Here is a 72,089-nt window from a genome sequence, read left to right on the forward strand (position 1 = left end):
GTTAGTACACTGGACAGATGACCACACCAAGGCATTAAAGCAGGTCATCCATAAACTGGCAACCGGCTACGCGGATCGGCGGGATGCCGCACAACCCATTGGGATCTGGGTATGCAACCATCCATCATACCCGTTCGCGCTACTACTCCAGGACTTCTGCTGGAATAAGGAAAATGGGGAATATTCTCACGTCACCGAAAAACATCAACATGAGCAGAGCTCCCCAACTTCGGACTCTATAGCCATCTTGGAGTGGCTATTCACACCACACACTCCACAGAAGGGTGTTTGGCAGCAGACCGAAATAATAGCACTTCTGATACGGAAGGGACGGCAGCGTTGTTTAGAAGTAGACGGTCAGGAGCCGGGATGGATTAGCATCCCCATAAAAACAGCTGATTTCGACTGGCTGCTACAACGCTCCGTGTCTCTACAACTGGCACTATTCGGTTATTCTGGGGAAGTCCGCCACGGAGGCCCAAGACATAAACGTCTGCAAGCAATCAGCCAGTTCCAGTGGATCGAACGTCCATCGGTTTCAGAGCGCCCAGTGTCCGGCATTACGGTATTCACCGATGCCGGAAAAAGATCAAAAACGGCCGCCTGTGTATGGCAAGACAAAGGTCGGTGGAAACATCATCTGATTCCGGGCACTGTGGAAGACAATCTACAAACGCTGGAACTACTGGCCATTATTTGGGCTCTCACACAGTGGCAACGGGCTCCCCTCAACTTAGTCTCCGACTCACAGTATGCAGTCGGAGTGGCAAACCGTATTGAAGATGCTATTATTAAACCAGTGCGGAATAAGCGTCTGCTAGAACTCTTTTACATGTTACAACGTGCACTAAAAGTCCGAACAGAGCCCTGCTGTATCCTTCATATTCGAAGTCATAAAACATCCCTGGGACTGGGTGAGGGAAATGCAAAGGCTGACTCCCTGGTCAGCCTAGGGATTCAGAGCCCGGTGAGCCAGTTTGCAAAGGCTCGGGACAGCCACTCCCTATTTCATCAAAACGCCAGGGCATTAAAGCGCATGTTCTCTATACCATGGGAGGATGCTAAAGGAATTGTTAGAGCATGCCCCCAATGCGCGCAATTTGGTCCGGCCCTGGGTATGGGAGTAAACCCGCGTGGATTGCAAGCTGGCGAGACGTGGCAAATGGATGTCACCCATGTCCCAGAATTAAAGTATGTCCACGTAACGGTGGATACTTTCTCTGGAATGATTTGGGCAACAGCTCAAACAGGGGAGAAAGCTCTACATGTGGTCTGTCATTTAACAAACTGTTTTGCTGTCATGGGGGTCCCCCAAGTAGTAAAAACCGACAACGCACCTGCCTATACAGGCGGGAAAGTCCAACAATTCTTTGCTACTTGGGGGGTAAAGCACATCACGGGAATCCCCCATTCGTCTTCAGGTCAAGCGATAATAGAAAGAGCTCATCGCACCCTGAAGACATACCTACAGAAACAGAAGGACAGCAAGGAGACGGACCCACAGATGCGGCTGGGCAAGGTACTTTTCACACTAAATTTTCTTAGCCCAAGCCGCGACTCAGAGCAACCCCCCGTGCTGTTGCACTACTCCTCACAGAAGATCAATCGCATGCCGGACGTGCAGATCTATTATAAAGATCCTTCCACAGGCCAGTGGCTAGGGCCAAAACCGCTGCTGTTCACCGGGAGGGGTTATAGTTGCGTATCCATGGACCACGGACCCCTCTGGGTGCCCAGTAAGTGGATGCGCCCTGCCACAAATAGACCTCCAAGGAACGGCCAACATACCTGATTTATGACTTTTGATTATGCACCCCCCCCCCCCCCCCTTTTTTAACAAAACAAACAAACAAACAAAAAACCAAACAAAAAAAAAATTTTCCCCTTAAAATTGTCATTGTAAAACGTGTAAATTGAGGACAGAAAAAAAAAAAAAATAAAAAAAAAAGGGGGGGGGAAATGTAGTGGAACAGAGCGACCAGGTGCCTCTGATCATCAAGAAGTGGGTGTGAGCTGCTGTCAACTCCACCTGTGCCCAGCCAGGGCAGGGCCCCTATGGAGCATGTGCAAGACCATGGGGCCAATAAATAGTGAGGCTCACACCCACTGAGGCGGCTCATTCTAGAGCTAGCTGAGAGAGTGGCTGGTTGCTTCCATAGCAGCAGACCATCTTTGCTCGTTCCACACTGTGGGCAATAGACTCAGATCACATCCTATGAGTCTATATCACTGTATCAACGCGTCGATCCCGGACAAGAGACTCCTTTCCGGCTACATAGCTGATCTTTTAATAATCTTGCAGCTGGGCCTCAAGGCCCTTAGCTCACTCTGGCTAAAGCTAATTAGTCAGGATTGCTCACATGTCTGTTTTCTTCCAAAAACTCCCAACACTTCCTCTTAAAGCTATCAACAAATCTAAAGTCTAGAAACAGTAGGCATTTCCCAGCTTTACCAAATGTGCACTGAATAGATGATGAAATTAAATGTTCAGCAACAATAGGCCATGTGTGACTATTGAAAACCTGAAGGAATATGTGGGTATTTTCAGATTTCCTATTCTTCTAATGGACTTTCAATGTTTATTCACCCAAGTGACTGAGCGTTACTTGTGGGATTTTTTTTTTCTAGACTTTCCAATTGCAAAGATGAATTTGCAAATGTGGACCACTAGTGTTGGCCTGTATCAATCACAGAGAAAAAAGAAGTGTTAAGTATAAACTACCTCTATTTGCCAGTGAAGTTTGAAGCCTGTGACCACATAAGTAGTTAGAAATAATTTCATCAACACACTCAGTCTGCTTCTGTGTGAACAGATGCTGAATTCATCAAAAACATAGTCCATACAAATACAAGTGCAGGTTTTGAATGAAAATAGCACCTCAGGCAGTTAGTGATTAGGTATTTGATTATTCCTGGTTCATCCTTAACACTTGTCTTGTTTGCATAACTAAGGTAAACTGCTTAACCTTTTATTTTTGATATAGTTGCTCAAGGGATCTCACTTGTGCATCAGCACTTCCTAATTACATTACCTCTGCCATCTTCAGAATACAGTGAAGCAGTAATTTGATGATCATAAATCTGAAGATCTATCATCCAGGTAATGTAACAATACAGACTAATCAGGTTCAATTCTCACCCAGTGACTGCACATTCTCTGATTGCAGGGACTCACAGTTACTGGAAAGAGATCATACTTAATAAACTCTGCTAAATCACCAGTGCTTTAAATCACCACTAGCTTTGTGCAACTTGCACTCAGTGCACTTCTAGTGAAATGGGGAAGTACTACCCAATGCTGTTTGAAGATCCAACAAAATCTGGAACATTCCAAACTGGAAGGCAACATATTTGAATCTAGGAAAACAAACTGCACTCAAAAGGAAGACTAATGGACATTTTGGTGCATAAAATAAAGAAGAAAGTTCTTGCATGCTTCTACACAGAAAAGAAAAATTCTTGCAGTGTAATGATGGACGTTTTTCTACTCTGGTCTTTATTTTCAGCTATCCTCTTTAATTCGCATTCCCTTGGATAGGTGACCTTGGCACTGGTGGCTGAAGGCTGATCAGTGTCTTTTTGGGCTGCACAGTGTGGTCAGATGACTTGAATGGAATCTGCTGTGACTCCTAAATGTTTGCATATCCCAAAAATAGTTTGTAGCACCCTCCTGCTATACTAATGAAACGTCACAGAAAAACTAAATGGATTGACAATAGCATTCACTGGCATACGTATATTTGATTTTTTATTATGGATATTGCCATGGTTAAACCATTTTTAGTGGAGCACCTAACAATAAAAATTAGCAATACAAAAACCAAAATGGGTAAGTACACATGTTTAGAGACAGAGGCTTGGTTACATGAGAACCAGGTCAAGGTGTTTAGTGTGATGTGTAAACTTGTGGCTTAAAGCTTCACAAAAGGAGCTCGGAACAGCAAGTCTGACAATTTTCTAAGCAAGAGTTCTAAAGCAAGAGAAACGAGTTGACAAATCAGCACTGAAGATTTTTTTTTTTTTCATTTCTACCCAGGCAGAAAAGCTTAAAAATCTGTTTAGGTGTTTGGCAGGTGCCGTTGAGCACAAAGACGTTACCTGGATACTGTAATTGGGTACCCGGATACCTGGAAACTTGGGTTTCCAAAAGGCTTGGGGCAAGATCTTTGGTTCCAAACAGCTGCCAAGGGGAAGTGAACGAAACAGGCTGGAAGCCAAGGAAAAGCCGTCAGGATTGAACTACATTTGGTCTGGCTGAGACGGAGCTGTGCCTGTTGGTACCCAAAAGCTGTCGGGGACACAATCCACACCGTGAGCCGCCGGCTCAGCGAGCGGGGCGGAGAGGACAGGGAGGAGGCGCGGCGCTAAGCCCTCTTCCCGGGAAGAGGCAGAACACCGCCTGCTGATGAGAAGTCAGGAAACAAACCTTTTGCTTCCCTTTGCTTTTGTTTCACTAAACGCCTTTATCCTGACCCCAGAGTTTCCTTCCGCCTGATTTTCTGCCCCACCCCGCCTGTGGAGGGGAGCGATACAGCGGCCTCCTGGGTGCTTGGGCCCACCCCCCACGAAAGACAGCTCACAGCCCGGCTGCACCCACGGGGGACATTCGCACACACTCCCCTCACCGACCCCCGCACCGCTCACCACGCCGGAAGCGGCGGTGACGCGTTCCCAGGCCGCCTATCAGGGCGCTGCCGGAAGCACGCCCCGCGCCGGAGTGGTGCGGGGTGTGGAGTGCGGGGGCGATGCCGGGTAGGAAATCAGCCAAGGAGAAGAAGCGGCGGCGATCGCGCTCCTGCTGCCCGGAGGGAGCCCCGGGGCCGGGCGGCAGCGAGAGAAAGCGGCGGAGTACCGAGTCCAGCCACGGTGCCGCGGAGGTAGCGCGGGAAGGAGGGGAGGGTGGGCGCTCCGACGCTCCGGCCGCTGCTTTCCCCCCTCCTCTTCCCTCTCTGCCCCGGGCCCGCCCCTCCCCGACTTCCTCGCGGGGGCAGGTGGCCGCCACTGGTTCTAGGCTGTGGCACCGGCAGAAGGAGGGCTGTTTGCGTTCCGTCAGGGTCTGTCCGTTTGCTGCCGCGGAGAGGAGCGGACTGTGCCGGGCATCGCGGGGGGTGGTGGGAGGGACGGCGGGCAGTGCCGCGGTGCGGATCCCTGGAGGTCGGTCTGCGCCTCACGAGGTGCGAGGGATGTAGAGCCGAAGCTCCGAGGGGACCCCAAGTCATAGGTCTCGTTCTTGCGGGTGGGTGAGTCTGTGCTAGGAGGTGTTGCTGCTCGGATACAGAAATTGGCGTGACACGGCTGTCAAAGTGTATTGATAGCTGTAGGATTTGGGTTTTTTGGGTTTTTTTTTGTTTGTTTGTTTTTGGTTTTTTTTTTGTTTTTTTGTTTGTTTGTTTGTTTGTTTGTTTGGAGTTTTTTGTTTTGTTTTGGGTTTTTATTGTTTTTTTTGTTTTTTAACTGTAGAGGTCTTCTGCTGGTGTACAGAAGATATATTTTCTGATACAAAGCTACAAAGCTCCCTTTTATTCTCAGAAGCCTGTGCCACATAGTATGCCAATTCCCTTCTTTCCAGAGTAGCTGTAAATTATGAGATTAGTGATTTAATTGCACACCAGACCAGGAGAGAAAGTTTTCTTCTGACTGAAAGTATGCTTTTATGTTTAAGCAGGTGATAGGTATTTGTAGATAATATTTTCCGCTTAATAATAAAATACCTCTTGAAGCTTTTTAAATTTACCGACATAATAGTTGTCTCAGTAACCACAAATTCAACTTCTACAGTGCAGACCAGAATACTGTTTTGAAGCTCAGGAGTCCATCTAAAGAGGTGCCCTGCAGCTCTGAAAGGAAAACTATTGCAAACACAAATTAAGCAGCATCCTGCTTCTCTGGTTCCCTACAAAGTGTGAAACTTATACCTTCCCTCCTTGATTTTAGGAAGCAAAATGCAATGTACCAACCGGAGAGAAAGTGGAAGAAGATGAACAACCCAGTGATATAGAAGAAGGAGGATTAGATCTCAGTGTGTCACTCAAACCTGTCAGTTTCTACATTGCGGACAAAGAAGAAATGCTGCAGCAGTGTTTTTGTGTTATAGGAGAGAAAAAACTACAGAAGATGCTGCCTGATATTTTAAAGGTACTGAATTACACTTTCTGCTCATATACTCTCTACATACTTGAGTATCAAAGCTCATTAATCTTTTGAGTCTAGTGGATTTCTGCTTAAAAGATGCCTCCATATTTCTTCAATAAAGATTAAATCAAGTCTCTGAAATAGACTGTTTTAAGATTTTACATATTTATTGCAGCTTACACCTTTTTTCTCTGCTCAGCCATTGCTGAACTGCAGACTGCTTATTTCTGTATGGTCCATTTGTACTTGTTAGTTGAATGTAAGAGGAGTTTCATGATTGCATGGAGTAAATTCAATAGTGTTGGTCACTAATAAATATGCGTATATGTTAATAAAAGTTGATTTCTTTTTGTGTCAGTTGAATTTATTTGTTTGGAGTTAACTGAATGCCTGAGACAGGGCAGTAAAACCCCTTCTTGATAGCCACAGAAGCTGTAACTTCCATGGACTTTAGTGGTAGTATTGCCAGAATTTTCCTGGTTTAGAACTTATGAGCTGCAGGACCTGGAAAAATAAATTAGGCTAGCAGCCTGTACAGAAGGGACTGCAGGAGAAATGCCATTTGTGTGTTTTTTGTTAATAATTTGCAAACTGTCTTTCATTTTTATATTTATGAGTGATATTGGTAAGTGAGGCAGGACTTCTTGCTTTAAACAGGTAGAGAATTGTGTACAGTCTCTTCTTTCTGGCAGAAGTTTCTCTGGGAGAAGAAAACGGTTCTGGAGCAACTGGAGGCAGAGGCATTATTGAGTTTGAACGGAAATTGCATGGAGGTGTAGAACTAGACCTATATTAGGATTGTGAATGTTACAATACACTCAGCACTTCCTATTTTTAGTACATGTATGTGATGTCATAGTTCATCTGAAAATGTGAGATTAGCACTTTATTCCACCAAGAGGACACCAAGCAGTATGACAGATGTGAATGTAATGGGAATACCTATAAATCTGTCACAACATGTGGTGTACATCAAGCATGAGAAATGAATCAGTTCACATATTTCTTATATTTTGTTTATTTTGGTATAGAACTATTGGTGGGTTTTCAGTAGTGGTGTTTGCTTCAGTTTGTAATCTCGTATTCAACAGTTGGCTCTGGCCTTTGCAGAGTTAATTCAGTAATCCAACTGCTCCTAAAAGATGGAGAATTAGGCATAATCAGGGCTACAGTTGTTTGCTGTTGCACATGGCCCAGTATTTTACTGTTCAGTATTGCAGCTGCAGTGATAACTCCAAGCCATAGGATAAGTAACTGGTAGAATATATTGCTTAATTTTCCAGAAAAAAACACTATTTCTCGTAGTTGTTAAAACTAAAACATCTACCTTGTGTTCTTCAGTAGTTCATCAATACAGATCAGAATAGAGAAGGGAATTTCAATCTGTTTTCAGTAGAGCTGGAGTACTACTTAGCATTCATAATTACTCTGTTCTCATAAATTCTTAGTGGCTTGCGGTCTGTCTTATCTGTCTCCTTAGAACTGTTCCATGGATGAAATCAAAGAGCTTTGCTTGGAGCAGTTGGAGCTGTTATCTGAAAAAAAACTGTTGAAGATACTTGAAGGTATGAGTGGAACTTTTAGGCACCACTGTACAGCAAAGACTATTCTGCTTTTAAACTGGATTTTCAGTTTTTCTGGCTACTAATACACACATGACACATTTATACACTAATAACTACTTATTATATATGTCAGAATATGTATTAGTATATGTATAGTATGTAAATATACACATACTATTAGCATGTGTATATATGTGTATATATGTAAAACATGTATTAGTACATATATTTACATACACGTATACACTAATATATAATGATTTTGTGTGTGTGTGTATTTATTGCTGTTTTTGAACTTTTGAGTAAAATTGTCCATTGATTTAGAAGCTTTTCGGGACACATTCTGAAAAAAATGTAGCTACTTTAATACCTAAACTAAGAACAAAGTTTTTGCCTTGATCGAAAAACAAAGGTAGGAGTGTAGAAGTATTGCTTGAAACCATTATTTTAAATAACCTAACACTGAGTTACTTGCTGGTTCACTGCAGATGAAATCAGACACAGTGCAACACCAGTTCCATTATATTAGCAATTGTAGTAGGGCATTTGGTATAGCTAAAGGGTTTTCTCTGCTCTGCTGTAACACACAGTGATGTATTGAATTAAGGCTATGATTTTGCAGCTTTCCATGATCTTTTTGAACTCCAGTTGACATTTGAAGATTGCAAAATTTATCTGTCAACATTTCTGTTTTCTTAGTTAAGTGGAACTCCTTGAATCTTGAATGCTACACAGTTCCTTCTGTTAATTCTGTCTCCTGTGCTTTATTTTTGGTGCCTGTTAAGATTTTTTTTGTTTGTTTTGTAATACAGTGTGACTGAAAAATGCAAACCATGTGGCTAGTAGAACACTCACAAATAAGGTTTTTGGTTTTGACCAAGTCTGATTTTAGAACATCTGTTTTACATTTGAAAAACTGCTGACTTCAATAGAGTTAACCCATAAGAGTAATCATAACTGCATAGCATTGATTATATTACCTGCCTAAACTTTGTTGTGTGAAACTGTGTATATCTAGGCAAGGTTGGAGCCGAGTCTGATACGGACGAGGAGGCAGATGGAGGAGAAAAGACTGGAGGTGAATCAGTCAGTCAGTGAGTAAAAGATAAAACACTTAAAATCTTAATTTAAGAATACTCAACAATAGAGCGATTTTTCATGAGAAATGATTAAATGCAATGTTGAAAGACCCAGCTGCATTATTCTCAATTATGTGATCACTTATCTGAATGATGGTGAGCTTGCTAGCTGTTAGCTAGCAAGATCTAAACTTAGAAATGTGTCTTTGTCACTTTATAATACTAGTGTGTCTTGAGCACACAACTGTGTTTCATGTTGGTGTTACCACCCATCAGTTGAGTTGTAATTGAACATGTGTACACTTCTCTCCAGCAGCAGAAGTGCAGTAATAAGGTTTAGCTTAACCCACTTTGAGCTAAAACAGGTTGAGTAACACCCTCCCACTTCAGTCAGTGAGTTGTGTATTTTTGCACAACCTTCTGCTGGTGTTCTCAGGTGAGGCCAATCAGGTGATAAGGGGGCGGCACCCAGCACTGCCGAGAGGGATATAAAGAGCTGTGAGGAGCGGAGTGTGGCAACCTGGAGCAGGCAAACAGGAACGTGGCTGGGCAGTTAGTGTGGCAGTTGGCGCAGGCAGGGCAAGCACAAGGGGCACAGCCACCTCCCAGCTCTCTTGAAGGAGCAGTGGTGTCCAAAAAAGTAAAAAGTGTTGCTGTTAAGACAAAGGTTCCACACAGACGGAACCCCTTAAGAGGGACAGTAAGAGGGACGTAGCTGTTCAGGCCTCTGGCTGTGTAGAGTGTCTGAGCCTCATGTTAGCACCAGAGGAGAGTCTGAATGGGGTCTGTGTGCAATGCGAGCAGGTGAGTGACTTGCTATGCATGGTGGCAGAGCTGAAGGAGGAGGCAGAGAGACTAAGAAGTATTAGGGACAGTGAAATGGAAATTGACTGATGGAGTCACACCCTTCCTAACCCAAAAGAAGTCCAGAAGGAGACAGTGAAGCCCTGCCACTCCTGCCATCAGGCAGTTGGAGCAAATCAGGTGGAGGGAATGGAAACAGGTTCCTCATTGGAGAGACAAAAGAATCCCCTCGCAACCCCCACCATCTCCCCAGGTGCCCTTTGAGAACAGAGATGAGGCCCTGGACTCAGAGAATCAGGCAGAGGACAGACAAGAGGAAGATCTGTATGGAAGGTCTCACCTATTCACCCCCCGTCTACCAGACAGGTTACAACTACAGCTACAAAGAAAAGAAAAGAAGAAGGGTAGTTGTAGTTGGTGACTCCCTTCTGAGGGGAACTGAGGGCCCGATATGTCGACCGGACTCATCCCACAGGGAGGTCTGCTGCCTTCCTGGGTCTCGGGTGAAGGATATTAGTAGGAGACATCCCCAGCTAATTTGTCCCTCTGATTATTATCCACTCTTGGTAGTCCAGGCTGGCAGTGATGACATTAATGGAAGAAGTACTAAGACAATTAAAAAGGACTTCAAGGCACTGGGTCATTTAGTTGGTGGGTCAGGACCACAGGTGGTGTTCGCCTCAGTTCCTGTAGTAGCAGAGATGAACGAGGAGAGGAGTAGGAAAACCTATTACATCAATAGGTGGCTAAGGGGTTTGTGGCACCAGTGGAACTTTGTTTTTTTTGACCATGGCCAAATTTCATCAAACCTAGTCTCTTCAAAGCAGATGGGCTTCATCTATCTAGCAAGGGCTAAAGGACTCTAGCCTATAAGTTGTCGGGGCTGATAAGGAGGGCTTTAAACTAGGTTTGAACGGGGTGGGGTTGAAACTGGGCTCTCCAGAAAGGAGCCCAAGGGTGGACGGCCCAAGTTAAGAGCCAAATCAGCAGCCCAGCTGAAGTGCACGTACACCAATGCACACAGCATGGGCAACAAACAGGAGGAGCTGGACACCGTCATGCAGCAGGAAAGCTCTGATGTAGTCACTATCATGGAAACGTGGTGGGAGACTCCCATGACTGGAGTGCTGCCATGGGTGGCTACAGGCTCTTCAGAAGGGACAGGCAGGGTAGGAGAGGTGGAGGGGTAGCTCTATATGTTAGGTATCTCTTGGCTCAAGAGGAAGGCCAAGAAGGCTGATATCCTGGTGGGAGTCTGTTACAGACCACCCAGTCAGGAGGATGAGGGTGATGAATTATTCTACAAGCAGTTGGCAGATGTTTCAAAATCGTCAGCCCTTGTTCTCGTGGGTGACTTTAACCTGCTGAATGTCTGCTGGGAACTCCACACAGCAGAGAGGAGTCAGTCTAGAAAACTGATAGAGGTACAGAGGATAATTTCCTGCTCCAGCTGGTAAATGAGCGCACCAGGGATGGAGCCCCGCTAGACCTCCTGTTCACAAACAGAGAGGGGCTGGTGGGAGATGTAGTGGTTGGTGGGCATCTGGGACACAGCAGTCATGAAATAATAGAGTTTTCAATACTCAGGGATGCAAGGAGGGCCGTCAATAAAACCTCTGCGTTGGACTTCTGGAGGGCAGATTTTGGCCTTTTTAGAAGCTGATTCAGAGTGTACCCTGGGAAACAGCCCTTGAAAACAAAGGGGTCCAGGAGGAATGGATGTACTTCAAGGAGCAAGTTTTGAAAGCACAGGAGCAGGCTGTCCCAGTGCGCCAAAAGGCGAGCCGGTGGGGAAGACGACTGGTCTGCCTGAACAGGGAGATTTTGAAAGAAATTAGGGTAAAGAAGAGAGCCTACCGGTTACGGAAAAAAGGGCTAACTACTCAGGAGGAATTTAGGAATATAGTTAGGTTGTGTAGAAAGAAAATTAGAGACACAAAGGCACAACTTGAACTGAATCTCGCCACCTCTGTGAAGGATAACAAAAAGTCCTTCTACAGATACATCAATGGCAAAAGGAGGGGCAGGGAAAATCTTGATTCTCTACTGGGCATGGGTGGGAATATAGTTATCAAAGATGAAGAAAAGGCTGAGGTATTTAACACCTTCTTTGCCTCAGTTTTCAACAGTAAGACAGGTTATCCTGAGGACAGCTGGCTTCTGGAGCTTGTAGAAAGAGACAAGAATCTGAACAGCCCCCCTGTAATCCAGAGGGAAACAGGCAGTGACCTACTGAGCTGCTTGGATCCCCACAAGTCTATGGGACCAGATAGGATCCACGTAAGGGTAATGAGGGAGCTGGCAGAAGAGCTCGCCAAGCCTCTCTCTATCATCTACCAACAGTCCTGGCTCACTGGGGACATCCCAGAAGATTGGGAGTTGGGGAATATCACGCCAATCCACAAAAAGGGCCGCAAGGAGAACCCGGAAAACTACAGGCCTGTCAGCCTGACCTCAGTGCCTGGCAGGGTTATGGAACAGATCATCCTCAGTGCAATCACACAGCACCTGCAGGATTGGCAAGGGATCAGACCCAACCAGCATGGGGTTAGGAAGGGCAGGGCCTGTCTGACCAACCTGATCTTCTTTTATGATCAGGGGACCTGCCTGGGGGGATGAGGGGAAGGCTGTGGATGTGGTCTACCTGGACTTCAGCAAAGCCTTTGACACCGTCTCCCACAACATCCTCCTGAAAAAGCTGTCAGCCCACAGCTTGGGCAGGGGCACTCTGTGCTGGGTTAGGAACTGGCTGGAGGACTGGGCCCAGAGTGAGTGGTGAATGGTGCTGCATCCTGTTGGCGGCCGGTCACTAGTGGTGTCCCCCAGGGATCAGTGTTGGGCCCAGTTCTGTTTCATATCTTTATTGAAGATTTAGATGAGGGGATTGAGTCCATGATCAGCAAATTTGCAGTTGACACTAAGCTGGGGGGAAGTGTCGATCAGCTGGAAGGCAGGAGGGCTCTGCAGAGGGACCTGGACAGACTGGAGAGTTGGGCTGATTCCAATGGGATGAGGTTTAACACGGCCAAGTGCCGGGTCCTGCACTTTGGCCACAACAACCCCATGGGGAGCTCCAGGCTGGGGACAGAGTGGCTGGAGAGCAGCCAGGCAGAAAGGGACCTGGGTGTCTGAATTGACAGGAAGCTGAACATGAGCCAGCAGTGTGCCCAGGTGGCCAAGAAAGCCAATGGCATCCTGGGCTGGATCAGGAACAGTGTGGCCAGCAGGTCCAGGGAAGGGATTCTTCCCCTGTACTCAGCCCTGGGGAGGCCACACCTTGAGACTTGTGTCCAGTTCTGGTCCCCTCGGTTCAGGAAGGAGATTGAGGTCCTGGAGCAGGTCCAGAGAAGAGCAAGGAGGCTGTGAAGGGATCCAGCGCAAGTCCTGTGAGGAAGGGCTGGGAGAGCTGTGGGTGCTCGGTCTGGAGAAGAAGAGGCTCAGGGGAGACCTCATCACTCTCAGCAACTCCCTGAAAGGAGGTTGGAGCCAGGGGGTGGTTGTGCTCTTTTCCCAGGCAACTCTCAGCAAGACAAGAGGGCATGGACTTAAGTTGTGCCAGGGGAGGTGTAGGTTAGATATTAGAATTTCTTTACGGAGAGGATGATCAAGCATTGGAATGGGCAGCCCCGGGAAGTAGTGGATTCTCCATCCCTGGAGATATTTAAAAAGAGACTGGATGTGGCACTCAGTGCCATGGTCTAGTAACCGCATCAGTAGTGGATCAAGGGTTGGACTTGAGGATCTCAGAGGTCCCTTCCAACCCAGCCGATTCTGTGATTCTATGATTCTATGATTCAGTTCATCTGAGTCATGCCCTTCCTCTTCTGCTCTTCCTTCTGGTCCTTCATTCCTGCCCCAGTTGAAGCAGCAATGACACTCAATTGTTACCAAGTTTTCTGTTAGGGTTATAGTTGAATGTCAGTAGAGTTTCAAGAACAGAGGCTTCTGGTTTATTGGGTGGGTATCAGTCAGTTTTGTAAAGGGAAACATGTCTTACCTTTTAAAAATAGTTGCTTGTTTTTTAAAGACAAGTTTTGTGTAAGTCACTTCTCTGTTAAATAGATGAACTTTCTGACAGTATAGAAGCAGAGAAAGGGAAAAGAAGATTACTAGGTATAACCTACAGTGTATCAAATGTTATGAGCTGAACTTGCTCACAGAATATGAAATAAAAACTGACCTGATTACAGCTGATCCACAGACTCAGTGCACAAAATTAATGAACATGCTGAGACAACACAAGATAATACACCACTGCTGGGTTAGATAAAACAACACTTAGTTGCTAGACCCACTAAATAGGATCAAGTGGATGGGAAAGGTAGTGATGGTAAGCATTTCACATTTAGGTCATTATTTTTGATTTATCAGAGACCTGAGTTCAGATTCTGTCTTTGACTCAGAACAATTTGTGAAGTTATTGAATGACCTTATTTTCTTTGCTCACGTCTCATGACACAAATATACTAGAAAATGGAGTGATACTAAAGTGAAGCTTTTATTGTGGTACAGTTTTTATAGCCTTTGACATTTTTTCTAGAGTTCCATGTGAGCTGATTTGCATCTATATTCCCCCCTTCGCTGTTTGTTGCCCGCATAACCTGTGAATGGTGTCAATGCACCCATTTATGTTGTCTAATTTTCTTAATTTGGGCATTGTTTTCTGCTTGCTGTTTAAGAAAGCAAAATAAAAAAAATCAAAAAACTACACTAAACGTCAGATCTCATTATGTAAAGGAGTCTGAGTAATTGATGTTTTGCCATTGAACTTCTAAGTAGAATGAGAAGACAAACTTGTTGGCTCAGGAAGCCATGAAAAATCCCCCAGGATTTTGAGGAGAAATTATATGATTTAACCATTCTTTAACCATTGCTGCAGTTAGCAAAACCCCACCAAGCTGGCTTACGTTATGTTGCTGATGAGAAAGATGTGAGCAGTAACGGACAGCAAAATCAAGAATAGATGTTAAAGAAGCATGAGAAACTGAGAGATATTGATTAAGGTTACAGAGCAGATTCCTTCCTTTGGTGAAGAGAATGGCTGAGGTGCCCCAGTTTTTTGTAGCTCAGTCCCCCCCCTAATATTTTAGTATTTCAGACCCTTCCAAACTGGGCAGGTAAGGCATTTCAGTGGAGGAATTGGAGGGTTTCCTTTTAATGCAGTGAGTGAAAGAAAAGTATGCTACACACATGGATGTTTTCTGAGAACCTTAACATATAAATTCAGTGGTGTGCCAGTTTCAATAAAAACCACTAAGGAAAAGCTGTTTAAATGACAGAGGAGTAAAGGCTAGGAAGAAACAAATGAAATCTGGAAAATTAGGATCTACTATCATGAAGCTTAGTGTTCAGTGAATAGAGCTGTATTATGCTTTTACTACGGTAAAATGTCGCAAGCCCTTTTTACTAAATCATTCTACTCTTTAGGCATTTAATTTACCTTTTTTGTAACCTGTGTGTAAATAACTATAAATGCAAGTATGCAAAACTGCAGAAAACTCAGCCAGAACAGCAACACAGCAGTCTGTAGGCAGAGAGGCTAAAGATGCAGCAGTGACAGAATAGTGAAAACTGCACTGCAAAGTGAAACTTCGGTTGTTGTAATCATTAATGTTTTTAATTATCATCTGAGTTTAAATGGGTGGATTTGTTTGCCCTGGGAAGAAAAAAGGCTTTTCAGGTTTAAAAAGGCAGCTTATTTGCTTAAATTCTCACTATTGGTTCTTCCTAGTTTGTCTTCATTACTTGTGATTTTCTTATAAATGACTACTTCTTTCTGCATTCTATTAATGGTACAATATTAAAGCTTTTTTGTTTTAAATTCTGCTTGTATTGTTTTCTTGGACACGTAAATGTGGGAAGGTAAAAAATAAATAGCAAGTCTTACTCTAACTAAAAACTTATTTATTGATTGGAAGCATCAGTTTATTACTTTCAACCTTGTTCTTTAAAAATAAAATAATTCTACAAGCTTGTACCTTACCAGTATCCATATATCAGTAGGAATCCAGAAAGCTTAGATCAATACAGCCGAAGGAAGTTACGAGTGTATGGAAACATTCAGGCCTTTTTATAATGGTATAGTTCATGCTATGTCTTTTTTTACCTCAAAATAGATGAATACTTACCTGTCTCTAAAGACCTGCTTCCCACCTGCAACTCTAAAACTAGCAGGGATTTAGAGACATTTCTCCAAATATGGGGGAGATGGCAAGATACAGATCTTTAGATGAAGCTTTTGGATAGTGTCATATCTATAAATTGAATCTTCCTTCTTCTGGTGCACATATGCTCATTCTCTCACCAGAAGAGGAAGTACTGGGGTTTTTCCTAAATTTCATCTCTGTCAAAGATTCATATACTTCTGTTAGTATGCAGGTCTGTTACTTTGTCACCAGATTCCTCTGGGTTAAACACTGAAGTCCTGGAATAAGCATGCAGAAGAGCAGAAGCAGCAGGGCCTATGTTATCCAGTAACAGGAAACTGCTGTTACCATGTTATGCTTCATTTACTTGTAAGCTCTGTGTAGAATTTTGACTATGCAGTTCTCAGATTTCTGTTCTTGTTTCTATGTTAACATTTCTTATGTTAGCAAGAAGCACAATTGAAACAAAAAATTAAAGGGAGCTTGTGAGGACTTCAGACTGACGGACATATTTTTTCAGACTTAGAACTGCAAAGGCAAATTTAAATTTAGGAAGGTACATATATCATCTTTGTGTCAAGAGTAGCAGAGCACCTGATCTCAAGCCTCACTCTGGAGATTTAAGTTAATGTTTCTTAAAAACAATTAAAAGCCTTGTAAGCATCAGCCTGACTGCATCCCCACGTTGTCAGATTGTCTTTTTAGTCCAGTACAGTACATTTTTTCTGTCACAAAACTTGTCCTGTCCTTCCTGACAGTTGGAATTACCACTTCCAATTACTACTGACACTTTGAATCCCAGCGACCAGCGTTGCTTTATTACTGTATTACTGCTTAGCTGTCTACTCCTCTGACCAGTGTAGCTTTTCCTAACCTGCACTGCTGTTTTACTGCATAATCTGCTGAAACTGGGCTACAACATCAACCTCAAACACATATTTTCTTTGACAGCTATGCAGATGCCTGCAGGTAGTATTGTATGTGCAAAACAGAATCCAGTGTGAGTCCAGGTAAGCATTACACTAATCTCAAACATGCCAACATGAAAAGCTAGCATAGGGAAAATTTAAATTTACAGCATTTCCCACCTACAGGCTAATAGCTGCTTTCTGCTGGAAAATAACATACTGGGCAAGTGTTGTACTATTAAAAAATAAATGCTGACTTTTATCTCTTGGAAGATCAACTTTATACTGAGGGAGTTAAAGACTGATAAAAAGAGGGAGCTCCTCATTACTGTGGTCACTTACTAGCATGGCAAGAAAGAAGAGGGCATTAAGTTTCTGCACTGCGTCTTAATTATAGATAATTAGGAAAAATTATTTCTTACTAACAAACAGATTCAGTAAGGTTAAGAAGTTGTGAGCAAAACTGAATTATGATCTGAAATGCTTCTGCTTGGCCACAAGATGGTGCAGAATGCTCACCTACTCAGTGAACTAATGAAAACTCACCATCAATACTGTCCAAGCCTGAAAAAGAAGAATGTGCTGCAAACGTACTTTTTGTTTATGAAAATTATTTTGCTTGTAGAAGGTAGTCTTTAAAGGAACATGGTTTTGCAATTATCAATGATAATATCAAAGCAACAGGAAGAAATCTTACAGCAAGTTCAGATGTGGGATTTCTTTCAATTGATAATTATTTAACAAAGCTGTTAAAACGTGTGTAGGTGATTTAATAGCCAGTGATTGAACCATAGTGGTCTCTGCAAGTTTTCTCTCCAAGAGGTGATTATAATTCTCAATGAAATTTGGCATCAGAGATCGAGGTGATACTAGAGATGTGTATTTCCTTGCCTGTATGCCATTCATGCAAGGTCAGACTTTCCCGTGACACATGGCTGTTCAGTGGAGAGATTACTGCTCAGTCCAAAATGATGAAGCATGTGTGAGGAAGGAAAGGATAGAGGCAGCCTAAGCAGCTCTTGCTTTTAGTGATAAGCAGGGTATGTCACAACCTTATTTTGCCCAAGAGTCTGGTGCCACTTAGACCTCCTTGCACACAAAGGCCTCTCTAATATCTGGTGCAGATCTTAAATGATCCCTGGTAGCTGACACGCTGTTGGTCTTTTGGGTATCTGGTGGAGCTATGGGTTCCTCAGTTTGTCTGCTTGCAGTCTAGACTCTTTCAGGAATTTGACCTGTGGTCTCTGAGTTTATTTAGTGCCTCACTCCCAGCCCTCTCATTCTACTTGCTGGCTAGACTAGCCTGAGGTTTTTTTGTGATTTATAAGCATCTGCAGACACCCTGATGCATGACCTCCTCCCTGAGGAGGTGCGTACTTTTCCATTCTTGCTAGTTTCTGCCAGCAGTCCTGCAGGCCCCTGGGACCTTGGGGTCCTCTTTGCAGGTGGTGGCACTTGCACACACACACATGGATGCATATATATGTAGAGATTAGTGTCCCCTCATTTGGAAAAATAGCTTGTAATAGAATTTAATGAGAAGTTTGGATAGACTGTGGTGATCAGGTCCAGGGCTTGATCAAACAAGTATTCTGACCAGGAATTTATTTATGCTCTGCGGGTCTTTTATATAATTTTTTTTACTTTCTATCCTGATCAGTCTCTTTTCTCACCTTTGGTTCTTCCTCTGAACATCCCATACTGCCTTACACGCTCCTGTGCTCCCCTTAAAAACATCACTAGTGTGTTTCATGCAGTCCTGCAATGCTATTTTCCAGCATCTTGTTCAAACCTCATCGCTCCCTCAGACAGAACACCCTTCAGTTTGTAAGGCAATTTCTCTAGCTGACTGCTCTTACTAGGTTTCATTCTCAGAATATGGGCTGGTTGCTTTGCTTTCACAACCCTAAGAGCAATTTGGGCAGAGTGATCCAGCTGAACTGATGAAGTTACCAGGATTCTGTTTTCATTTCTTGCTGTTTTCATCTGCTCCTCACTTGGTTCTCATGGTGGCTTCACCATTAAGCATAATGGACAGGACAGGACAATGCAGAACTGTTTGTGATAAGCCTTGGCAAGGGACAGGAGAGGAAAACCTGAAATTTCTGGGAGGGTGTGCTGTGACAGCATTATGGACAGATGTATATGGTGGTCTGTGCTGGAATCTGGCCCAACCTTACTCAGGAATGAGGGTGGGTGGGGAAATATTGCTGCCAAGGAATCTGTCACAGTCTCAAAGTAGAGGAGCAGTTGAGGTGGGTCTCACTTAACTGTGAACTCCATGCTTTTGTGTGTATGCGTGCAAAACCCACGACAATGTCATGGTGTTCTTTTCCGCCATGAAAGCAGAAAGATTGAGATTCTGGTTTACATGTCTAAACCATCATATGGTGCAGACATGATTTCATTTGTTGAATTCTGGGCTTACTTTGCATCTGCCAGGAGAGGGCAGCGATTTGTCTTGCAACACCTGTGCCTTTGAAGTACAACACTCATGACTGAAGTTGAAAATAAATGAACAAACTCTGTGAAGAAGCAAAGTTTAAATAATTTTCTGATGGGTTTAGCATCTTGAACAACTAGTTGGTATCTCTTTAAGTCCTGCCTAGGAACGCAATATCCAACAGGCATTAAGAGGCTGGGACAATACTTGAGTTTTCCAGGAAAGAATGCAGACTGATATTCAGTCATTCCACTGAAAACAGCAATCAGACATACCACTGAATTCTGCGAAAAATGCATCAAATGCATCGCTGTAAATAGTCTGTTCCTACTTTATAATAAAGACATTTGACAGTACACTTCTCTTTACTTACCTAAGGTGAAGGTAATTATTGTCTTTTTCAAGTGCTGTGTTCCTTTCAAAAGGGATCATTCTCCTTAATGTTTTATTGTGTCCTACCATACATACACATTTTTGTCACAATGGGCAGAAAAAGTGGGAGAGACAGAAGAGTCTATTGATTTATAGCCTCTGCCACTACAGAAAAGGGAATAGCAATCAAAGTAATTTTTTCTCAGAAATATGGCTAGAAGTATTGCAGTGATCTTCTGCCTGACATAGCCATTGGACACCAGAAAAAAAAACAGTTTTGACATCTTGGGGAAAATAGATCTGTATTCAATTTTAGGAAAAGCCTTCAGGCCATTGCTAAAAAGCAAGTTGTTAAACTCATTATATGTACATCTGTGATATCAGAACACTGCCATCCCTTTAATAGTGCCTTTATCTCCCACAGGAACGGTAGTTGCATTGATTGCAAATCAGTATTTATGAAACCAATGCTGCATTGACATTCAGAGTAGGAAATTGGCGATTCTGCTGTCAAAATTCACACTAAACATGGCAGTTGAACTCTCCCTGTGATTCTGGGTCCCTTCACCTCCCTTCTTCACAGTATTTTCACATTTTGTATAAGTAGTAAATGTGGAATGTCTAGAGGATATGAACATTTCACAGAAGCATATCTTCACTATTCCTTGTGTAAAGCAAATGAAACCTTATGGGTCAGGGGCAGAAATCATAAAAAAAAAATCAAATAAAGAAATGTGGATATTGATTACAATTTAATAGTTGAGATACATTTGTTTTAAAAATTGACACTTTGCAAATCTTTTAAAATTGTGATGTAGGAGAGATGGATGGTGATGGTAACTTCAATACCATCACCAATAGTAACTTCATGAAAATAGTGAAATAGCTTCTTAATTTCAAAAGACAACGCTACATGGCATTTGAATATAACTGAAACTATAATTTTTTCCCCAAATCATTTAAGTGTATAGCAATGTATTCTGAGCTTTAGAGAGAAGAATGTCATATTAAGGAGAGGCTACCAGTGAGGATTGTTGCTCTGAAAGACCAGTGAAAGGATCTACTTTATGCTTGTTTATTGATAGGCAAAGTGAAAAAAAGCTCATTCTGGAGTGCTAAGACTAGCACTCTTGCATTTCTTTTTCACACTGTAGCTGGCCTACTGGCCTACCACCACCTTATTTCTTTAGTAAAGTAAGTTTTTCTTAGAAAAGTTCTCTGAAGCTGTAAAATATGTGGCTTACAATGCTGTCTTACTTGTTTCTAGGCAGGACAACAGTATAGACTCTACTTCTTCTCTGAGAGACGAAAACAAGCTGGAAAGTCAGGAGGCAAAACAAGGTATGTAGTGAAGAAAGGGGAAGCTTACTGGAAATACACACTGAGTCTTTGAATCTCTGAGGACGAATGCTTTTTCTTGTAGATTTTCTCTGTTTAAATGAAAAAAAATGTAGTGGGTGAGACATTCAGGTACAACAGCGACTGGCAGAATGGAAAATGCCAAAGCAGGTAAGCTAGCAGCTGAATACCTACTGTCTCAGGAAACAGTTTTCTTTACCTGCAGCAGTATTTGTTTTATTCTAATCATTAAATCAGCACCAACTGCAAGTATTATTTTTGTATGAAATACTGTAGTTGTAGGTGTTTCTGTCTCAGTCTGTTTATTTTCATTTGAACTAGCTGTAGGCAGTAACATCAGAAATAGCTTTTCCAATCAAAGAATATTTCAAATTTTTATAAGCTGTATTTCACTTCTGCAAAGATCTAATATTACTTGCATCCTGCAACTCACATTTCATAATTCAGAATCTTGTGTAAAAGATGTCTCTTGGAGTAACTTCATGAAACTTTTTTTTCTAATGAGTTAATTACTGGAGGGAATTAAATAGAGAAGAGTTATAATAAAATCTTCAGAACTTTTAGGAGCAGGTTCTTATGACTTTTTGAGGATTCATTTATGTGTTGTTTGCTGTACTACATGGAGTGATCTTAGAATGGGCTGATTCCTTGAAGATCTCTTCTACTTTTGTATTATCAAAGGGAACTGATAACTCTTAGGTGATTGCCTTATTGTTGTTTTTATGACACAGTAAAATAGAATATCTTGATGGCTTTGGACTACAACAGTGGCTCCACTCAAGATGTTAGGTTTTGAGGATCTCAATATAAATTTGAAAATATAACTAATCATTCTGCTGTGCTGCAGCCTCTGATGCTATGGAAAGAAAAAAGAGAATTAGCGAATAAGCAAAGTTGGATAAAATAAAATTAAAAACCAGAATTAGATGTGCTAAAACATATTTTGCAACTGTAGCTGAAGTTATGAAAAACATAATGAGAAATGCCAACAATGATCTTTATTACTGTGTGTGTAAAATTACAACTGCAGTAGAAGGAAATAAAGCCCATCAGTTAACTAAGTATCTGTAGGACAATGAGATTATATGACCACTGTATTATACAGTTTTGGAAGTTCCATATTCTGAGTGGAACCAGATTAGGCTTTTTCCAGCTTCTTGCTCACTACTAGTTCTGGGACAAACATGAATGACTCTCAGTGTGCACAGTGTCCTCCAGCAGAGAATATCCCATTGGTCAGGCAGGCTCACCTGTCCTGGCTGTGTTTCCCTCTAAGCCTTTTGCACATCACTGGCCTGTTTGGGGTCAGAGTGAGAAGCAAACAAAGAAAGCCCTGAGGCTGTGCAAGCACTGTTCATCACAGTGTTATCAATACTGTTTCAGAAGGAATCCCCAACTAAGCACCGTGCACACTGCTGTGAAGAAAATGAATTCCATCCCAGCCACACCTGGTTTCTCTTTGGCTGTCAAGTAGGATGACTATGATCAGAAGTTAACTTTCAGGCTTAGAGCTACAGTCCATTGGTGCTGCTGTTTTTTCATCCATTAAAATGCTGCTTGGTTGAGCAGCATGTTATTTAAATACCCATCAGTGCTGCAGCAAGACAGAATTTCTGTTTCTTAATCCTGTTGATTCCCATTTCTCTTGATCTTTCACATGATTTATATCTTGCAAGGTAGAGTTGAAAGAAGAGTGTTCAAAATTGGTTTAATAGTAAGCGAAACAGGTAAAACTGTACCTGAAAGAGAAATATTAATCTCCAAATTACTGTCACAGTAGAAACAGGGTAAAACTGCTTAGGACTGAAGAAAGACTGGTATGCTCATCTCTTAGGAGTACTCTTAGGAGTACTTTTTATACATGCTGTTGTGAGGAGGATTTCTCGCAGCTTCATAATAATTTGTGTTCTTTTCAGGCTTCCATTTTTTATTGCTTGAAAATTGTGTTTCATGTTACAGAAAATTAAGATCAAAAAGTACTCTATAAACTTCATCTATATCATCTTCATCTATATGTCTTATTCTACATTTTCCATATCTGAATTTACTTTATTGACAACTTTGAATAGAAAATGGAGGTGCCACATATGTTAGCTATATGTTTTACCATATGTGCTGCTTTTACCATTATGATGCCAGTTTTTGCAATCCAGTAAGCCAGTGAGATACTGGGTTGATAACTGTAAGAACCTAAATCAGGAGCACATTCTCAGTTAGGGTAACATGCAGTATTCATAAGTTGGGATATACCTACTGTGACAAATCATAGCCTGTGATCAGGGGTAAGTACCTTAATAACTTTATTTTAAAGTGTATATAGTACAAACATCTTTAATACTGAATTAAAAAAAATCATTGGAGTTATGTTTTAAAATGTTTATTGTTTAGAAAACCAATTTGACATTTTATTTTTCCTGCCTTCCCACCTTCCTGCCCTCCCACCAATCTTCCCATCCGCCTTCCCACCTGCCTCCCTATTAATGTTTTTATAAAACCTTATTTCTTTTCCCTTACAAAGTAACACTTACTTTTTTAGGGTTGGTGGTTAAACTGATTTTTAACAAGAAATAAAACTGTTTTCCTAAGCCGTACTCTATTGCTCACATTTGTACAGAACTTCTACCTATGTGAGGGCTCTGCACAAAAGTTGAAGAAGAGAGTACAAATCATGATGTTGATCACCTCAGTCTTGTGTTTTTCAAGAACAGTTTCACATTCCTTTTGCTGCATATAAAAATAATTCCTTTATAATAAGACACTGAAACAGTAGTAGTGTGAAATGAAGACTAAAAATATTGCTTCAGAGGTACTTTACTCTTTTGTAAAAGGGGAGAGAATTGTCTGTATTGTATCTGAAACCCATATCAAAGGAATATTCTTACTGAGAAAATAGTTTAAAAAATATTTCCTGAAGTTTTTCAACAGTAAGACATCAAATACAAGCATCTTGAGCAAAAAACCCAGTGACAGGAAGATAATTAGTTAAAGGCATTAAAATCAAAGGTCCCTGCTGTGGTAGGTTGCATAATCAATGTTTTGGGTTTTTTTTTAAATTTGAAAATCAGCAGGATTCTGATTGCCTGATAATGAAAAAGAGTATTTCATAGAGGAAGTACTTGAGTTTGCAGTATATTGGTGGTTTAGTTGTTGATGAGCAATTCTTGCGCATCAGTACTTCTACCCTCAGCTTTGAGGTTCAGGAACCAAAGGTAAGGGTGGGTGAAACTAGCAATTCCAAAACAAAAATCTAAGTTTGGTTAAAGGCAGCCTTTCAAAGCCAGATGCCAACATACTAATTATAAGAATCAGAGAGCTGAAGAATGGCTTAGGTTAGAAGGGCTGTTTTGAGGTCATTGAATCCAGTGCCCCTGCACAAGCAGCTCAGCTGGGGCAGGTTGCTCAGGACCATGTGTTCAGGACCAGTTTTGAATGTGTGCAAGATTGGGGTCTCTCTGGGAAATCTGCTTCTGTGTTTGGCCACTCTCACAGTAAAAAAGTTTTCATGTGTGTTCTAATGGAATTTTATATGTTACAATTTTCATCCATTGCCACTAATCCTGTCTCTGTGCAGTACTGAGAGGAATTTGTCTCTCCTGAATTCATGCTCTTATATATATGTTGGGGAAACAGTTCAGAAATATACAGGTTGTGAGCAATCCTGACTTACTTCAATTTAGGCCACATTGGGTTAATGGTTATTGAGGCCTAGTTAGAGGCTTTCTAAGAATGAGCTACTGGGAAAGAGATAACTTAATTGGCAACAGAAGAGGAAAATAATTATGTGAGAAGAATCTTTCCGTGAGAATGGTATGTGTAATTGGAATACAAAGCCACCTGCATGATAAGATGGTGTAAACAAGGCTTCTCTATATAAAGTGAGTGCAAGTTGCTAATAAAGGATTTCATACAATCATATTGATGTGCACATGGAATCCTTAAGCCTCCGCAGACTGTTTTCCCACATATATATTTAAAGGAGGATTAAAGAAAATTTAAAAAAAAACAGGTTTGTAATACTGTCTAAAAATCTATTAAAGAAAGTAAATTTTTGATATATAGTGGATCATTATAGACTAAAGTAGCTTGCCTAGGAATGTACACTTTCTTTGAATATTCATGGTAAGAAATTATGTGTATTTCAAAACCACAAATCTTTGTCTCTATGCCATCATTACTATTTAACAGGGAACACAGCCATATCTTGGTATAGTGGCACTACCAAGAGCAATTATAAAGCCTTTAGCATCAGTAAATGTGCTGTCATCTGTCTATAAATTACTCATTTTAAGCAGTAGCCATCTTACTGTAAGTTTCCATAGATAGAAAGGTTGGGAAAGGGCTAATAATTTCTGAGGCCACAGTGCCAAAAGCAGTTATTTGCAGGTAGCCAAATTGTGAGAACAGTCACTCACATTCTGTTAGTTTTGCTTTTATTTTATTGCACCGCTTCTTCTAATTATTTTTTTTTAATGAACTCCAGCTTTTAGCCAGCATTAAAAGACAATGGTACACTTTCTCCATGTTTTTACTGAGCCAGCTACATTTAAGTACTTCTGATGGATTCTGAATAACTGTACTATAAGGGGAGTTTCTGTTAATTTTAGTACTGTGGTTGACTGTAATATCCTTCTCCTGGTAGTGCTGCTTTACTATACTAGATATTCTAAATTGGCATAAAAATTGCATTAACACTTGTCTAAATTGGATCAGCCTTGAAAGTTGGAGGGGTAAAATAAGAGGAATTAGTAGTCTTGAATTCATAGATCTTTTTGCCACTCTCTTAATCTGCAGATAAACACTTTAAGTAGAAGCAATTTCATAAATTGAAAGAAAAATGGTTCTGTGACTATGATTTTTACATTTGTGTTCCAGGCAAGGGAGAAGATAGTGATGTCCTCAGCATAAATGCAGATGCATATGATAGTGACATAGAAGGCCCATGCAATGAAGAAGACTGCCCAGACATGCAAGAAATTACTGTCAAAAGTGAAGCTGGTCAGATAGATGACCTTGAGAAAGACATTGAGAAAAGTGTGAATGAGATTCTGGGATTGGCAGAATCCAGTCCAAAGGAGACCAAAGCAGAAACCTTAGCTGTTCCTCCATCAGAAGATGTTCAGCCATCAGCACAGCAGCTGGAGCTTCTCGAGCTTGAGATGAGGGCCAGAGCTATTAAGGCTCTGATGAAAGCTGGTGATATGAAAAATCAGCTCTGAGATTGTTTTGGTTTAGTTTTCAAGTATTTGTTCTGAAGGATGTGATATCTGTTCTCTTCAGTGCTAAGTGTATTTGGATTGGGTATGACATTCCTTGTTCAAATTCTGTCATGTATCCTAACCTGTGGCCTGGGCTGTTGATAGTTCATTTTATTGCCTTTAGTATGCTGCTTCCATGACATGCACAAAAATGGTTTGATGCTTCACTGAGATCAGGTTTCTTGGTGCTGGGTTATCTCCTCAACCTGGTGCCTTCCAGAAGTTAAAAAGAGTTAAAAAGAGTTGAAAAGAACTCGAGTTCTTTTTAAACCAACAGTTGGAAATTATAAATTTTTTTACTAGCAACTGTTTAAACTATTTGAAAACTCAACTTACGTGTAAACCATTAAAACATCATATTAGAGAGGTCTTTTGTGATGTGACAGCCCTCAGCTGTTTGTGATGGGATTTGAGATTGCTTATTTCTCTTTGGGGCCCAACTCATCTTAGCATAGCTATTCTAGTTAAAATGAAAGGTGGTTTAACTAAAAGAATACCTAATTTTTAGAAAGCTGAATTCCTAAGTGCAGGAATTCTTTTCCTTTCAAATGAACAGTTGAACCATGTTATTTGCAGAGTTACAAAAGTGCCTGAAAGTGGCAAATACCAGAGTTTGTATATGGTTCGTCATGCAGTTTTATCACTCTTTGCTCCACTGTTTAGCTTCTGTATAATAATTGAAAGAAAACAGTTTTTTCTTGATTGTGAAGCATTTTTGTTGAATACTTGGCATAGTGTTTGCAGCAAAGTAGTAAATCAAATTATGTAGAAGACCCTGTGTTTTTAACATTGAACTGATGTATTCATTTCATGTCCCATGTAAATAGGAAAACCCACCTAATTTCAGTATGTTTTTTAGAAGAGGCAGTTTGTTTATTTATTGTATAAGGTTGAAAAAGAATAATTCTACTTTTACCAATTTTAATGGTATTTCTTTGTAAGTAAATTTTATTATAGGATTGATTTTCCTGCTATGATTTCTTAAAACAATTGAAGCAATTCTGATTTTATTTAGAGTTAGTGCTGTTTTTATACTTGGCTGCTGCTGTGGTTTAACCCCAGCTGGCAGTTAAGCACCACACAGCCCCTTGCTTACTCCCACTCCCAGTGGCATGGGTGAACAAATTGGAAAAAACCCTAAAACTTATGGGTTGAGTCAAAGTTTAGTAGAACAGAATAGGAGGGAATATAACGATAATAATGATAATAATACACACAGAACAAGTTATGCACAATACAATTGCTCACCATGTGCTGCCCAATGCCTGTTAAGTAAAATGATGTATTATATATTTTTACTCTTGATTTTTCCTTGGTTTTCACTTAGCTGACTAGATAATTTGCAAGGGTAGCATAGATGAATTTCATATGCTGAATTGTAAAATTGCTGTAGACTTTGTTCTAATTAAATATTATGTCTTGAATTTTTTTGCAAGGTTTACAGTCTTCTTTTTCTCCTTCCTTTTTTTTTTTTAATGTCCTCTTTTATTTTTTTTTTCCCTATTTCTTTTAATCTCTTTTCTGCCCTTTTACGTTTCTTTATTGGTAGCCAAGCGCATTGTCTTTAGTAGCAAATTTCTTACAGATTTCTTAAAGTATGCTTGGTTTCTTCTGGAATCAACATACTGTGAGTAAAATGGTAGCAAAACAGTGCAGTATAAATTTGATTATAAACTAAAACCAATAAATATGATGGAAAAATTACTGTGTGCATTCACTAAATGATGACAGTGATGATTTCACCTGACTGTAATCAGTTATGTGTGGGAACGTTTTCTATTTTGTTTTTTTTTTAGCATATGAAGAATTTAAGTTAGTCTATATATATCAAATTCAAAAGATAACAGCTAACTCATAAAATATGTGTATTATCTTCAATTTCATTTAGCTTTTTGGTGAACTTTTGATTTATTTGGGTACCCAGAAACAGAAGGAGGTCATGAGAGAAAGGCAGTTAGACAAACCTAGATATGCGTTTTTTAAAAATTACTATTATTTTCTTGCACACTATAGGAATATTTGGTTTAAAGGAAAAATGTTTATAACCTGAGTCTTTTTTTACTGGTACTGCCAACACTGTGGTTCTGTCAATAGTCAGTAGCAGAGGCCATTCCTCACTGGCTGCATACTCCAGTGTGGATCCCCTGTATTTCTGCTAATCACTGGAAAAACAGTGAAAGCCTACTGCATGCAGAAGCCATGCCTTAGCAAAATGTAGCATAGGGTGTCATACATAAGCTGAATGTAGATCATGTTTAATAAGAAATATATTTCCTACACCACCAGAGGAACTGATACAAATGCACAAAGTCCATGTCACAGGATGATACATTTGCAGTTGTTTGGCAGCAAGTTAGTATTGCTGGAAGTAATGATAAACTGGATTATAGTTCTTTTCTACTGCCTACTTCCTGGAGGTTTACAGCATATACTTTTGAACCAAACTTCATTTTCCTGTTGGTTTTCTAGGTCATCTTTAAAAATTCATTTTGTAGTGTGTTGAATGGTCAAAGGTGATTGTTTCAAGGTCTATATCATATTCTAAGTTTAATGTGCAATGTGACAAAATAAAAACACGTTTACGATGTGTGGGGAGCTGGCAGGAATGGCTTGGAGATTTGGAAGACCTGAGTGCCAGCAAAGAGGCAAGGTCCCATGCTGCAAAGGAAGGTTAACCAAAGAAAACAAAGGCAAGGCCTGTTGCCAGAAAAATAAAGATGAGGGAAGGCTCATCACCAGAGAAGATAATAGGGAATTTGGAGGACTCTTACTCTGAATAAGGGGATTGTGTATTCTATTAACTCTTGGCCTTAACCAGGATGTTTTATTAAGAATGCTGTATCATCCTGTAAGCAACGTCTGTATCTAGCAAAGTCAACATGATAACCGCCTTTTAGCATGATCTTTGTTTTATGTTTTCTCTGTGCTATTAAAGAGCACTGACTGATGAATAAAATCAGACATATTCCACAAGTGTATGTCTTGATTCGCCTCAAACTCTTTTCTCTATGCTGACCTTTTCTTCACTGCATCTACAAGTGGCACCCCAACAGGGACCATTGATTTAAACAAGGACTCAAAGGAACAAAGAAACAGCATGAATGTGGTGTCTTACCAAAAAGTGCTCTGGACTCTACATTATCACATGAGCGGGAGAGGATTATCACTAGGCTTACTGAGGGATGTTTGTTTGTTTGTTTTGTTTTGTTTTTAACTAATAAGAGATATTAGGTGTTTGCATTTGAGATGTGTTTGAGATTTGTTGTTTTCTGAGGTTTGTTGCTGTTGTGTTTTTTTTTTTTTTGTCATCTGTTCTTTTATATGTGGAATTGCCATTCCTTGCCTTGTATTGTGATAAATGATTTGTTATGTAGTTGTGCAAGTGTGAATGAGTGTGACATATCATTGATAACATAGTGGGTGCAGAGTCCCAAACTGTGGTTCTGTCGGTGATAAGTAGGTGTCAAAATAAAATGGTTTTTAAAAGGTTTGTTTTGTTTATTGTTTGATGATAGTTATGGCTTAGAGTATAAAGTTATTTTTGAGCAATATGGGTCAAATACATTTTAAAGATAGAGATCAGTATATTAATGTATGGAAAAGCTAGTTAAGGAAAGAGGATTTCATATTTCAGAAGAACATATAGAGGAATTCTTGCAGTGTGTAGAGCAGTGTTGTCCTCGGTTCCCCACAGGAGGAACAATTGATTTAGACCAGTGTGAGACTATAGGGAAACTAATGAATGCATGGTTTCAAGAGGAAGAACCATATAGTTTAACACCTTTTTCCATTTGGAATATTGTAAAGATATGTTTAACACCCCAGACTGCTATCCTTAAATCAGTTAACAGACCAAGTATGATGGATTCTGCAGTAGCTACACAGGACGAGGATCAAGATTGTGATAGAGGAGGAAGTATGTTAGAACCTCAGGATGAGTCAGATTTGTGAGAAAGGAAGTGCCCCCTCCCCTACTCCCCCCCACCATTGCACATGGACTTGCACCCTTTCCCCCCACTATTGCAGATCGGTATAAAAAAAAGGTCTTAGTGCTGCTCTGCAGAATGGGGAGGAAATCCCTTTGGAACTTTTACAGTCATTCCCTATTATGAAGGATCATGATCCTAATAATCCCGGGCGGGTATTTTGCTGCATAGAGCTATACCTTTAAAGACACTGAAAGATTTAAAACAAGCTGCAGCTAGGTACAGCCCAACTGCACCTTACATGCTTACTAAAATTAAAATTGTATCCACTGAGGCTATGTGCCATTCTGATTGGAATATACTAGCTCATACTGCCCTAGACAGAGGTGACTATTTGCTTTGGAAAAATGTATTATGATCTTTGCACGAATCAGGGTAGAAGAAATCAACGGGCAAATGTAGCTATTACCTTTGAAATGCTGACAGGAACAGGACCTTTTCTAAATATGCAAACACAGCTGACTTGGGAACTGCAGGTTCATCAACAAATAACTGCTGCAGCTGTACAAGCTTGGGAAAAATTGCTTGCAAAGGGAGTGGATAATGTAAGTTTTGCAAAGATTTTACAGGGACCATTGGAGCCTTTTGAATAATTTGTTAATTGCTTGGCTATATCTATTCAGAGGGCTCTGGCTGACAGCACTACACACGACACGAAACTGATGGCTGGTGCTTGGCAATCAGTCAAAGCAAAGGCAAATGCTTTAATTGTGGTAAAGAGGGACATCTAGCGAAAGAGTGTGAAAGGACAAAGAGCTGTCCTAATCCTAGACCACCTTCTCAATTATGTCCTAAATGTCAGATGGGGTTTCATTGGGCATCTGATTGCAGAACAAGATGTTATAAGAATGAGGCTTAATAGCTGGGGAACTAGTTGGGCAGCAGGGCCTGCCCTGGCCCCCCCAAAACAGTAGTGGCAGGGATGTCACTGTCACCTCCACAAGTGATGCTGGCAAGTCACATCTTCAAAGCCTCAGCAGGGCAAACCCCAGCGGGGGTTTGTGCAGGACTGGACCTCCACACTGGCTTCTGGTCTCTACTAACTCCTGAAATGGGGATTCAAAAAATTCCTACCACTACTACAGACCCCTTCCTATTGGTACAGTAGGTCTTACTTTGGGCCATAGGGGGTATTCAGCAAAAGGGCTTCGTGTAATCCCTGGAGTAGTGGACGAGGATTATTTGGGTACTATAAGGATTTGGCATGGTCTTAATGAGTTATCAAGATCCCAGAGAAAGCAAGAATTGCACAAGTTCTTACAATCCCATTTGTTAAACTTGGCCAGGAACAGCAGGATGAGCTACCAGATTTAATAGCACAAGAACAAAAATTTTTTGGTCTCAAGCATTTATTGACCAACAACCTGCACTAAAGTTAACAACTCAAGGATGAAAATTTGAAGGACCTACTGATGCTGGAAAGTCTGTGATTGCTTTAAAGCTTTGGCCAAAATCATGGCCTCTACAAGAATGTACAGCATCTTTGGCAGGAGTAGATAAAGTCTCATTGCCCGGGCAGAGTTCTGCACAACTCAGATGGCAGGACCCTGATGGAAAAACCTGGAGTTTTTCAATCATATGTTTTACAAAAATTGCTAATAAATCTATGAGGATGGGATGTCCTCACACAAATGGGAGTGTACTTATATAGGCCATCTGAGCAGGTTACTCCCATGATTAATACTCAAAAATTTCACCCTTTAGAGGGATTAGGCAAGCATCAGCAAGGAATGAAAGAATGCCCTCTTTTAAAAACTAACACAGATCACAAAGGATTGGGATACCCTTTGCTTAGGGGCTGCTGTTGAAGCTTCTGTTCCCTGTGCTGACCCCATTCAATGGATTTCAGGTGATCTTGCCTGGGTTGAACAGAGGCCCCTATCTAAAAAGAAGCTTGTTGTTTTGCATGAGTTGGTTAAAGAACAGCTAGATGGCAACCATCTATTAATACCATTATAGTCTCTGTGGGCCTATTACAGCTCACAGATAGATTTCCATCTCCTGCTGCCGTACCTTCCGACTGGCCTCTTGTACTTATAGGCTTAAAAGACTGGTTTTCTACTATTCCTCTTTAGGAGTTGCACAGATGTGGATTTGCCTTTTCAATACTCAGTATTAATATGGAAGAGCCAGCTTTAAGATACCAGTGGAAAGTTCCCCACAGGGAATGAAAAATAGTCCAACAATGTGTCAGAATTTTTTACAATTAGCTATTGCACCTGTGAGACACAAATGGCCAGAGGCAAAAATTGTTCACCTTATGGATGATATTTGGTGTACTCATTCTGATCAAGAACAGTAACAAGAAACACTAAAGGGCTTGTGTATTGGCCTAGAGTGATGGGGCTTAGAGCTTGCCTCAGACAAGGTACAACAAACTCCACCATTTTCATATGTTGGCCATTATTTACCTCAATGTACCATTCATCCACAAAAAAATCAAACTACACCTTACCAATCTGAAAACATTAAGTGATTTCCAGAAATTCTTAGGGGATATTAGCCGGCTTTGATTGATGCTGGGAATTTCTACAACTTAGCTGACTTCTCTATTTGAAATGGTGCATGGCACACATGCTGCAAAGGAAGGTTAACCAAAGATAGCAACAAAGCAAGGCCTGTTGCCATAAAAATAAAGAAGAGGCAAGTCTCATCACCAGAAAAGATAATAAGGAATTTGGAGGACACTTACTCTGAATAAAGGGACTGTTTATTCTATTAACTCTTGGCCTTAACCAGGATATTTTATTAAGAATGCTGTATCTTGTAGGCAATGTCTGTATCTAGCAAAGTCAACACGATAACCGCCTGTTAGGATGATCTTTGTTGTACCATGTTTTCTCTGCACTTTAAAAAAACACTGACTGATGAATAAAATCAGACGTATTCCACGAGTGCATGTCTTGCTTGGCCTCAAACTCTTTTCTCTACACTAACCTTTTCCTCACCATGTTTACATGTCACTGAGAAGATTTGTAATTGCAACCCAAATAATTTGTAATTCAAAGACAAGAAGGATTCCAAGTAAAATAAATTAAGTTTTTTATAAAAATAAAAAAAAGTTACACATAGATCATTAGAGAGACTTCATGTGATTGATTAAACAGGTGCTAATTCATTTTTAGGATATGGTACTATTGCTGCTTACGTTAAAAACAGATCAGTTAAATTGTATGGATTCCTGCATGTATAATTGCACAGCTGAAAAAAATCAAGTGCATTTAAAATATTTATACAGCCTTTTTGTTTCTCAGTTCTACATATATTTCTGATTTTTTTCCGTGATAAATAAATCTAATATTTCAGTTGAAGGATGAAGTATTTTGTGTGTAAAATGCTGTCATGAATTATTTATGAAACCTTAAGATAATTTTAATTTTTTTTTTAATCAACGCTTTGTTGGGAAAAAAATATACACTAGGTGTTGATCAGCATGAGGAAGAAGATCCTGGTCATATTCTGGATTTCAACAGAAACATTTTCCAGTGAATACTGGCTGTCCTAGTAGGTGAAACACACCTTTTTTTTGAGGAAGAGGGTAGATTATGTTTATATCTGGTAAATAAAAAGGTGTGACTCCACAGAGAGCCAAAAGATTCCTATTTAGGGGCTTTAATGTTATTTTTATGGTGATTTCATAGAGAAGAATAATTAGACGCCAAGATACCATTTTTGAGAGAAAAAAGGCATTTCCTTAGAAAAGAATTAATTCTGTGTGCAACACGTTTCATTAAAATATTCAGTTTCAAAAATATTTTGCTTGACAGACTGAGTATGTAGCTGTTTTTTTTTTTTAAACTATGTTATAAAATGTGATTTGCTGTTCAGAATTATTGTAATTATTAATTACAGTGAATTGAAGTTTTGATCAGTGGCTTCCAGTTGCTTCTAAGTAGATACAAAAGCAGCATGTGGAGAATCAGTCTGTATATCTAGTTTTAAGATGCTGCTGTTCTAATGGTACTGTTGATATGTCACATGAAACATGAGCAGTCTGGCACTGCATTTTGAGTCCCACCAAGCAAGGCATCCCCCTCCTGCAGTGTTGTTTGTGTTTGAAGGAGCACAAAAACCTGTGATGGGACAAAACATCCTGGTTCCTTACATAGTCAGAGGTTTAGATCGTAAATGGTTGCTGGGCTATTAATATTGTTTTTTAAATATTAGTCTCAAAAAGCACTTGCCTTAACTCAAGTTCATTTCCATCTGTGGATAAGGCATGCCAAGCTTTTTTTATAAAACAGGAATTGAAAAAAGGGTTTGTGCCTACGAATGCATAATAAGTTGTTATGGTTCATTTTAGATGCCCATCTTAAAATTATAAGCTCTGATTTAGCTTTATGAGATCACTGAGATTGGTAATTGTGCCCTTTTCACAGAAAGTAATTGAGTAATTGTGAAATAGGTCCCTTAGTCAGGAAGGGAGATGAGGTGGTTAATTGATGCAGAAACATAAGGAGAGCAGCCTAACTTTAGGAGCATAGACACCAAAATGAAAAAAAGATTATGTCATCCTGCAATTCTGCAATTTAATCCCTCTAATATAAACCTTCATATTTATTGCTAAGTCAACCTGCAATATATGCAGAGAGAAAAACATCCATTCACCTTATTTATGGCCAAATTTAAAAGTTAAAATACTCAGGGTTTTTTTGTTTTGTTTTATTTTTCTTAATGGGCTTTTCTTGGCATTAATTTTAAAATATGTAAACAGAATATGTAAAAGGTAAAGAAAAATCTGAAGCTTTTATAATGGTTTAGTCACATGGCAGTTAACCAAACTGACTCTGTAGTCAGACAGGGGAACACCCCAAAAGCTTAGATGTAAATATTTCATGGCTATTGAATTGTAGACCGTAAATAATAATATTAAAAAACCCACAAAAAACAAACAAACAAACAAAAAAACATGTCGACTCAGTCCATCATTTACATCTCAGGCACATGGGAGAACGTAATCGTTTTTCATGAGATCTGTCTTGATTACTGTCAGACTCAAAACTGATTTTTTGTCTTTTTTATCTAATGGTTCTGGAGTATCTGACACTGTGATTTGTTGAATCTATGATTTTGCTTTCCATCTTCCATTTTCTGACTTCAGTCAATCTTACTTTACTTTTACAAAATCTCATCTTTACTTCCCTGGAATACTGTGTTCTGGAACACAGTTCTGGATGTCTGTATGGAAGATATATATATATATTTGGGACAGATACAGACAAAGTCTTCTAAGGTTACCAGAGAAACAGAGGACTTGACATGTGACTAGAAAAGCATGCTTGGTCTAAACAAGCTGAAACCTACCTGCAAAAACAGGCAGAAACAGAGTACTAAGAAAGATGTTTAAGCTGAATGTGAGTACTGGTCAGGAACTATGAACACATTTGAATTAGATTACTTTTGCTCCTAGGCTGCCTCCTTGTCTCTGCCTTCCTGTACTGGTGTTGTACAGCTACTGTTGATGTGGGTGTATAGACAGCAACATCAGGAAGCTCATTCAAGCAAGGAATCCTGTTCATATGGTCCTCCCAACTTGCATCATAATCCTTATTGAATTTGCTGTGCTGGCACAACAGATTGAGCAGTGAAAATCTAACTACTGAAAATGGCAGTGGATTATCTCATACAAGTGATGCCCCAGGTTATTTTAGTCCTTTATTTATGAGGCATCAGAATTAATACTTATGATTTAATTCCATCTTGTTGAAGTGATGTGGAACTTCACTCAAGAATGATAAATTCTTTATTTAAAATGCTCCAAATTTAAAATGCTTTAGCACTCTACATCCACCACTCTACATGCTTCCCAATCCTGCTTTTTTTTTTTTTTTTTTAACCAAAGTCATTGTAATTGTTATAACATGTAGTCTGGTGAAAGGTGGCATCTCATAACTCTATGGAAATTAAACTTTTGAATTCCATCCACGCTAGGGGGCTGTCTTGCTTTAACAATGTGATTTTCAAAGAGATATATACCAAGAGCAGAACCCAAAATGTATAAACATACTTTTCCCTACACAAAAAAGAAGATGGGATCAGAATAGTAAAGGGGAATGACTTGCAATTTAGAGAAATACAAGGCAGGAGCAAGAAAATTTTGTTATATATACATACTTAGATGAAATGTTGAAGTTTAAGGATAAAGTGATGCTCTCATTGTGTTGAGAATAGTGGAAAGGCTGAGACCAGCACCCTGGTTACTACAGTCTTAATGTAGCATTTCAGATAGAAGATGCTGGAACTGGGGATAGGTAGGGTGCCCTTTGTCAAGATTTAGCAACTGTAGCATTTTCTCCTCAATAAAGGGGAATGTCTATACACTGTATAGCCTGGTGCTTCTGCTTTCGTGTCCCATTTCTTTGGCTGCAGCAATTCTTGTATCACTACAGGTTGTAGGATTGCTTGGTTACACTCCTTAATCTTTTTAGGAAGCCATCTGCTGTATAACCTAAGCAAAATTTAGATTAATTGATACTTTCTCCATCTTCTTTCCAGGCCTCAACAGGATACTGAAGCACAAATATAATGAAACTCCAGTGAATGCAGCATTGGAAAATTAAATGAAGAGACCTTCTGCAGTTGTAAAGGCAAGTAACGTCTTTTATATCTTTCAGTTTCTACTAACCTTTTCAAATACTCAGTGGATCTAAGCAACTCTATTAAATTTTTTTTTTCAACTGTGTCAAAAATGATGTTTTAAAGAAATAGGTTTCTTATGGAATTTACCTTTGAATTGAAATACCATAGAGCAATTAATATTACTCCCAGGAACTTAAAATAGGTAGCATCTACCATAGTAGGTCTCTATTTAGACAATGTAAGTTACCTTTAAATTCCTGAGGCTATTCTTTCAGGTTTTGTGACCACCTCTAAAGAGCTAGAACCCACTAAAAAAAGGAGTTAGGTATCAGGATTTAGGTAGAATTTAGGCCATTCAGAAATGTCTCTTTTTGGAAAATACTGATGTCAGGTCATGTAATGCTTCATAAATTCTTTCAGTAACCACTCTGCACATTATTTTCAAAGTACTGTAGTTGATCTGCTTTACAAGAGAGCCCATAGGGACAATTTTATGATATCACTGCTTTAAGATTATGCCTCTATAAGTGTCTTGGTATGATGATGTTTATCATCAGTAAATTACTCATTTGTTGAAATAAACTGGTAGAGGAAATTGTAGATTATTGGTAAATCCCAGTCTTGTAGCAAGAGTAGAACAGGATACAACAGAATAGAATCATTAAGGTTGGAAAGGACCTCTAAGATGATCAACATAATCAAGAGATATAATCTTTGCTGTGCAAAGCATTCAACACTGTCCTGCACAATGTTCTGATATCTGAACAATACAGATTTGATGGATGGACGGACCACTCATTGGATAAGGAACTGACTGGCTGGTTGCACCCAAAGAATTGTGATCAGTGGCTCAGTGTCCAAATGGAGATGTGTGATGAGTGGTGCTCCTCAAGGGTCAGTACTTACACCGATGGCCCTTAGCATATTTGTTGGTGAGATGGACAGGGTAATTGAATGCACCCTCAGCAAGTTTGCTGATGACACCAAACTGTGTGGTGAAGTCAACACACTGGAGGGAAGGGATGCCATCCAGAGGGACCTTGACAAGCTTGAGAAGTGGGCTCCTGCAAACTGCATGAAGTTCAACAAGACCAAGCGCATAGGATGGCCCTGAGAAGAAGGTCTTGGGGATGATGAAGTTCAACATGAGGCAACAATGTGCACTTGGAAGGCCATAAAGCCAACTGTGTCCTGGGCTGCATCAAAAGAAGCACAGACATCAGGTTGAGGAAGGTGATTCTCCCCCTCTTGTGAGACCCCATCTGAAGTATTGTGTCCAATTCTGGAGTCCACAACATGAGAAGAACATGAAACAAGTCGCCCGGAACTTATCCAGAGGAGAGCCACTGAAATGCTCAGAGGTCTGGAACACCTCCCCTGTGAAGACAAGCTGAGGAAATTGGGGTTGTTCAGTCTGGAGAAGAGGAGGATCTGAGGTGACCTTTTAGCAGCTTTCCAATATCTGAAGGGTGCTTATAGGAAAGCTGGGCTAGGGCTTTGTACACAGGCATGTAGTGACAGGACAAGGGGAATGGGTTTAAAACTTGAAGAGGGGAGATTTAGGTTAGAGAGTAGGAAAAAGGTCTTTCCTGTGAGAGTGGCAAGATACTGGAACAGGTTTCCCAGGGAAATTGTGACTACTCCCTTCCTGGAAGTGTTCAAGGCCAGGCTGGGTGATGCCCTCAACAACCTAAAGGAAAGTGTCCCCGCCAATGCTGGGGGCTTGGAACTCCATGATCTTTAAGGTCCCTTCCAACCCTATTCATTCCATGATTCTTCAACCCAAACCCACCACCCAACTAAACCATGTCCCCAAGTGCTATGCCCACATTTTTTGGAGACATCTGTGGACAGTGACTCCACCACTTCCCTGGTCAGCCTGACCACTCTTTCTGTAAATAAATTTTTCCTAATCTCCGGTCTGAACTTCCTCTGGTGAAACTTGAGGTCTGTTCCTCTCATTCAATCACTGGTTACTGGGGAGAAGACACCAACCCCCACCTCACTACATGCTCTTTTCAGGTAAAGTGATAAGCTCTCCCCTCTTCTCTAGGCTAAACCATTTCGATTCCTTCAGCCACTCCTTATAAGACTTGTTCTCCAGACCCTTCACCAGTCTTGTTGCTCTCCTCTGAACTCACTCCAGCAACAAAATATGTAGTGAGATCCCCCAAACTGAACAAAGTTCTAGGGGTGAACAATGAAGTTCTGCAGGCACACTAGGGTCCCTCCAGTCTGGTGAATCCTGTTCCTTGCTATCTTGAGATGTTTTCATATAAATACTGGCTGCCTGAGAACTAAGAAATTAAGTTTACTAAGATTTTTATTGTCTTATGAAAAATAGGACAGGTCAAAGATATGAATGATTGAAATGCTCTTTAGTGAAACAGTTCCTGAAAACATCTTAATTGACTGCCACAGTCCTAAAAACTGAGGGAAGCCAAAGCATAAACAACAGAGAGGAAGAACTGGGAGCCACTGGGACCCTAATGTTACCACCACGTGCTGCAGAAAAAGTAATGTTGCCAGTATCATTTACTAGCAGAAACAGGCTGAAAGGAATGACCTTTGCTGAAGTGAGAGCTGTGGTCAGTGAAGAATGGCATCTCCTAAAACTGTTGGAGCATAATACGTGCTTGTAATTGAAAGGTGGAATTGGGGCAAGGAATTGGCAGGCAGTGTTTGACACAGCTGGCAAGTAAACTTGGTAAGAATTAAGCAATTCATACTGTCCCTTTAAATGCTGGAAAAGGGTCTTGAGTAGAGTACCTTTAATCTACTGTTCCTTTAGTGATGGCATGTTTTAAGCAAAACTCCAAACGCAAAATGTTCTATTGGCCAGTAGATTTTATATTTATATTATTTATTTTACTTTTTATATATATGAGGATGGATTTCCATGTTAATTGAACTGTTATTCAAAGAACAGGGAGTCCTCTCATCAAGAACAGAGATTCTCTTATTTTCTCTCAACATGTCTTAAACAAAGGAAAAGAAATACTGAAAGTCATGTGAGGTTTTCTTGTACATCTGTGATTATACTGTGAGATGTCATGTACATTAACTGCTAACATTGTAAATTACAGATATGTCCAAATATAAAAAAATAGGTTTAATTCCTTATTCCTTTATAAGCAAAAGGAAGAAAATGTTTGCTATTTTCAGATCCCTGTATTTTTACTGAGGAAGCATTGTAATACACACTTTGTCTCACTGTTTCATTTTCTCTTTTATGTGTATCTCAGTGAGAAACTCTAAACTGTGCTTTTATAATGTTCTCTCTTTCTGCTGTTTTATCTTTAGCTACTGAAGAAGATTAATAATCCCCATACCTTAGCTGCAGAAGTTTAATAAACAAAGCTTAATTAAAGCAAGAGAAGCATAATAAACCTAGAGGGTTCTTCTTTAGTACTGCAGATTCGTGTCATTTTTCTTGTTTGTTGTTTGTTTTTAAAAATTGGAGTAGGGGGAGAGCTGTAAGAGAACTTCAGGTTTTTATATTTAATTGAACTAACAGCATGTGCTGACAAGTAATAAATAACAGTGACACAGAGTGACTAAATAAATTGGTTTCCTAAAGCAATGATTCATTTGCTGGCTTTCATTGCTATCAGGCTACGAGACAGCTTCTTTTTGTCAGCCTATGAGAGAAATATTTGATAGTGTAACACCTTTTTTCAATTCCAGCCACAGCAGCCTTTTAAATGCATTGAATTAATACAAAATAAAATGCAGCAATTAAAAAAAACCGAACAACAAACAACGAAACAAACAAAACTTAGGCTGCTGATTGACACAACAAAAAATATCCCTGCAGTATCAGCTATCAAGAAAATACCTTTCAGTGATTCAGTGCATTTTGCAGGAAGGATACTCTGGTGATAAGCAAGGTTCTTGTACTTTTGCAGAAGAAAATTTGTTGGTATCGAACCATGGATAATATCCTTGATCTTACTAGGCTTCTGCTAAGCACTCATTCAAGAATAGGTTACAGACTATGTTTTTGCAAAAATTCCCTAACCAGAATTAGCCAGAATTAATAAATTAGTGCAAGTTTCTCCTTTTTTAGTCTTCCATATAATACCAGCTTTTAGTTGGCACCTGTGCAACTCTGTAGTTTAGTTTCCTTTGGAATCAGTTTCTTTTGTCTCCATAGGCTCACTTCCTGCACTTTATTATTACATCTTCTCAGTCAAAGGCTGATATGCATCTTTCATTCATTTAGACAGAAAAAAAACTATCCTGGGTTGATCCTTTTTTAAAAAAGAAATGTTATTAAGTGCCCAAGGGTCCCAGAATAAAGGGCCCAAATGCTAACTCTAATTGAGCCTACCTACATTCTATTGAGACTAGAGGATTTCCACAAATTAAATACTTCATTATGCTAATTTGAAAAACATTCATGTTTTTTCATTTGGAGACTTCCTTTGTCTCAAAATTGGATCCTGTTAGGCCTTCTTCTGCCAGAGTGAAGAGCCCTCTGTTATCACGTTTGTGCTTTCTAAGTGATACTTAAAGACAGAGATCAATGCATCCACTCACCTACTTCTAATGATCTAAAAAGATCAAGATCCTTTAAGTCTTACTCTGTGCTGTACCTTTTCCAGGTACTTAGTTCACCTTTAATTAGGTCTTTCTGAAATCCTGATGTCCTCCTTGAATTGAGAACACTGGATCATCATAAAATAATTCTGGCCAGCAGGCATGTCAGATGTTCTCATTCCAAGCTTCTCAAGCAGGCTTTGTCATGGGGTTAGACCAAGCCTCAGGGTTTTATCCTATTGGAACTGGAAATTCTATTGGAGGGAGATGGAACCAACACCCTTGGCCAAGCACCTACTGACATGCCTTTCCCAAGGGAAAAAAAGCTTTCCCTTATCTCCAGGCTCTCTGGTGTTGCACAGATTGACACTGTTGCACAGGACCCAGAACCTTCTCACCAGGGCTGCCCCCAGCATCACTCTCAGGGCTCTGCCTGCCTGGGACATAGCTGCACAGTTATTCTGCCATTTCGTGGGAATCCTGGTAGACTTTTCCTCCTGCTGACTCCAGTCCCTCTGGGAGGAACACAAGGCTCAGAAAGATTATTTTAGGATCATTAACACCCAAGCCAACTAAAGAATATGTCTCATTTCTCCACTCCTTGATAAAATCTTGTTTTTATCACATAGGCACCTCCTCCTGCAGCAGTGTCTCACATTCATAAGAACAGCTGTCCTGGATGTGGGATCTCCAGAAATTTTTAACAGCTTTTTGATCTTCATTTTGGGTTCCCATGGTGAGAAAATCCAGTCTACCTAATTTTAGCCTCTTTATGTAGAAGAAATGAGAATCTTGATGAACTACCCTATAAAGCAGGGCAATCCTATGGTTCTCTTCATGGAGAGGGGCAGCTGAAGCATAGAGATTTGAAGTTCAGTCCACAAAGCTACTTGGGCATTGTCATGCCATGCCAACTATTACAGTGACTATTTTTTTAGCTGCTGCTCTGCGTTAGGCATAAGGTTCCCACCTAATTCTTTATTTTCCCAACAAAACAGTTCTCTGGTATCTTCTTCACTCCTTGCATGCTGTCTTGCCCTGCTCTCAGTCTAGTTTTTGGTAGTGATAGAGGTACCTCTTTCATGTCTATGGGAGAAAACTGACACTATGTTATTGGCAAACTCTGGTAATCTACAAAGCTTCTTTCTCCATTTTGGTCCTGCAGACATCTCCAAGTCAAGATCTGTTGTACAGTTACAGTAAATACTAATAAGGTTTTAATTAAGACAGAATTCAGGCACCTTCATAGGGTGGTTGTCTCTGCATGTTCAAATTGGGTTTTCTTTTTTGAATTGTCCTGCACCTGTTTATCATTCTTCCTTGCTCTTGTCTCTCTGGTTTTATGTTGTGGCTCAGTTTCCCTGTGAAAGTTTCTGGATCAGTGTCTTGCTCTCTTGGACCACCCTATATACCTTCCCAGATAACTGAAAAATTATCTTTGGTCTTTAAAAGTACAGCCAGTTCTTGGGGTAATCCTGAGGTTTACTTGAAGAAAAACAACTACAGATAGTATCCATACCTGTCAGGCACTTTTCCTGACCCTTTCTTTTCCATATCCTTTCTTCTTTCTCTGCTTGTGAAGCACAGCCTAGTTTTAATGAGCCCAGTCTTCCCCTTGGTTAATGAGAACAGAAAAGATTTGTGTTATTCACAGCCAACCAGTGTTTTATTGGCAGCAGCTAGAGGTTGTTAACATACTTTTTGGTCTGCAGGGAAAAAAGTATTGAACAGGTGCTTTATATATACTATGAAAAGAACAAGAAGGATATATTATTTTGTACAGAATTGGTTGGGTTTGAGTCCTAGTTTGTTATACCCAATGAAGCTGACACTCTGATTTTTTGATGTTTTGATATAATGTCCTTGAAACAAAACTGACAAAATCCAGTATGTATTTACCTCTGGAAAAATATACTTTCCTAAGTTCTTAGGCCAAGAGGGACTTTCCCAAAATCAAGTACGGAGTTTTTATGCAGTAGATATCTGACTCAACAGTGGTCAAAATATATTTCAGTACCCAAATGGCACAAAGTTCTACACTAAGAGAAAGACTGATCACAAAATGCATGAGTAATGAATAACATTAAAAATCTCGTCATTATCTAAGGGTCTACATTACTATTAGTAAATAATGGAAAATTGAGAGAGAGTGTTTACAGCAGCTCAGCACTCTTCTTTTTAAAGAACTGGATGCTCCACAAGTGAGTCTTCCTACTCTGTCACCTCACTTCAGTATGACCTATTCCATGGGAAAATAAATTTCCAAATGACTAACTTATAATTCTCCGGCTTTAATGCATAACATGCATTGATAGATTATTAAATAAAAATAAAGAATTACCTCAACTGTGTTGTTCCTGTTTATGATGTTCTGGCTCAATATTTCCTTTTAATTTGATGGATTTTTGTTATTGAAAATATTTAGTTTGCTAACACTGGTTTTCATTTAATGTATTTTTTTAAATTGAAAATGTTTGATTTGTTAATACTGCTAAGGAAGGCAATGCTTTTATATCTGGATACAATTTAGAGGGGCTATCTGAGCACTCTAAAGAATGAGGAAGAGCTCTATATAGTTAATCAGACTATTTAAGTCTATATATTAGTCATATTGACAAATTTAACTGAATTCTTTGGTCAAGGTTTTGGCCAGCTGTTGTAGATGGGATGCAAGATTTTCTGACTCAGAAACGCAGCCAGCCTCTTGGATTATGAAGGTTGTGCCATGTATAAAAAGCTGTTCCCATGTGGATAAAGAGAAGTAAAAGCATCCTGCTACTATTTCCTATGTGTGCATATATGCACAGCATTTATGTGTGTATGTGTATAATTAAGAAGACTTTCTTTCTTTTTGCACAAGCACATGGAGGTAAGAGAGGCCGACCTTGAGAAAGAAATAACTGAAAAACAGTATGAATCACAGAATCATAGAATTTTCAGGGTTGGAAGGGACCTTTAAGATCACCTTGTTCCAACCCCCCTGCCGTGGGCAGGGACACCTCCCACTAGATCAGGTTGCTCAGAGCCCTGTCCAGCCTGGCCTTAAAAACTTCCAGGAATGGGGCTTCCACCACCTCTCTGGGCAACCTGTGCCAGTGCCTCACCACCTCATGGTCAAGAATTTCTTCCTAACTTCCAATCTAAATCTTCCCTCCTCTAGTTTGGATCCATTCCCCCATGTTCTATCATTTCCTGACATCCTAACAAGTCCCTCCCCAGCTTTCTTGTAGTCCCTTCAGACACTGAAGGCTACAATAAGGTCTCCTTGGAGCCTTCTCCTCTCCAGAAAGAATAACCCCAACTCTCCCAGCCTGTCTTCACAGGAGAGGAGCTCCAGCCCTCTGATCTTCCTCATGGCCCTTCTCTGGACACACTCCAGCACATCCACGTCTTTCTTGTAACAGGGGCTCCAGAATTGGACACAGGACTCCAGGTGGGGTCTCAGGAGAGCAGAGCAGAGAAGAGGGAGAGAATCATCTCGCTTGACCTGCTGGCCACACTTCTCTTGATGCAGCTGAGGATCTGGTTGGCTTTCTGGGCTGCAAGTGTGCACTGATGACTCATGTTGAACTTCTCATCCACCATCACCCCCAAGTCTTTCTCCTCATGAGGCTCTCAAGCCAGTCCCTGCCTGTTGGGAAACGGTGAGGGAAAACTAATGCAACCAATATGGTTGATAAACAAGCTTCAACTTTACTGCGCAGTAACTTTTACTTATATAGTGTTTTTGTGACCACACCCCCGCCACCATACATCAACGTAACGTTTTATTGGACACCCCGTGTGTTTACCAGTAGCACAGCGAATCCCTGGTGCAGGTAGCACAGGATTGTGGGCCAATCTAATTGGCCCCTCAAACATGGGGCTGGGCACGGCAAAGGGGTTACACCCCCTCCCTTTTGGGAACATTCTAGAGCATTCTACGACACCTGCCCAGCCTGTATCAGTGCTTGGGATTGCCTTGATCCAGATGCAGGACCTTGCACTTGGTCTTCTTGAAGTTCATGAGGTTGGCATGGGCCCAGCTGTCAAGGTCCCTCTAGATGGCATCCCTTCCCTCCAGTGAGTCAGCCACACCACACAGTTTGGTGTCATCAGAGAACTTGCTGAGGGAGCACTCAATGCCACCATCCATGTCACCAACAGAGATGTTAAACAGGACTGGTCCCAACACAGACCCTTGAGGGACTGCACTTGGCACTGGCCTCCACTTGCACACAGACCCACTCTTTGGGTGCAGCCATCAAGCCAGTTCTTAATCCATCAAGGGGATTAAATGGATTTCAAGTGTCATGGTTTAAAGCTGGGCTGGCAACTAAGTGAATGCCAGATGCTCTCTAGTAATCCCCCTCCCCTCCCTGATAAAGAAAGGAGAGGCAATAAGGGAGAGACACTTTAGGTTGGAAGGTATACTACACAGCATTAATGAAACAATAATAATAAAAAGGAAAAATTATTAAATATATACAAATGTACAGAAAAATGGTACCATGTTCCTCTCCCTTCCCCCCCAATAACTCTCACTTCATCACCGAGGCTGCAGGGCAGCCCTGGGAAAGTCCACGCCGGACTCCTGGAGTAGGCAGCAATTGGAAGCTGGAGGCAGGAACACACAGATTCAGGCTGGCATGGATCAGGATCATAGGCAGACAAATGGAATCCTCCCAAAATGTCAAAGAAAGCAGGAAGAGGAGAAGAAGGGCCAAAGGGAAGGGGAAGAAGGGCAAAGGCGAAGGCAAAAGGGTTGACTCTCATAATCCTCCAAATTTATACAGAGTATGATGCGTATGGGATGGAATACTCCATTTGGTCAATTTTGGTCATTTATCTTCTCTGCTCCTACCTAAAGGAGGGTTGCAAGTGTGACCCCTTTACTTCCTTTCTCTTTCAGAGAAAAAGATATTCCTCAGAACTGAGCAGTAGCTTTTGTTCTGCATACCAGTCTCTAACCGTAAATATAAATATGGAATATTATCAGTCCTAGAAACAACACTGACTGAGAAACTTGCTGTTAATGTCAGCAGATGCAGCTACTTATGAGAGACTTAGCTGAAAGCAAAATTACAAGACAGAAAATTTGCTCTTTCCTGGCCTAAACCAGGACAGCAGGCATGAAATAACTCTAGGACAAGGTCTATGAGATAATCATTGGATTTTATAAAGCCACATTACACTGCCAGACACAAATTTTGCATAAAATCTTGTTTACTGTGAAAAAGCAGAAGACATCTCTTACTTATTTCACAGCAGTTGTGGCTTCAGATTCTTAATTTTGGTAGCCTCTGGCAAGTACATTTAATGTTTTTGTTATTACTTATTTCAGCCAGTTTTAAGTGTTAATATTGTATACTTAAGCCAAAGAACAAGCTATGCTCAGTAACAGCAAAAACTTTATGTTGGATCCCCCAAAACTGATTCAGTTGCAGTCCAGGCCAAATGTAATGCAATCAGCAGCACTGACTTGTGAACGACAAAGTCATTATAGAAGAAGACTGCAAACCAAAGGAACATAATAAAGATGTGAGGACAACGAAACAGGAACCAGAAGCATTAAGGGATGGAAGACAAAAGAAAACACAGATTATATCTTATCTCTATGCCATACATCTTATTACTATGAAGAAAGAACTTGTGACAAATAATCCCTCATGTATTTTTCTTGCACACAATGGATGTCTAATGTATTTGGTCACTGATCCCCAGCAGTAATGAAGCAGTACAAGAGTACCCACCCATAACAGTGACCATAATAGCAGGAACACTTTGAGTCCCCTTCCCCAAATAGAATAAATCTGTTATTTGAAAACGAAAGACAAAATGTCTGCACTGTGTTTCACAAAGTTTAACATATGACAGAGAGCAACATTTACATGTTAGCATTTCTTCCTTACTCTGCTTCTGATTTGCTGTGACATTTAGGTCATGCCTTCCACAAATCTTTTTAACAATAGGTGAAGTGAGCTTGCATAGGATACAGCAAGATTTGTAAGTATCAGTTTCTTGAGTTGTCAGGATCATGTGTTTAATTCTGTTATTCCATCCTCTCTTCCTAATATTCTGTGAGTACTCAGCAGTTGAGGGAGAAGGTAGACTCTAATCCCCTCTCACTCTCCAGGAGGCAGCAGAGAAAAACACTCAAAGAGGGAACCATGGAGCAGGGGTTTACAGGAAGAACTACAGTGGATTTAAACTGCCTATCATTCTAAAACCACTTTTTTTCCATCCTTAGCACTCAGAAAGAGGAAACAAAGGCAGGAAATCATCATTCTCTGGTTCCACAGCTATTGAGGACTGTGTGTTTTTACATCACAAGATCCAGTTCATGGGAGCTAAAATGATGCCCAGACAGTTTGTCATTAAAATAAGGCTTAATAGAAGCACTTGTTACTATTTATTGAGGACTGGTGAATTAAAATGAGTGCTTATCTGTTTTGTGCCTTGTCTTTACTAGGATAGTATCTCCCATAAGTCCCTCTGCAAGGTTCATTTCATTCTTTGGACGTTATTTCTTACAGGGCTGGTACAGCTTTCTATTAACCAAGTATATGGGGTCCAATTGCACCACTTAGCTTTTAAATTTTATATTTGTAAAGCATGCTCATATCCTTTGACTGTAGAAGCTCTCTCATAGTTACATGCAAAATATCTGAGATATGTAATCTGTGGTGGGATAAAATGGGGAACAGACATGGGTTAGGATGTTTCCTTTCTTCCCCAGGTGCTCTTCTTGCTCTCTTAGCTACAGCAAGAAGTTTTCAGGTGTTATAGTAAGCACAGAGTCCTGCGATGTAAAAAAAAAAAATCTAAATCAAAAAAACTTGCATAACATTTAGTTCAAGTGCAAGTGTGTATTTCCCCAATTAACTCTGATGATGCAGTGTTTCAATTTGCATTACACAAACTTCAGTTACAAGCTAAGTAATCAGGAGCAAATGAACTCCTTGAACCCAAGGTGTGAGGCAAGGGATATGTTTTCCAGGGGTAGCATCACCTGGGACACCAATCAGAATGAAGAAATTAGAGCAGCTCTTCACCACCAGTGCTTGCATTAAACCAATCTGCACAAGAAAGAGCAGCATTTTATTGCATATTATCATCAGTTCTGACAGAATCAGAAGTGTTTGTCCATATGAGAGGAAAATATAACATAAAAAGTTCAGGGTCGTGGCAAGGGAGGGGGGAGGGAAAAGGAATATGCTCCTAGCACATTATTTGTGTTACTCCTGTGTTAAGCTGTCCTAACAGCTGAGACTTGCTACTGACAGAGACAGAAATTACTGAAGGACATGTGATATCCCACCTCCATAGATCACCAGCTCTAGCATGTTGTTCCTTGATTTGTGTTGTTTGTGTTGCAGGCCCCAAAGGGCAACACAAAGTCTTTCACATGGGTACTATATAAAAAAAAATACAAACAAACAAAAAAATCCAACAACTCTCCGCCCTGCAACACTTCCAGCTTCTTCTAATTCTCTGGAAGCCAAGCACTGGTTCCAAAGTGCTGAAAGCATCTTCAGAGACAGAGGACACAGGCTGATGCCCACCTGCACACATGCTGCAGAGGGGCTGCTTGACTCAGTTTGCTGCAGATGTTGAGAGGAGCTCGGCTCCTTCCTCAACTGCCTAATTTGGTTTTGCTTTCTCAGTCTGGGAGACACAGGTAAAAAACCAGTAATTTTCCACTTAAAGGGAGCAAAGCACAGGAAGAGTTAAAATAAGAAAGTCTGAATATTTAATCTGCCAGAAACATACAAGAAGAGCAATCAAACCTGGGATAAGTAGCTCCGAATGAGGTATGCCTGATTGCTTTAGGCCATGCTGTTTGTCAGTCTTTTAAAATTCAAGTCATTACCAGATGTTGATCTGCTATAATATTGTGATATTTTATCTGATTACACTTATCTGATTGTGCCATATCTGCTATTTGCCTCCCCATTTTTCCATGTATATTAAATGCAGGTGGTTTTATTATTCAGAGAGCTAGAAAGTATTGACTGCTCTGAATATCAATAGGGATATTATATCATTACCTTGCTCTGAAAGCAGAGTCATTCAGTGTGTAAATCATATGCAAGCTACCTAGTGGAGACACAATAAACCATAATGTCTTGAGAGAGAAAGCAATGAGGAAGGCTTAAGGAGCTAAAAATTTAAGACATTGTTAAAGAAGGATAATCTTCATAATCATATTTAGTTCTTTCAAACCACCATTTGTTGATAAGATAACCTTTATATTCAAAACTTTTTTAAAGTTCATTATGCATCTCTTGGTGAAGATATTGCTGCATGGAACATTATCAATAATGGGTCTGAATAAAAAGCAAAATCACCAACTAACTAAGTATTTTTAGCTACTTTCAAAAGGATGCAGAAGGGACCCACACATTTTGCAAAATCTCTGTGGATCATTGCTCTGCTCACCACAAGCTATGTGGTGAGCCCTGTGTGTACAGGGCTTCTGGTTTCCTTGGAGAAGTGTTCAGGAATCACTTAAAACTTATCTGAAGAGCAGATTAGGGTAGCAGGTCAAAGGGACTTAATCTGAGATCAATATTATTATATATACATATCATAATAATGATATAATAATAATATAAATAATTGATATTTAGTTATAATAATGTTAATCTAGGAAACCCCTTTTTCTTGCAAGCAAAATTCTTTGATAATTTCACTGTGATAAATCGAGTATGATAAATCACATTGTGGGTATGCTCAGAAATGTTCCTAAATTAGAGAAAGATGTTACTGAAGGTAACTCTGGAGATCACCTAGCCCAACTCCTTTGCCAAGCTACAGCAGCTTGCTCAGGACAGTGTGCACCTGAGTTTTGGTATGGAAATACAGTATACTACTACTTTATATGTGGATATACTCTAGGTATGGAGTACTCACAGGGAAACCTGTTCTGTGGCCAAAACACCACATAGTAAAAATGTAGTTTCCTATGTTTAAATGGACTTTCCTATCTTTCCCTTTGTGCTCATTGTCTTTTGTCCTGTCACTGGAAACCTCTGAGGAGAGCCTGGCTCCATCTTCTTTACTTCCTCATCAGGTATTTATATACATCAGTAAGGTCACTCCTAAACCATCTCTTTTCCAGGCTGAACAGTCCTAGCTCTCTCAGTCTGTCCTAATAGGAGATAGTCTTTGTCCCTTATTGTCCTTTCTTTATCAGGGAGGGGAGTGGGATTACTAGAGAGCATCTGGCATTTCGTTTATTGCTGGCCCAGCATTAAACTGTGACACCTGCATTGGTGGGCTGAGGAAAGAAATACTTTGATCTGTAACATATCAGAAGTTCTGATTTTTACTCTTTTTTTGGCTAAAGTATGGAAAGAGACTGAAACTCTGTCAAATTCCAGAAATCTTTTTTCTATTTTAAAGGCATCCATCTCCAGGTGAAAGAAAACTGGCTTGTGCTCTGGTACAAAAGAAACAGCAAAAAATTCAATATCAACAGTGGTGTACCAGTGGCTTCTTTTTACTCTAGTTCATACTGAAGTTCTAGCATATTCACAACAGCAGCACTTGGTAGTGGCATATTTATTCAGGCCATGATAGTCCACTGTTAGCCTGTCTTTAGGGTGCACTGTGCACCACTGTCCACCAAGGCTTTACACTTCTGTAGCTCTAGTATGCCAGGCCACCAAAGCCACACAATCCAATAAGTTCAGATGTCCCTTTTTTCCTCCTGGTTGGAGGCAGGGCACTTCTAAGCCTGAGCACATGCAGCACTGTTGGCAAGTGGGCTACTGAGGCTTGCACCCCCATTACTCATACCTGATGTACAAGGATCTTGAGTAATCCACATAGCCTGACTGGCTAACCCTGCATGGGAGACTTGAGCAGCCATCCTCCTAGAAGGACCTCCTGTTGTATTTGCTTTACCTAGCAGCTCATGTACTCATACCTCTTGGTCAGAAGTAGCTTTTTATCCCACCTTTTCATCTTCTCTCAATACACAGGTGGGACTGGCCTTAGGGTACCTCTAGTTGTGTTTTTGTTTCTTTTGATTCAGTCTCATAGGAAGGCATCTCCTCCTAATGGCTGCAATGTGGTCCTCTTTCCCTTCTGGGGGAGAAAGGGGTTTACACAGTCTCTCAGTTCCTTTATAGCTGAGGTCCAGGCTCTATGGGGAGTAATGCCAGCATCTGAATACTCTCACACTTGTCTAAGCACATCATTCACAGCTGGTTCAATATCTCCAGGAACCCATGCTTACAGTGTATAGGTAATAGGTCGTGCAACATCCACAAGCTTTAGCAGCATAGGCTTGGAGCATGACACTTGATCAGGACCTACAGTATGACCATCATCACAAATCACATCCTGTACAGCAAGTTCTCCTAGATACATGATAGCTTTGTTGAGCATGGATGCTCTACTCTAGAAGCAGTCAATTTCCTCCTTATAGGGTTGCTTCTGCCTTACAGCTGACACGTCACATCCATACGCTGATAATTCCAGTATCTTTCCCAATCTCCCAGTTAATGCCTTCATCACTGGCCAGGGATCCCAACATTCTGTCTTCTGTCTCATCTAATGCCATGGTATGAGCTCCATAATTTCAGTATCAGGCTGACCAAGTGATAAGTGGCTCACCTGCAATTTTGTTCAAGTCCTTTCTCAGAATACTGAAGTCCCTCACAGCTGAGGATTTAAGAATTTTTTCTGGGTCTGAGTCTTTCTCCTCAGAAGTCTCTTACCTGAGAGGGACAGATCTTACCACCCTCTCCCTAATCTTGCACAAACTTTGGAGATTTTGCACAAGGGCTAGGACCTGATATCTATTTCTCTGGTTTGCTCCTAGTCACAGGGTCAACTAGTGGTGATGTGGATTGAGTAGGAGTGTCTGTAGCATCTGCAGCAGTAGTGGCAGCAACAGCAGGGATCCTGGCTGGGATCCTGACTCCTGGATGGGAATAGCAGCAGTGTCTGTGTTGGGGAAGCAGTAGCTGTGGCTGTAGTACCAGTGCTGGTAATGCTCATTGGCCATATCAGAGTTGTGGCTGTGAGTGTGTGTGTGTAAGCAGTGGCTGTGGAGGCAGAAGCAGTGCCTCCGAGCAGTGCCTCACTCAGCCTTCAAGCAGCAGCTCTCAGTCTTCTAGAGTTGGGGTCATTGTCTTACACCACCCCAGTACATGAGAAACAATTATCACCCAGCAGGAAAAAAACCAAAATACTATTTTCAACAGTATCTGGTGGAAGCAGCCTGACACAGAACAGAATGGTGTAATTTTCCAAGTTAAAACTGAAAGCGTAATCACCAACAAAGTTTTCTAACTCTGTTTGAAACCTTTCACACCTTCTGTATGAAACACCACTGTGCAACGTACCACACTGTGCATCAGTATTAAAGACCGTATCACAACTATGGTTCTTAAACTGTGCTTAACAATGGCAAACCACAGAGCAATGTTAATCCCAGCTGCAAAGCAACATATCACGTACCCTAAATACCACAGGTACATCATGATCGGTTCAATTTCCAAGCCTGTGAAACAAAGGAGAAACTGTGATACCCTCTCAAGAGAGCCATCAGGGTATTCATCAAACAAAGCTGGAATTCAAACTATTTCAGTCAAATTAGTTCAAATCTGAACCTGGCTCGAGCTGATGAGCTTAAGCCACACTGGGCACCATAAGTCTGTCATGGTTACATGCAGGGCTGGCAATTAACTGAATGACAGATGCTCTCTATTAATCCCCTTCCCTGATAAAGAAAGGAAAGAGATTAAGTAAGAGAGACTTACATGTGGGAAACTAATCTACACAGCTTTAATGAAAGAGTAATGATGAAAAGGAAAATGATTAAATATATACAAATATACATTAAAAAAAATATATACAAAAAATATATATATACAATAGCAATATCATGTTCCTCCCCCCCTCCCCCAGTAACATTCACATCACCCCCAAAGCTGCAGGGCAGCCCTGGGAAAGTCCAGGCTGGACTCCTGGGGTCAGCAGCAGTTGGCAGCTGGAGGCAAGAACACACAGATACAGGCTGGCATGGATCAGGACTACAGGCAGACAAATGGAAAACTTGCTGTTAATTTCAGGAAGCACAGCTACTTAGAAGAGACTTAGCTGAAAGCAAAATTACAAGAAAGAAAACTGGTTCTATCCTAGCTCAAGACAAGACATCCTTGTTCACAGTTCTTCTTTTGCATCTCCCTTGTAGGTCAAGAGAATGAGGTATGTGTTTGGTGTTACACATTGCTTGGGGCTAGGTTTAGGTCTTGAATTAGGGTTGATTCAGAGTTCTATCAGGACTACTCATAGGGCAGTGTGGTAGGAATCTGGGCATAGGCTTTCCAAAAGCATGAGACATGAAAGACATTCTTGCAGCATCTGATACAAACCTTATACTTCACCAAGTGTTGGATGCTCACTGTGACTGTATAGTCAGGCAGAAATCCTGCTTGAACTCCATGTGGAATATGAATGGTTCAGCCTTTCTCAGCAGGATTCAGCAAGCAATTTAAGGTTAATTACAGATCAACTTTATAAGAAACACATACTTTATAAGAACACACAACTTTATAAGAACACATTTTCTTTCCCAAACTAAAACATAAAAACTAATAATCAATAGGAAAATGCTACAGCTTTTCTGACACAAGTCACCAACTAGCAATGTCTGTTTGGGTTTGGGAATGCCATCTTTAGCTACAATTGTCATGGCCTTAGATTGAACTGCCTTATCTGCTGGGACTGTTGCTAGCTTAAAACCACAGGTAAAATGGCCAATTCCCTCTTTTCTCCTGCTTTTTAGGAATTTTTTCTTCCGTCTGTACCATATTATGCTGTGGAGACGCATAGCTCTACGTGGACTGTAGAATTCATACGTGATGATTTTTGGCCTCTATTTTTTGCTAAAAATAATGTTGAACTCTAGGCTTATTTTCACAGACATGCAGAGCATCCTTGGTCTCTCATAGCATTGAGAGATGTTGAGAACCTATTGGGTATCTTGCATGCAGCTTTGCAGGATTTGAGTTCTAGATCAGAACTCCATTGTTTATTTGAAAATCAGAATCTAAAAAGTAAAGTCACTGTGAATGTGTAGATACCAATTTCCTTTGATAACAACTTGCAGGATCAAAAATCCTCCCTCTAGGAATTCTGAACACAGATCCTTGTCTTCCTTGGATGATACCTTTTTTACTTCTTTGTCTTTGACCTGTGATCTGGTGTATTGTCTGAATGGATATGTTCAAAATGCATGTGGTTTGATGTGCTAAAAAGTGAAATTTACCTGCACTTTTTAGATAAATTATTTCCTTCAGTGCCAGAGAAGGGTGAAGAACAGAATTTGGGTAAGGAGAAAAGACAAATCATCTATAGCCCATAGGATGACTTTCACTTACTCTAAAGAGAGTCCAATTGGCTAAAATTTTCAGCATTTGCACACATACATGCACTCACCCACTCCTTTGCCCCTGTCTTTCTTGCATTCACTATCAGGAAGACAGTTCCTGATTTATTACATGAGTGGCTACAATCTTCCTTTATCACTTGGAGGAAGGAATTTATTTTTTTAAATAACATGTAGATAAGTCCATAGGCAGGTGAAAAGATATCGCAGCCCACATATGAAATACCAGAATAGGGAATTTGACATCTAAATGTCAAAAAAACCTATTACTCCACTCACTTACTCACTCACTTACTCACTCACTCACTCACTCACTCACTCAAAAAACCTTCACTCAGTGTCCTTCTAAAAGCTAAAATGGAGTAGGATTCTCCAGAATTCTGTTTTTATTGAGAAACTGGAAAATGGAGCATTAAATCACAGTTAATATTCATTATGCTTCCTTATACACACTGGTATGTTTTAAGACTGTCAATTTGCAGTCTAAGGGGAATATAGAATCATTACTGCATGGGCATGCCTATATTAGCATTAGTAGGAATCATTCAGGCTTGTTGGGGATAAAAATATGCTCCCTTGCTTACTTCCCATTTTACATCTACCACTGATATTTTACAACAGAGCTGACTCTAGTGCTCACAGATGTTCTGAACCCAGGTTGAGAACTGCTGGTACTGAAAGCCAGCTAGCACATCTGCTGAGTTCAGATAGCTAATTTTCATTAGTAATAGAGGTTGAAAAGCAGCTGATAGTGCATACAAAATGTACATTAACTTCTGTTTCTGATTGGTGACTTCTCTACGAAAATCCTCATGAAACCTATTTTTCAGCTAGTAGGAAAACTGGCATTTCAAAGGAGCTCAAATATAGTTTAAAATATGTTAAAATATCTCTCATGACTTGTATTTAGGAAAGCAGCTAAGCAGGCTGAATAATGAGGAAGGAAATTAATGTATTTTCAAATGCATCGATATTATGGCTTGGCATGTCCTTATTCCTGTTTAAAATTAGCAATGACAGATACTGAGACCCTATTAATTTCTTAATAGGCTGATAGGCACAGCTGAGCATGTAGCAAAAAATACCATATATTGGTACTTGGGTTTATAAACCTGCAAGCCCCATTGGGGATTATGTAGCATAAAGCAAGATGCAGAAAGAGAGAAGACGTAGGTCAAAGTCAAAGCCCTATATCTGAACTTCCTATTCTTATTCTTCCAAACTATGGAGACACTGAAATTTAATTCCAAATTAATTCCCTGGTTCATCTTTAAAAAATAATGGTTAGCCAAATCCAATCCTCATACTGCAGTCTTTTGTTTTCTGCTGTGAATTGAGACTCAGGATAAGTTCAAAATTTAAAAGCTCCTGAGTAGTTTTTTATCCCAAACTTAAGATATGTATGGTGACGTCACAGGAAAGTGTGTGACTATGGGGGAAAAAACCCATTCATATTCTTTATAGACATTGTGAACATATGTATTTTGACTTTCATTCTGCCTGTGTGTGCCTACCTTCTCCATACTGTTCCTCTCAACATTGAGCAGGGTTGGTTAGACAGGTGACGGTATTTCAGTTCATTTTGGATACCTGCTGCAATAGGTGAAGAGAATGAAGTCTAAAGTCTCACCAGTGGACACACTGAAGGGACTAATTTAATCAGCCTACGGTCATTGAAAAAAAGGCTTTATTTCTTTAAAATTCTTCTTTGTAGAAGTAATAACATTTTTTACTCTCAATGTATTTTTCAACGGGAAAGGGAAAAATGGCTTTAAAAGAGACTGGAAGAAGAATAAAATTAAGAACAATGCATCAAATATTCCTGGTTCCTGGTGGGGTCATAGTGGTCCTTAAGTTGACCAGGAGGCAGTAATGTGGCCAAAGATGAACAACAATATCCAGGCCTGCATCTAGAGGACTTGTGCCATCAGGTCAAGGAAGATAATTCTTCCCCTCTGCTCTGGAGAGCTGGGTACAGTTCTGGGATCTTCAATGCAAGAGAGACCAGTGAGTGAGTAGAAGAGGGCCATAAAAATGGCAGAGGAAGAGAAGCATCTCTAAAATAAGGATTCAGAGAGTTGGGACTGATCAGAAGCAAAGGCTCAGGAGGATTTATTTATCCTATAAATCACAGACTCATAGAAATGTTGGTCTTAATTTAAAGATCATCTAGTTCTAACTCCCCTTGCATGGGCAGGGACCCCTCCCACCAGCCCAGGTTGCTCAAAGCCCCATCCAACCTGGCCTTGAACACTTCCAGGGAAGGGGCATCTACACCTTCCCTGGGCAGCCTGTTCTAGGGTCTCACCACCCACACAGGAATTAATTTCTTCCGCGTAGGTAATCTAAATCTGCCCTCTTTTCTGTTCCTACCACTCCATACCCTTGCAAAAATGTCCTTACCCAGCTTTCATGTAGCCCCTTCAGGTACTGGAGGTCTGCTAGAAGATGTCCCTGGAGCCTTCTCTTCTCCAGGCTGAAAAAACCCAACTCTCTCAGCCTGTCTTCAGAGGAGAAGTGCTCCAAACCTCTGATCATCTTCGTGGCCCTCCTCTGGACTCACTCCAACAGCACCATGTCCTTTTAATGTTGTGGTTTGTAACATTCCTGGTGCTCAGAATTCTTATACCAGACAGAGGATGGCATCTCTCCCTGCCTCCAGCAACACCTGTGTGTGGGGGTCCAGCTGGGGATGTAGCAGCTGAAGCTTCTAAAACCAGTTGGATCCACAAAGGCTCCATGCAGAACTGATGAATTAAATAGATTGGGTTAAATATTGGATGGAGGAGCATAGAGGCTGGGGGCAGATTTCTCAGTGATGGTCAGTGAGAGAACAAGCAGTAGTAGGCAGAAACTGGAATACAGAAAAATTAATTTAAATGCAATTAAAAAATTGTTTTATTATGAGACTGGTCAAAGACTGGAGCAGATTTCCTAGAAAGGTTGTGGAATCTACATCCCCGGTGTAGATGCCTTTCAAAAGGTGACTGCACACAAACCTGGGTGACCTGCTCCAGCTGACCCTGCTCTGAGCTGGGAGAGTTGGACTGCAAGATCTCCAGAGGTGTATCCACTCTCAGACATTCTGTGAGTCTTGATTACTTACCTATAAAAGGATGTGCATGGCTGAATCTTATGTGTTTTGTTTTTTTGTATGTTTGTTTGTTTGTATTTTGGTTAAAAGAAATCAGGTAAAACAAAACTCTCTAAATCCTTATAGTCTAAAAATCTCCAAAAATCCTGTTAATAAATTCATTTTGGAACTGCACTTCTCTTCATAGTTGAAAAAAGTTCTAAAAACGGATATTTATTCCTGAAATTTCCATGATAAATAGAGATCAAGCACATATACAAATAAAGAGATTTAATAAACTGTTTCAAAAAAGCATCTATTTTTAACTAGAGGCAAGAAACTTATATCTAGTTCAACTGGAGATCTCAGGGAATGTCTGAAGTTAAAGCTGATTTTACATTTCAGTCTGAGTAGTGTAAGCAAATTTGAATGCCATGATGTACCTGTAATTTTAGTCCACTACTTATGTTCACTATTTGTCACTTATGTTTGGGATTTTTTTGTAGGACTGGTGGACATACTTAATTTTTCTGAAAGCAAGTTCTAACCTTTTCACTCCAGAAGTCTATTTTCAACACATATTTGTTGCAGGGGCATTATGAGCACCTCTGTTATTTTCTTATATTTTGCTTTAATTTATTCCAATTTTCTGTAGTACTTGAAATCAGACCAGCTGGACACAATGTGCCTTTGAAAAATTATTTTTAGTTAAGCTTTTTACTCTTGGATCCTTCAGAAGGTGCTTCTAGAAGGTAAAACACCTCCAACCCCCATGGTCTCACAGCGCTTCATCCACAGGGGTATTGTAGTGGGAGGAGCCCTTCTTGCTCCTAGGGCTGATCCTGAGGCCTCGGGGTTTAGCCCATTCCTGGACGATGTCCTAGGGCTGTTCCTGAGGCCTTGGGATCTACCCCTTCTTGCCTGCTCCTGGGGCTCCTCGAGCTATGGGCTTCTCCATCCTCACTGAAGAGTGAGAGCCCTCTCCGTGGGTGTCAGCTGCTCTCTTATTGGCCCCCTGCTCCTGCACATGCTCAGGAGGGAGGCCAGACACAGGTGAACCCACACCCACTCATCAATAACTCAGGGCACCTGGTCCTGTCTCACTACAGGGTATCACTCCTTTTCAAACAACCAGACTAACATCATCTTCTCTGCAGTAAGATATTGCTTTTGTATTTTTATTTTTAAGGCATGCACAAATGTACAAATGCAGCCAGGTCCATGATGTAGAATGTGAAATACAGCCACTGAACAAGTAATATATTAACCTCACTGTGAGTTAGTCAGAAAACAAGGTGATTCTGCTATTTTCTGATTTGGGTACCTCTTCAAAAGCTTTCTTCTTTGTCTCAGTTCTTCCTTTCATGCTTTTAGTGCTATTGCATGGGAAAAGCATCCGATCCTGGGTGAATATCATATGTCACAGCAGTTTACTACGTATTTATCCTAACTTATTCTGTTACATATCCTGTTCCTCATGTCGACAAGTGACTAATGCCAAGGAGAAGATTGCTACCGGTCCAAAGTCCCACAAAAGGTCAACAAAAGTCTCCATAATTGACTTGTGATACATCCTGACACAGAACCACAATAGTTGCTCTCCTATGCCTTTTAAGACTCTTGCTAGTGAATGGAATTCATGGTGCTCCATGGATTTCTCTCCAGAGCTACACCCTATAATTCACCAAGGTGCAGACCCTTATTTCACAAAGCTTTTATAAAGGTGTTACTAATTAAGGTGAGGCTCAGCAATCACATGTGAGTCAGCTGTTTATTTCAGCTGTGGGGAAAAATGGGAGTATTTTTGATGCCTGCCATAAAGCTTCCTGAGAGTTTAGTCATTAAATGCAATCACTCTGATTCAGTTTTGTCCATTATTTGTATCCTCTCATTTCAGGTGACAGAGTAATTTTTTAAAAGTACATGCCATGTAAGCTGTTTGAGTGGACAACTGTGAAAGACTTTAATGACTTATAGGTGGATTTATTAATTTTGCTCAGGGCCATGCTAAGAGGGCTTAATAGAAGGGAAATTGAACTTGTCCTTCTAGATGAGAGAGCACCATTGGTGGTTTTTTGTTTGTTTGTTTTTTGTTTTTTTTTGTTTTTTTTTCCCCCTTAAAAAAACCAAAAACAAACAAACAAACAAAAACGGAACATAAAAGTCAGGTCCATTTCAGCTGCAACCCAATTTTGAGGTTAGAAAACTTCATTTTCTTATCTAGTGAACAGCTATAGTTACCCTTCCCCTTGGCAGTGGCAGTCTTTCAGCAAACTGAAGCATCAGAGAAAGAAAAGATGTAATAGGCCAGAATGAAAGCTAATGTCTTCATACTGCAACATAACATGCAGTTTCTTAAAACATTTTTTTCTGAAACCATCTAAGGTAATGATGTTCTTCTTCAAAAATAATCAGAGGACACCCAGTTGTGAGGAACCAAAGCCAAAAGCTCATATCCCCTCACCAAATTGTCTGTTGGATATGAACACTAATGTTGCACTTTATTTGGTGGTGCACTTTATTAGATAAGGTATATAATCTGAGGTTCTTTTTCTACTGAGTATAATAAGGGATTTATTTTCAGTTACATTAATTTCTCTATGTAACTACAGGATGCATTAAACTGTTAAATTGAGACAATTCCCAGCTAATTTTTGCAAGGTAGAAATGCTGAGTGAATATATATATACACATACATATTTATCTACCTATCATTCTGTCTATACACCTACCTATCTGCCTGCCTTTCTACCTCTGTGTGTGTATATAATATATCTACTTAGCATGGATAATATTAGTATGACAAATTGTGGCATTAATAGGCCCTGCTATCGGATTTTTTGCAGCGGTCTCAGAATATCAGAAGTTTTGGTTTTAACTTAGTGATGAGTGACACGGTGACTCAAGTATCAGAAAACAAAAATCTGTTCTAGGGTAATTCCAGTGGAGGATTGGGAGGGCAGTCATAGAAGCCCCTTCTATTAGGTTCTGAAAAGTATTTTACCAAAGCCTGCATAAGGCAATGCTCCATTTATTTTATGCATCAAATTGCCATATCAATTATATCTGTCTATACTTAACGTGCATATTACTGGAGGAGGCAGCTAAGGAGCAGAGTGCTATTGTAAAATAAAGTAACTAGGTGGTGAGCAAATTCAGTAGTGAACCCATTGTCCATGAAAGACAAAACTGTTGCAAAGTCTGCATTTAATATAGCAGATAAGGTTATGTCACAGAGACCATGCCAAAATTACAAAACTTCTCAAGGATTCAAGGTACAGAATTAGTACTGTGGGGATGGACTTCCCATTTTTAAGGCATATGGTATATTTAATCAGGCTAGAAGATACAGTCAATAAGATTTTCAGTCTAGTTCTATATTTGTACTTATTCTTGGGTTGCCTTGGACTTGCTTAAGTAGTAGCAGTGAAATTCTTTGAGCCACACATTGATTTCATGGATGCTGCTATAAATTTTTTAAATGTGACTGTTTTTATTGCTTTACTCTGCATTGACCTCAACAAAAGTGGAATCTAACCTGCCTGTACAATTTTTCTTCTTTTACTGGAGGAGGCAAGAAATTACTTTTTCTTGTTAAAGAAATGCCATGGGTTATTCAACTAACACCAGAAGTGAATAAAACCAAGTGATCATTATAGGTGGATGACATTCACCTAGATGCTATCTTCTATCTTAATAACACCAAGAAGAATAAATTGGCATGACATTCTTCCTTGGCAGCTACAGAATACTTATAGAGTAATCTCTTACCTTTTTATTTTTAAAAATATAATAGAATGTAAAATTTTGGTGTATAAAACGCACACAACTCTTTTCTAATGAAACTATTACCCTTAACTGTAATGATTTAAGAATAACTTTCATACTTAATTCAAGCATTAACAACTGCCTATGTTCAAAAGGCAAATATTTTGATGAAATACTCTGGATAGTGTGGAAAAAAGCTGTGTTATTTGAGTTATGTGTTGATCCACTTTATTTCCACATTTCAGTTGTTACGGTTCCTTGGTTTAAATTCACTTATGTAGCTTTCTGTTCACTGGTTTGCAAACTTGTTGTTGAAGTTGGTTATAGGTTGATGTGAAGTGTGAAAGAATTGATTTCCAGTTCTAGCTGACCTCATAGAGATTGGAGTTTGGTTCAGCTCCCATTGTATTTAATGACATAACCTCTCCTTGACTTCTGCAGTAGGATGAAGCCTGTAGGATCCAGTCCCCCCATCCACTGAATATGTTAAATTAGTGCTAAGTGGCCTTATCCTCCATTACAGTTAAAGGTGAGTATTTGCTCAAGGTAATAGTGACCTAATCAAGACTGATTGTGGTGATTTTAAAGATTGAGTTTTTCTCCTGCTTTCGTGCATTGTAATGAATATCCTCAGCTGCATTATAGCATGAGCAGTGGAGCTAACAGGCACATATAACCAAGGGGAAAAGTGTTTCAGGTAACCAAGGGAAAAAGTGTTTCAGATGCAGCCACAACAGAAATATGACAATCAAAGTCTTACACAACATGCTGAACCATCACGCCAGGAGTGGTACCAGCCACTGGAGTTGTACAAAGCATTGTTGTAAAACTCATTTCCTGAGGTGAGATGAACTGATCCAGTCTTTTCAAACTGACTGTAGCTTTATGCTGTTATAAATCAGCAGAGCAATAAAGTAACACATGGGGATCACTTTGTTTTTGAGGTTCAGCAACCTGTTTTAGCCCTAGCAACAAATTGTCACTTAGTGTTACAACAAATAGTGTCTTGCCAGCATAGTAACACCTATACTTGTTTTGTTAGGTGTTGTGACAACTCAGAACAAAAATTAAAAAATATGTGGTGAAAAACTGGCAACCCAAGCATAAGATAAGACAGCAGTAGAAAGGATGTAGTACACAAATGCTCACGTGATTATAAAATTGTGGCTGGTAGAACTGGGAGGTGTTATGCAACAGGCTTCCTCAGGCAGTTATTCCCAAAAAACAAGTTCTCCAAGGAAATGCCTTTTCCTGTTGTGACAGACTTTGTGTACTGTTTCGGTAGCTTTCATGGTTTTTTTAGAATTTCAGTGCCCCACAGTTTTGTACATAAAATGTAAAGACCAGTCCTAGCTACCTGATCCAAAAGCAATAGGCCCCACATTGTCCCAGTATGGAAAAGTGTACAGAATGGACTGAATTTGCATGTGTGACTGATAGACTGGTATCACTGCACATGTCTGAATGCTTATAAGGGTCTGGTTTGGTCTGATAAACCCACAGCACCCTTTTGTGGGTGTTATCATAATGTTTACCAAGCAGCAGCAGGATAAGGCAGAATACCACATGTGCAGAATAGCTCTTCTGTGTTCAGTGACCATTTCTGGGCACTTTGCCTGAAATAGAGAAACCTGGTACGATCCATTCCACATTCCAAATTGGCAGCATGGCAGTGAACCAACAGTCAAAAAATCATACTCCCTTACCAGTGCTGTTGAGGTAGGTGGGTCTGGGGAATTACCCCTCCAGGAAAAACTGATAAACAAGGACTTGACAGAGATGAGAGCGAAGGACAAACCTCTTCTTCTGTTCTTTTTGAATGGAACATGACTGGTTTAGAGCCAGCTCTACTGCTGTACATTGATTTGATGTCACTAGAAGTACTGAAAGTTGCATTTACTCTGCAGGATTAGAATGAAGGATCTGAAACTATAGGACTAGAGCTGTGCTGGTGGTGAGTGCACAGATGTGTGTCTCAGTCCAAGTGTGTGTCAATTTTGAACCTGTGAGCCCTTCCTGAAGATCCTATGAGGCTGTGAACTACTGAAACACTCAGAGGAATTTACTTACGCGTAAATGGAATGGAGGCAATTGCAATGAAAAGTGTTTCACTGGCAGGGCCAGAAACTGTAACTCCCCTTATGTTTATGATGCTGCCTGAGCCACACCTACAGAAAATCTACGCTGAAAGCACAAAAATTAGGTCAGGCAGCACAATATAGCAGGTAGTAAACTACCTACCATCAATCTCCTGAATACTCTCTCTAGAGATTTCATTTGTTTTGTCCCTTCTTGACATTTTAATTGCCTTAACAGAAGTGTGCAGGGTGCATGCTGTGCTTGTCACTATCTGATCTCTTCACTTTGAAGCAAAACAGGAGGAGAAGGCAGCAGAGTAACCTGAGGCTGTTTGGAAAAGATCATGTTAACCAGATTTTCAGGTTGTCTCCTTTAATATTCTGGAAGTTCAATAGTTTTAGTTGTGAAAGGATGTTCTGAATACAATGAAGACGCTCTCTCTGGTAGTTATGGAAGTGAACACAGTGTAGAAGGGCAGTGCCTGCCCCATTGACTTGTTAAAGATTTGTTTCAAAAAAAAGGTGTTCCCAATAGTCATGCTTGCTGTGAGATGCTGGCAATCTCCCTCCCCACCCCCCCCTTGGAAACCGCAGTCTCTTTTGCTCTCTCTGTAGCTACTTTCAAAGCCAGCAATAGGAACAAATGCCATTTTGAAAGCCATGATACTTCATTAGCCTGAAACGGTGCTCTTGGCAAGGTTTTCTGCATAACCTTAAATATGGTGTTTTCAGGGTCTACTGATAATGGAGCTTAATGAGTGTACATATTTTTGAAAAAAATGTGAGTGCAGGCTTGACTGAAAAGGCTGTACAAATATATCAGATGTACAACACCAGTGGGGAATCCTGTCTGCTTGCTATACACTGGTATTTTCAATTATTTCTACTTGAAATGGAGGGCAAAATCAGGGTTTTAACCCTCATGCAAAGTCAATGCAATATTTACAGCTCTCTACACTACTCCTTGTTTTACAGCACTATTGTCAACCTGATCAGAGTGACCTTCTGTCCAGAGCTCTTCACTGTCATACTCTACTAAAAAACACTGTCTCTTTAGCAAGGGAGAAAAAGGTCTCTCTCTGAAAAGTGATTTCTGCTCTGCTCGACTGCATCTGAATGGCCGTGAATATGGGGAATTTCAGATTCAAACATGATCTTAAGATTCCTGAACTCAACTGAAATATTCAGTGTTTGCTGATATGGTCATAGTGTCATACTCTTTCCTGGAGCCATGATTCAGAGCATCCTGCTGTGCTGTACTTTCTCTGTTGCAGTGGCTTGCAGCTGGCTACTTTGGGTCCAAGATCCTTGGCTAGCAGGACTGGAAATGCTGTCTGTCATATCTATATTGATGTTGATACTATGCCTAATTTCAATGCCAACAATCAGCCAAGAGTGCTCTTTCAATAAAACTTGCCCATTTTTTCCTCTATGTACTGAGCACAAAACCCAGTTAGGTATTCTGGAGCCTGCTCAGCTAAACTGGAAAGAAAGAATAATGCTTTGGTTTTGGCTAGCATGTATAGGACTATTGGCATATGGGGCTGCATTCAACTGCCTGACTGAAGTTGGATAAACTTTTCCTCAAATGAGGAACAAAGATTCTTTTTTTTTTTTTTTTTAAGACTATCCAACCCAACCTAAGTATTTCTGGGGAGATAATTTTTTAATTAGGCACCAGAAAGATCAGGATGTTCAGCTGCTGAGATCTTGATGGATGCAGACTTTACTTTTAATTTCTTCTGGTGCATCTACTTGCTTAAGAACTCTTGGCTACCCACACACACAGGCACTGGCTTTAAAGGCATGTTGCCCACGTTAAAGTAAATCAAGTTCATGCCATAAAGAATAGCCAGCAACGAAAGGTGGCTTATGTGGACAGTTTGCATAATGCTGCAGGAAGCACATTTTCAGAAATAACATTTGCAGTGATGCTACCAACATGCTTTCTCATATTTAAGTTCATCTCTTTACACTTAAAAGACAATCTCTACAGCCAAAACAGGCCTATACAGAAGTTATACCGAAAGCAAAGTTGCTATTATTGTGAACCTCTTTGGAAGATGATGTGGATCAGTGGAGTATACTAGAAGTTGGGCCTGTCTATGGTCAACAAAGAGTAAGTGCAAGGGTAGCTCTACAGCCAGGCACAAAGGCAGAACTGCTTACAGTGGATGTTGACTGATTTATCTTTCAAAAGATGTGTGTGTATTTAATAAACACTACATAAGAATGTCACAGAAACTGTTAAGATTGAAGCAGCAAGAGCTCAAAATTGAGATACATATCACAGAAAAATGAGACTTGTAGTTCATTGACTGTTCTTCTTTTTTAGTTATGCTGGAAGATGCTGAACAGAGAAGAGAAAGACATATTTGCCACCTTACTCATAGGAATGCTTATACTGGCATTTCTTTGGCATGGATGGTGCCAGTGAAGGTGAATTAAATCCTGACTTTCTGGCATGAAAAGACTGGTAAAGCCACTAGCTCTGACAATAGAATGAGGGCGAGTCGACCCTAAAAAATACTCAGTGTTCATCAACAGAAGTCTTTTTCAGTCCTCTTTACCCCTTTTCTCCCTACACTAGTCAAAACCTGAGATTTTTAAATGTTTCATATACATTAAATTTTACCAAAATATCTATTTTGAAACTACCTTGACGAGATGGTTCAATTCTCTTTTGTGTCTACATTGGGGGCTGAGATTTTTTTTTTATTTCCTCTTAAAATACTTTTCATTTGTTATGATCCTTGTCAACTTTGGTATTAATTTTGCTACCTGCTTGACAATGAAATTAAATTTATTTTATTTCTTAACACAGTTTTCTCTGTAATGATGTATTTACTCACTTTGCTGTGGGGACAAGCATGCTACCTCTTTCATAATTAAGTTCAAGTAGCGCTATCAAAGCTACATTACAAAGTCCTAATTAACTGTTAAGAATTACAGCATTCTACTGAAATTGCTTCATAATTAGCAGGCTACCAGCAGAGACCTGGTTACACGCCAGTGTGCTGGCTTGGTTTTCAAATACACTGGAGCCCCTTACTGTTTGTCTCACAAAAATCTCAGCTGAATTGAGCCCGAAAATCTTCCCCTGTATATTGCAGCTATCTGGTACTGGTTTTTCAGCAAGATTTGCCTATGATCTTTTTATTTAGTAATTTATAGTGTTGGAATTTAAGGAAATTTTTTATTAAAAAATTAATTTGAAATGCTTCAATAAGGCCTTGAACTGGCCTTGTTTCTTTAAAGTATACATTAAGGTATACAGACTTCCTTAAGGCATACATTTAAAGGATACCTTTTTAGAAGTGTATATTATTATCCGATGTGACAAAATGCTGTTTTCCTCATGAGAGAAGAACCTGAAATTGGAACATTTATCAGAGATATGAACCCTGTCCAGTTTTCTTGGACTGAATGCTGACCCTTAAATCTAAACATTACATTATTAAGATTAAGTCATTCTTCGGGATGATATACAAGATCCATCTAGCTGGTATTTTTCTGCCATAACATCACATAATTTCTCCTACCTTCTGTGTGCTTGGCATCTACTCTGCAGCAGAAGCCTTTGGCTAGTATCCACTCTCTTCTAAGATACTGCAATGCAATGAAAGATTCTCTAGGCTTATGTTGTAGCTTCTGTTCAGTGTTCCAGGAACACTGGAACAATTTGCCAGCTCTGGCTTATTCTTTCCCCTTGTTTTTTATAGATTTTTAACTTTTAAATTAATGACATCTTTCTTCTCTTTGCTTTCTCCTTAGTGAGAGGAATTTTTTTGCTTTCAGACTGTCACTATTTTAGTATCCCTACAGACAGCTCAATGTGGTTGCCATTTTTCACCAGTTCTTTGGGTACACAGTCACCATAAAACACCAAACTTTAGCCCAGTAAATACATTGATGTAACCCAGAATAAGTACATAAGAATAAGAAATATCTCTTTTGGGGTACAAGAGGAGAAAAACAGCTCAGTGTACAGCTCTGGCAATGGGACATCTCCCAGCCCCCTGCTCTCCAACTGTACTTCTATGCTTTGGTTTCCTCTGCTGTAAAATATGTAGAATTTCAAGGAATTTCTACAGAAATCAGGTCACACCTTGTATTTTCACTGCATGGAGTAAGTCTGCAGTTAAATGGTTAGTTCCTAGAACAAAGTGTATGTTTGGTTGTTATTTTCCCATGCAGCAGAGTTTTAAGGAGACAAAAAGTCCACCCATGTGTGTAACAAGGTATCAGCTGTCAGTCCAGAGGCCATGAAAAGAATATGGCTGTTTAGTGGAATGGGTTCTCTATTTAATGGAAAGTAATCCCTTTCAGAGAAACTATCAGATATCATTTGGCGCAATTGAGCATCTTTAACCTTTTACATGATTTATGTGATTAGGTCACCAGAGGAAGTGGTTTTGGAAAGGATGATTAAACACTTTATGGAAATAATTTCTGTCTTCAAGCACCTTGTGTAACTGCACTTTTCAAGTGTTTGTCCTTCCTCATCAGGATGGCTGCATCAAAATGTAGAAATGTAGTAGAAATGTAGTATAAAGAAATGTAGTAATCAAAATGTAGTATAAAAACAGGAGAGAAAAACTGCAGCTGTAAAAGTATTGTTATTATTCTGATACTGAAGCTGTTCAATTTTTACTCCACAATTTGACATAATTACATTGGTATTCATCATAAGAAGTGTGTAATAATATAATTTCTGTACAGCTTCTGTGCTGGAACTTACCACTTAAAGCTGATATCTGAAATTATAGCCAGTATGTAGTACCTGAAGAAACCAAGCACTAAGGCACAGTTCAGTGAGAGACCATCTTTGAATCAGCTCAAATTCTCTGCTTAGTACTTTTACCTCTGTAATGGCTACATTTCTGAAGAGGATTCTGTGCTGTCCAAACACATCCTCCCCTCTTTGGCTTCTGGCAGCAACGCCAACACACAGTGAGAGCTACGAACTGTTCCAGCAGTGAGCAGGTTGTGACCCAACTAAGTTCACTAGCTCACTAAACAGTGATTAACATTTAAAATGTATGCAAACTAGTCTCCTAATTAAAGTTCAATAATGTAAAGCCTTGAACTTGTTTGTTGCCTTTGGAAATAATCAGAGAGGAGAAGCAGAGTGCTTAAAAGCAGAAGTTATTATCATAGAAAGCCCAATCCAGCTCATCTCCACTCTATGTCTTCACCATGTTGTCCACTCATGAAAGCAGACAGAAACAGGTGACAAAATGTGGGCATGAACCAGGAACATACAAAATCCCCTGGGTCACCGAAGCTTGGAATTTGTTCCTTACAGATAAGGTTGCAGTTCCGTTGCTGGGTACATGTTTAAACATCAAAGCAAAGTTATTTTTTTCTCTAAAATTTGCATAACTTGTCACTGTTGAAATTCAGTGGATTTAGATAATAATTTTACTATTATAACCACAAAGGACGTTTAGCACTCACAACTAATCCCTGAGACTTCAACTCTATACTGGGATGTCTTGTCTGCTTATCTGTACTTCTTTACGTGACTCCTATCCAGCTATATTCTAAATATCTCTCTACATGCAGCCTCACATATGCTTACCCCTGCTACCAACACTAGGGAAGGAGTATTAGTTTAGTGGAGAGTATTTGCAGCAAATGGAGGGAGGTGAGTAGAACTATTTTTAGAGTGCCAGCTCTGTAGTGCAAAATTTGTATCGTTAGTGTCCCTTAATTTTCTTAATCTCTGGGAGGTTGCCAAGAACCATACCATTTTGTTTCTATGCACATAAACAGAGAAAAAGACTAGCTCTAAAATCACAACCGAAGTTTGAATTCTTCACATCACCATGCAACATGGCAGAGACTGAGGCATAATATTCTGTAAAGGGTTATATATTACCTGATTAATCATTTGTATTGGAAAACTTTTAGTCTGGTTTCTATGTCATATTGTGAAATTTATGAACAACACATTTCTGCATGGCACCAGGATCATCACAAACCAATTAACCCAAAAGTGTCAGGGAATATTTAGTATTTATAGAAAATTAGTGGGTTTTTCTTCCTGTGACATTTGAATTCTCTTATCTTACTATCCCTTTGCAAGATATCTATTGTATGTGACTTTTTTATTCTAGTCTTCTCTGGAAACAACAGAATACCTGTGTGGGAGAAGCATAAAGACAGATCTTTAATCTCCATTCTCCCTTCATATTGATTGGTTCACATGGAGGATTTGAAAGGTCCCATGAGACATCTGAACAAAGAAAAGGAGCCTGGGCTCAGTGCCCTGACTAATACACCTTCACTCAGTTTAAATGCCAGTAGCATAAGAATTCATGATAGCCTTGCTCTTTTCAGAACAGGCTTGGCAAGTATACTTTCAAGTCAGTGCAATTCAAGAACTCAAAGCATTGCTCCATAAAACGTTTTTTGATAACATGTTTGTGGGATATTAAACATTATATATCAGGAACTCTCATAAAATGTTCTGTTTATTATGATTGTTGCATTAAAAGTGATGGAAAGGGCAAGGAGCAAATGTTTATTTGGAAGTTCTAATCAGAATGTGTGGAGAATGAACATTTTCTCAGACATCCTTTTGTAATATCAGTGTTTAAAAGCCTAATTCCCTTCACATCATTATATTTGGAGTCTTCATTCTGAGAAAGATGGAAAGTTTGGAGGTGGGAAACATTCCTCTGAAATTAAGAGCCCATAAAAATGTCACCATTTCGGGAACCCAGAAATTACAGAACTTTAAAAAAAACTAGATCTCTTAAGTGTTTCCTCACAAACAGTTATAATGAAGTTTAAATTTTCCACAATCACTGTTTAAAGCAGCAACTCCAGCTTCATCATACATTCATTCTTTCCAAACAAGATTGTCCATTAAAAATTCTTTCTGAGTGCATGATCCTCAAGGTTAATAGTTAATTGGCTGTGCTGCAGGAGTGCCAGTCAGTAAGTGAAGTGGACTTCACTAGTCACTAGGACTCCAGAAGCAATCATCAGCAGGGTGCTGTAAGAACCTGTTTTATTTTAGAACATCAAATTTGAAAACTTATCATTCAGTTCTGCTTGTGCTAGTCTCAAGGAAGAGACCCCTAGGGATCTGGTGCTGCCTGTGTTCTCTGTCACTGTGAAGGGAAGGATGGAGCCTGTCACCTACTCAGCCTCTGATGTGGATCTTGCCCAATGGACTTTGCTGACTTTAACAGATGGTATACTTTTGACTTCTTGAAATCAAGCATAATAAAGCCCCCCTGCCTAGCAGATGCATACTGCTGCTATTAGGGACAAAAAACTCGTCACCTTGTCCAGTGAGATTGACAGCCAGAGCCAAATACAGAACATCTTTCTAGTGAGACTATCCACCAACTCGTTTTCAAAAGCAAATTCTTTCCTACACAACCCATCCCCATAGCAACTGTCTATTGTGTGAGGATCACATGCATCTGCTGGTAGCTAAATTTTGAATGTTTCTTAACCGAGTTTGATATGGAAGGGAGGTGATCTATTTGGTGATTTTTTGGGATAAATGGTGCAGTAATTCTTCTGTCCTAATGCACAAAACAGACATAAGATTTGCTAAACTATATTGCATCATTGCTCTGTTGAAGTTTTTCCATGGTTCTAATTTAGTATCTAAATTACAACTTTTGCAAGTAATTGCTAATTATGATGCTTCTCCTTATTAATGGTTGTTTTTCTCCTATTTTCAGCAAATGTTAATTGTGTGCTGACAGCCAAACCAAATCTGTCACTGAGTTTGATGCTATAATAATATTCTCCTAAAGAATGAGACCACAATAAAGAGCCAAATGCTTGGTCTTCCATTTGCTTTTTTCAAACTCTGCCATGGTGAGTGGGTTGGCTTCTGCAACCACAGCAATGGTTTCAGCTGGTGGTAGAACAAGGTATGTACCATTGTCATTAACCTTAATGTCTGTTCTCAGATGTTTGAGTTCCTCTACCACAGCTTGCTCCTCCGGAATCATTTGCCTCTTGTGGCAGCCATTCTGAACAAGGCTTCTGTTCTTTGCCAGGCTCTAAGAGTGTTAGATTGTTGTTAGATGGTTGTGGTTGTTGTGGAGGATGTGGGGTTCAATTTCTTGTAGCAAACTATGCATGGACTCACAAGTTTCCCTTGCTAAGACAAAGTATTAAACTGAGGGTCCATGTATATTTATATATATATATATATATATATATATACATACACATATATATACACTGTAGCCTCTTCCCCAGGACCCTCCCTCAAGAACCTCCCACCAAGGTTTTGGTGGTTTTCCACTGTTTTTCAGTAATTTTCTACCATCCCTTTGGTAAATAAGGTGACTTCATTATCACATTCCTTTCTTATCATCCACATTATCTTCGCCACCTCCCATAATTAGTCACTAATGCCAAAGGCTCTTGCAGGTTGTCTATTGAGAGAATTCAGAAATGTGATGAAAAGGAAAGTGTAATTCTTTTGCCATTACTTTTGGTTGAGGCCTGGGAGAAAACTTGGTATTTTAGAATTCATAAATGATGGTAACCAATTTATCTAGCATAACCATGCAATCTTTTATAATCTCGTTTATCAACTAATGCTTACATTCTAACCTACATTAGTTTCAC

The 72,089-nt window shown here is 40.0% G+C and overlaps 1 protein-coding gene across 1 annotated transcript; it reads left to right on the top strand.

Annotated features, from left to right (window-relative positions):
• The first annotated feature begins 4,476 nt into the window (after window positions 1-4,476).
• On the top strand, window positions 4,477-26,056 carry CAAP1 (caspase activity and apoptosis inhibitor 1). The gene is made up of 6 exons (XM_030467950.1): window positions 4,477-4,877; window positions 5,935-6,135; window positions 7,613-7,697; window positions 8,716-8,791; window positions 20,717-20,790; window positions 25,681-26,056. The coding sequence occupies exons 1-6, from the start codon at window positions 4,746-4,748 to the stop codon at window positions 26,022-26,024; spliced, it is 912 nt and encodes a 303-aa protein (XP_030323810.1). The 5' UTR covers window positions 4,477-4,745; the 3' UTR covers window positions 26,025-26,056.
• The last annotated feature ends 46,033 nt before the right edge of the window (window positions 26,057-72,089 follow it).

The sequence above is a fragment of the Calypte anna genome, chromosome Z (genome assembly GCF_003957555.1).
Source record: "Calypte anna isolate BGI_N300 chromosome Z, bCalAnn1_v1.p, whole genome shotgun sequence".
Classification (NCBI taxonomy): Eukaryota; Metazoa; Chordata; class Aves; order Apodiformes; family Trochilidae; genus Calypte; species Calypte anna.

Bases quoted from the DNA above. Each gene is read 5' to 3' on its own strand.
- CAAP1 (XM_030467950.1), top strand. From the start codon at position 4,746: ATGCCGGGTAGGAAATCAGCCAAGGAGAAGAAGCGGCGGCGATCGCGC. The intron at 4,878-5,934 runs GTAGCGCGGGAA...CCTTGATTTTAG, and splicing joins CCAGCCACGGTGCCGCGGAG to GAAGCAAAATGCAATGTACC. The intron at 6,136-7,612 runs GTACTGAATTAC...CTGTCTCCTTAG, and splicing joins TGCTGCCTGATATTTTAAAG to AACTGTTCCATGGATGAAAT.